The sequence below is a fragment of the Dendropsophus ebraccatus genome, chromosome 10 (genome assembly GCF_027789765.1).
Source record: "Dendropsophus ebraccatus isolate aDenEbr1 chromosome 10, aDenEbr1.pat, whole genome shotgun sequence".
In the NCBI taxonomy this organism is placed as follows: domain Eukaryota; kingdom Metazoa; phylum Chordata; class Amphibia; order Anura; family Hylidae; genus Dendropsophus; species Dendropsophus ebraccatus.
The window spans coordinates 46,650,961-46,723,049 of record NC_091463.1 but is presented as its reverse complement, the minus strand read 5'-3'; the positions used below and the strand labels follow the sequence as shown (position 1 = coordinate 46,723,049).

At 42.4% G+C, this 72,089-nt stretch overlaps 1 protein-coding gene and 1 long non-coding RNA gene across 3 annotated transcripts; one reads left to right on the top strand and one right to left on the bottom strand.

The window, feature by feature from the left end:
* Window positions 1-15,052: 15,052 nt before the first annotated feature.
* On the bottom strand, window positions 15,053-23,869 carry LOC138766021 (uncharacterized). Its single transcript, XR_011358668.1, has 3 exons — window positions 23,803-23,869; window positions 22,839-22,894; window positions 15,053-15,135 (listed from the first exon to the last, which is right to left on the bottom strand). It is a non-coding gene; the product is annotated as an uncharacterized lncRNA (long non-coding RNA).
* Window positions 23,870-30,569: 6,700 nt separating this feature from the next.
* FGF16 (fibroblast growth factor 16) lies at window positions 30,570-65,606 on the top strand. Of its 2 annotated transcripts, none has more exons than XM_069985767.1 (4): window positions 30,570-30,692; window positions 31,555-32,079; window positions 55,411-55,514; window positions 63,943-65,606. In XM_069985767.1, exons 2-4 carry the CDS (start codon window positions 31,806-31,808, stop codon window positions 64,186-64,188), a joined length of 624 nt encoding a protein of 207 aa, XP_069841868.1. In that variant the 5' UTR covers window positions 30,570-30,692; window positions 31,555-31,805; the 3' UTR covers window positions 64,189-65,606. The 2 variants fall into 2 exon arrangements, with proteins under 2 accessions (XP_069841868.1, XP_069841867.1); XM_069985766.1 differs by having other exon boundaries at window positions 31,551-32,079.
* The last annotated feature ends 6,483 nt before the right edge of the window (window positions 65,607-72,089 follow it).

Sequence of the window (72,089 nt, the reverse complement as noted above, 5' to 3'; positions counted from 1 at the left end):
AATAGACTGGCGCTGTGCGTGGGAACATGGCCACGGTTTAAAAAGAGGACCGTTGAACTGGAATCCCCGCATCGGTGCCAGTTTATTGATGTAAAAACCTTAAAGCGATGTACCACATGTTTAATGTTTTTCATATACCTGCATGTGTTACCAACCAACAAACTAAGTTTGACTGAAGTTTTTCTATTGTGTGTGTTGCCCCTATGGCAGGGCTAGTAGTCAATAAAACAAAATGTTTTCCCCCTTGTTTCCTTTTAATCACAAATGTTTAAATCATCAAGTGGTTACCTGATCTGTTATTAAATAAATTGGCTGATCGGTTCCCTTTTGAGGCATTCTGACCGTGGGACCAAGCTACTTCATCAGGATGACACGAAGCAGATTTAGGCCTTGGATTAATCTGGATATGAGTTGGCTACGCCTAGCACCTGTTTCGGGCTCTGAGCTCATTGAGAAAGGAGTGGATTTACTTTGTGCAGTGTCAGAACTAACTTGCATTATACTATCCAGAAAGCCCCCACCCCTCCAATGCAGCACAGGGAGAAAAAAAGGTGTAAGAAAGAGAAGGGGCCAAGGGAACCAGCAATGATGGGATTGCTTGCCAAGTGTAAAATAAGAACAGCATAGAACCACATTTTATTTAATTAGCCACTAATGCTTTCACTTGGCTTCAAGAGGACATTTAGGAAGTAAGGGCTGGTTGTTTGTGATTGCTGAGCGGCTGTGAGAGTACAAGTGATTAGGAGGTACAATATCAGTGATGGAAGTGTTAGGGTATGAAGGCAATGACTACAATAACTTCAACAATTTTGTGTTGCTAGGAGATTTAGCAAACTAAAAGGAAATCTGTCACCTGGAAATTCAGTGCCAACATGCTAGCAGTATTGCATAGGTCTTAAGACCCTATTCCATGGAACGATTATCGTTCATAGACTCGCTCCAACGACCGCTCATTAACGATCATTAAACAATTTTTTTTAGCGAACGATAACACATAACGTGAACGATATATGTAATGTAACGATTATTTTGCGGTCGTTATATGGTCGTTTAAAACGTTCACCGGGGTGATCATGACCATACGACTTTTTTTAAACCTTTTTACGAACGACTGAAAGATTTCGAATTTTACGAACCGATTAGCTAATTATCTTTCAAAGACCAACGATTTTTTTCGACATGCTGAAAAACAATTTTGAACGACAATATAACAATTTTACCTTTGTCGTTCGCTCGTTTACACCAATTCCACGAAGCGATTATCGTTAACGAGAGGTCGCTGGAGCGAGTTTATGAACGATAATCGTTCCGTGGAATAGGGCCTTTAGGTAAAGCATACTCATTTAGCTGTCTGTGACTGCATCATGATCTGCTAATAAAATGCTATGATAGGCCATGACCAGACAATGCCTTTTTTTTGGCCATTTGATGGCCATTTTTTTTCTTTTTTTTTTTTATGACCATGATTTTGGCTCCAAAATGGGGCTTTTTTATGCAAAAAAAAAGATGTTTAGTCGTGGCCAGTTACTGCAGTCAAGTGCCATAGAGGTGTGGCTCAGGCAGTTCAGAGTTCTGAAGTGAATGGACCATGGCCACTCACTGCCATACAGAGCAGGGTCCTGTTCCACCATGTGCTGTATATTCTTATTCTCTGCTATCACCATTCACTGTGCTAGAAGCTAGAGTACAGTACATGGGTGTGTACTGTACTGTGTAGTGTGGCAGATCTACAAAAGAGGAGGGGATTGGGAATTGCAGTTCCCGACACAAACATTGGTTATAGTAGGGGGTCTGTGTTGCCCCTTACTGCTGCCAGGCAACTGGGAAGTATACATATAAATAAAAAAAATATTTTTTTTATAAAGTTCTATTACAAAAAGTAATATAACTTTATTAAAGCAACATATTAAAAAAAAGTTTTAGTCTCCAGAGTACCCTTTTAACATTAATTGACGTGAGAAAGACCTTTAGCTGCCTAGAAGTTACCCTTTTGTAACATCACAAACTGTTTTACGCTCTTGCTGTGATCTTTGTTGTTTGACCACTACTAGAGAGGGTAATAATGGAGTTGAATTTTCTCCCTTTGTGCACAGTCTGTCTGCCTGGGAATTGATGGAGTTCAAACTCTTTAGAAAAGGTTTTGTTAGTTTTTGGGCCTTGTACACACATCTGTCGGCAAGACCATAATGTACAGTAATGCAAGGTCCTTAATTGCAGATGGCCCACAGATATACAGCCCACAATCATGGGCAGTGTACTTGTGAATGGGATTTAAAGCGGTACTATAAGCAGGATCGGGCCAGTGAACCTGCTGATAACCCCCAGCAGATGTTTACCTTCTGATTGCAGTGCTGTTTTTCTTATTTCTCTCTCCTATGCTATAGTGGAGCTGTTTGATAATTTCAGATATGCTAATACCCAGCCTAGGAGCATTTTGGGCATTGCCCTTTCACCTGGAGCACCCCCCTCGGCCCGCCTAGCCCGCCCTGCCCCCGACCCACCCACTATGCATATTCATATATGCATAGTAATGCCGCTTGTCACAGGCTCCTTCCTGCAAATGCACGGTAACAAGCGGCATTCAGATTTCTCCTTTGTTTATGCCACGATACACTTTCACCAATGGGAGTTACACAAATTGCTTAAATTGACACTGTCATTTTTCATAAATAACGCTATATCAGCAGGGGAGATGATTAAACTTTGCCATTTACTTCATTTATTTATTTTCTTTGCTCATTTTCTATATGGAATACAATACGTTCAGCCACTAGGTGTCTCATTTACTAGAAAACTGCAGTCAAGGCTCCGTCACTAAGGCCATTTGGTCTTTAGTAACAGCAAAAAAAAAGAGATCAAATGCAGGAAGTGATGTCAGTTGTCCCAGTCAAGATGAATGTTGATTGGCCAACAACCATGCACTGTTGCAGATGTGTAAATAACTGATAAAAAAGACCCACACACTGGCTCATAGTAAAATGCAGAAACATGAGCAGCACAATGGCGAACTGAGCGTAACAATGAGGCATCAAAATTAAAATAAAAATGGAGAATTCATAATGCAATAATTAACTATGTATTTACTGGGGGGTTATTTTTTTATATGTCATGAGTCATGACAAGTACACTTTAACTCGACCACCTGTTTTTGTTTTCTTGATCATCTCAGGTTGCTGCTAACAGGTCAGAGGGGGCTGAGAAACCATAATTTTGTGATGTGGGGATACCCCTTTAAACATTATTGGTTCTCATGAGAACCTGCTCTAGTAAAGATTTTGTTAGCTGAAAACTGTATGTTTCTCAACAAAGGAAAGCTTCAAAAAGACAGCCGAAGTCTGCCACCGTGCCCCCTCCCTAGCCAAGGGGCCCGGAGAGGAAGAGGGACCCACCACTGTACTGTTTAGCCCGCTCACTGTAGTGCAGTGAGAAGAAGAGGAAGAAAAGGAACAGAGGAGCAGGGCCTACCTGCACCCAGCGAAGAAGAGTGATGAAGGACCTTATCATATGACCGGCAGGTCCTAAATGCTTCGGTGTAAAGGTCAGCTGGACTACAGGCGGAAGAGGATGAATCCTGGGAGCTGTAAGTGCTGTGTATGTGTGTGTGTCACTTAGTGTATGTATGTATATGTGGCTAGCACGGTGGCTCAGTAGTTAGCACTGTAGCCTTGCAGCGCTGGAGTCCTGGGTTCAAAGCCCACCAAGGGCAACATCTGCAAATAGTTTGTATGTTCTCTCTGTGTTTGCGTAAGTTTCCTCCGGGTACTCCAGTTTCCTCCCACATTCAAAAACATACAGATAGGTGAAGCGCTGTGAAAAAAAAAATCTACTGTGTCTATGTATCTTTGTGTGTGTATATGTCAGTAGTGTCTGTAACACTGGTGTAAATGTGTGTGTTTGTATATGTTAGCAGTGATTGACAAGTTTGCTTCCAAAGATGTTCTGCAGCAGCTTCTATTAATGTTGGATTCTTAGGGTCCATTTACACAGAAAGATTATCTGACAGATTATCTGCCAAAGATTTGAAGCCAAAACCAGGAATGGATTTGAAAAGAGGAGAAATCTCAGTCTTTCCTTTATGACCTGATCTCAGTTTATAGTCTATTCCTGGCTTTGGCTTCAGATCTTTGGCAGATAATCTGTCAGATAATCTTTCTGTGTAAATGGACCCTATAAAGAGAGACCACCACTAAAAGAAAATGCTTTTCAGCTGATACTGTCTCTCATTCCAACAATCTGGTGACTGATAGATCTGCTTATAAAGATGTTCCACAGCAGATATTATTTCTAGTTCAATAGTTCTTGTTACACTTAGGAGATGATTTCCCTTTGTATAGTCTATTCATGGTATAAACATCTGCACTAGTGTAATCACATTCCAGTATAAATGTGTGTATGTCAGTGGTGTATCTGTATATATGTTAATGTTGCTTCTGTGGGTGTATATACACTACCGTTCAAAAGTTTGGGGTCACATTGAAATGTCCTTATTTTTGAAGGAAAAGCACTGTACTTTTCAATGAAGATAACTTTAAACTAGTCCTAACTTTAAACAAATACACTCTATACATTGCTAATGTGGTAAATGACTATTCTAGCTGCAAATGTCTGTTTTTTGGCGCAATATCTACATAGGTGTATAGAGATACTAAAACGTGATTGCATTTTAATTAGAGATGAGCGAACCGGGTTCGAGTCCATCTGAACCCGAACGATCAGCATTTTATTAGCGGGGGCTGCTGAACTTGGATAAAGCTCTAAAGGTTGTCTGGAAAACATGGATACAGCCAATGACTATATCCATGTTTTCCACATAGCCTTAGGGCTTTATCCAACTTCAGCAGCCACCCAGGGCCGCTTTAACCAGAGGGCACATGGTGCACGTGCACCGGGCCCACTGGTTAAAGGGGCCCCCCGAGCAGGCCGGCCGTTGCTATGTGCGACCAATGCGGTCACACAGGGCTCCGGCCACCAGCCTGTCAGGGGGTAGCGCCATGGATGGGTAATCTACTTACCCCTCCATGGCGCCCCCTGCAGGGCCCCCCCGGCGTTCGCCGCTGCCCCCGCCCGCTGCTGCTGCGGCGCTTCAGCGCTGCAGCAGCAGTGATACTGACAGAGAAAGAGCCATTGGCTCCCTCCCTGTCAGTCACTCTTGTGGCCGCACTTCCTGCGGTCACAAGAGGCCGCACTCTCCCTCTAGCGCCCGACGTCACTGGAGCGTCGGCGCGAGGGTGAGGGGAGTGCAGCCTCTTGTGACTGCAGGAAGTGCGGCCACAAGAGGGAAGAGAAGAGGAACGCGAGGATCTAGGTGAGTAATAGTGTTTGTTTTTTTCAATGTTATATGGGAGGGGGAGCTATATACTATGGGGGGGGGCACAGGGGGCTATATACTATGGGGGGGGCACAGGGGGCTATATACTATAGGGGAGGACAGGGGGCTATATACTATAGGGGAGGACAGGGGGCTATATACTACTGGGGAGCACAGGGGAGCTATATACTATGGGGGAGCACAAGGGGCTATATACTATGGGGGAGCACAGGGGGCTATATACTACTGGGGAGCACAGGGGGCTATATACTACTGGGGAGCACAGGGGAGCTATATACTATGGGGGAGCACAGGGGGCTATATACTACTGGGGAGCACAGGGGGCTATATACTACTGGGGAGCACAGGGAGCTATATACAATGGGGGAGCTTAGGGGGCTATATACTATGGGGGAGCACAGGGGAGCTATATACTATGGGGGAGCACCGGGGGCTATATACTATGGGGGAGCACAGGGGAGCTATATACTATGGGGGTGCACAGGGGAGCTATATACTATGGGGGAGCACAGGGGAGCTATATACTATGGGGGAGCACAGGGGAGCTATATACTGTGGGGGAGCACAGGGGACTATATACTACTGGGGAGCACAGGGGTCTATATACTATGGGGAGCACAGGGAAGCTATATACTATGGGGGAGCACAGGGGAGCTATATACTACTGGGGAGCACAGGGGAGCTATATACTACTGGGGAGCACAGGGGAGCTATATACTACTGGGGAGCACAGGGGGCTATATACTACTGGGGAGCACAGGGGGCTATATACTATGGGGGAGCACAGGGGGCTATATACTATGGGGGAGCACAGGGGAGCTATATACTATGGGGGAGCACTGGGGAGCTATATACTATTGGGGAGCACAGGGGGCTATATACTATTGGGGAGCACAGGGGAGCTATATACTATTGGGGAGCACAGGGAGCTATATACTATTGAGGAGCACAGGGGTCTATATACTATGGGGGAGAGCACAGGGGGGCTATATATTATGGAGAGCACAGGGGGGCTATATACTATTGGGGAGAGCACAGGGGGCTATATACTATTGGGGGGGAGAACAGGGGGCTATATACTATTGGGGGAGAGCACAAGGGGGCTATATACTATTGTGGGAGAGCATAGGGGTCTATATACTATGGGGGAGGACAGGGGGCTATATACTATAGGGGAGGACAGGGGGCTATATACTATGGGGGAGCACAGGGGGCTATATACTACTGGGGAGCACAGGGGAGCTATATACTATGGGGGAGCACAAGGGGCTATATACTATGGGGGAGCACAGGGGGCTATATACTACTGGGGAGCACAGGGGGCTATATACTACTGGGGAGCACAGGGGAGCTATATACTATGGGGGAGCACAGGGGGCTATATACTACTGGGGAGCACAGGGAGCTATATACAATGGGGGAGCTTAGGGGGCTATATACTATGGGGGAGCACAGGGGAGCTATATAATATGGGGGAGCACAGGGGGCTATATACTATGGGGGAGCACAGGGGAGCTATATACTATGGGGGAGCACAGGGGAGCTATATACTATGGGGGAGCACAGGGGAGCTATATACTATGGGGGAGCACAGGGGAGCTATATACTATGGGGGAGCACAGGGGACTATATACTACTGGGGAGCACAGGGGTCTATATACTATGGGGAGCACAGGGAAGCTATATACTATGGGGGAGCACAGGGGAGCTATATACTACTGGGGAGCACAGGGGAGCTATATACTACTGGGGAGCACAGGGGAGCTATATACTACTGGGAAGCACAGGGGGCTATATACTACTGGGGAGCACAGGGGGCTATATACTATGGGGAGCACAGGGGGTTATATACTATGGGGGAGCACAGGGGAGCTATATACTATGGGGGAGCACTGAGGAGCTATATACTATTGGGGAGCACAGGGGGCTATATACTATTGGGGAGCACAGGGGAGCTATATACTATTGGGGAGCACAGGGAGCTATATACTATTGAGGAGCACAGGGGTCTATATACTATGGGGGAGAGCACAGGGGGGCTATATATTATGGAGAGCACAGGGGGGCTATATATTATGGAGAGCACAGGGGGGCTATATACTATTGGGGAGAGCACAGGGGGCTATATACTATTGGGGGGGAGCACAGGGGGGCTATATACTATTGGGGGAGAGCACAGGGGGGCTATATACTATTGTGAAAGAGCATAGGGGTCTATATACTATTGGAGAGCACAGGGGGGCTATATACTATTGGGGGAGAGCACAGGGGGGCTATATACTATTGTGGGAGAGCACAGGGGGGCTATATACTATTGTGGGAGAGCACAGGGGGGCTATATATTATGGAGAGCACAGGGGGCTATATACTATTGGGGAGAGCACAGGAGGCTATATACTATTGGGGGGGAGCACAGGGGGCTATATACTGTTGGGGGAGAACACAGGGGGGCTATATACTATTGTGGGAGAGCATAGGGGTCTATATACTATTGGAGAGCACAGGGGGGCTATATACTACTGGGGGAGAGCACAGGGGGGCTATATACTTTTGTGGGAGAGCACAGGGGGGCTATATACTATTGTGGGAGAGCACAGGGGGGGCTATATACTACTGGGGAGAGTGCACAGGGGGGCTATATACTAATGGGGGAGCACACAGGAGGGCTGTATATAACTGGAGGAGCACATGAGGGGCTATATACTACAGGGACACCTTAAAACTATGAAGGCACAGAGGGGTGTAACTATGTAGGGGTACAGAGGGGTGTTACTACTGTATAGGGGTACAAGGGACCTAACTACTGTATGTGTTGGAGCCTAAAATATTTGTCTGGCAGATTCTGGAGAGAAGATTTACAGCCAGGAGAAGACTTCAAGGTGGCCCAGGCTGGATGGAGAGAAAAAGAAAAGGTGACAGACTCTGATCGGAGAAGACGCCCCCGGTGAGTCACTGGATGTAACTGCACTCTGTTATAGGGTTGTAGTGTTAGGGGTCATGATGTGGCGGTATTATGTAATGGTATCATTGGTGATATCTTTCTGTTTTGTTCAGTGCAGTTTTTATGTAATATGTAATCACTGTATGGTGGAAATAGTGTTATAAGGTAACTACTGTATGTATTAGGGCTCTTGATACAGTGTGGGGGCAAATTCAGTACATTATACAATGTGCCGAAAGGGAAGGGGGGGGCCACTCTTGAGGGCTGTGCACTGGGCCCACCAATGTATTAAAACGGCTCTGCAGCCACCGCTAATCAAATGCTGAAAGTTCGGGTTCAGATGGACTCGAGCATGCTCGAGGTTCGCTTACCTCTATTTTTAATCTTTTTTTTTTACATTATTATGGGTGCAGCCATTTTACTTTTGAGCTGTCTTAACTTTACAGCAAGTATCTTGGGCATTGGCACATTAGGCTTGAGTTGGCCCTATTCACTTGTATGGGAGACATACTGTGTGACCCGTGCATAGATCATTGTGCAGGTAGGGGGAGGCGGAGCTCTGAGCATCATCTATTGTGAATGGTCTGATCCCATGTTATCTCTATATACTGGTGTCACTTTTCAGTACACTCCTGGTTTTGAAGATAAGAAGCAGTGGCGTGGCTACCATGGAGAAAGACTACGCAGCTGCTATAGGCCCCCCCACACCTCAGTGGCGATAACCACACCTGCCCCCCCCCCCCCCACACACACACACACACAAACACACACACCTAAACCTCAGAGAAGGGCACAGCAAGACTGACATCAGGGAGACCAGACCATTTACACAGATGCCACATAGGACCATAGGATGAAAAAGCAGGAACCGGGACAGGTGAGATTACCCCCAGAGAACTACAACACCCATTATGTCTTGCTAACAGTTCATGGTGGGAGTTGTAGTTTTGCAGCCGTTGACCATCCATGTTGGAGGACTACAACATTCTGTGTGGTAAGATGCAAGACTACATCTCCCAGCATAGTGTATACGGTAGGCTGTAAAATTACATCTTCCAGCATGTTTTGTGGGGTATTATGCAGGACTACATCACATAATAGGAGTTGTAGTTCTGCAACAGATAAGACGATGACACAGTACACAAGGGGGAGGGGGTGCCACAGGCCACAAAGACTACACAATGGCACGGTACACAAAGGGGAGATGGTGACATGGTACAAGAAGGTGAGACAGTGACACGGAACACAAGGTGAGACAGTGGCACGGTACAAGAAGGGGAGACAGTGGCACGGTACAAGAAGGGGAGACAGTGGCTTGGTACAAGAAGAAGAGACAGTGGCTAGGTACAAGAAGGGGAGACAGTGGCACGGTACAAGAAGGTGAGACAGTGGCACGGTACAAGAAGGGGAGACAGTGGCACAGTAAAAGAAGGTGAGACAGTTGCATGGTACAAGAAAGGGAGACAGTGGCACGGTACAAGAAGGTGAGACAGTGGCACGGTACAAGAAGGGGAGACAGTGGCACGGTACAAGAAGGGGAGACAGTGGCACGGTACAAGAAGGTGAGACAGTGGCACGGTACAAGAAGGGGAGACAGTGGCACGGTACAAGAAGGGGAGACAGTGGCACGGTACAAGAAGGTGAGACAGTGGCACGGTACAAGAAGGGGAGACAGTGGCACAGTAAAAGAAGGTGAGACAGTTGCATGGTACAAGAAGGGGAGACAGTAGCACGGTACAAGAAGGGGAGACAGTGGCTAGGTACAAGAAGGGGAGACAGTGGCTAGGTACAAGAAGGGGAGACAGTGGCTAGGTACAAGAAGGGGAGACAGTGGCTAGGTACAAGAAGGGGAGACAGTGGCACGGTACAAGAAGGTGAGACAGTGGCACGGTACAAGAAGGTGAGACAGTGGCACGGTACAAGAAGGGGAGACAGTGGCACGGTACAAGAAGGGGAGACAGTGGCACAGTAAAAGAAGGTGAGACAGTTGCATGGTACAAGAAGGGGAGACAGTGGCACGGTATAAGAAGGGGAGACAGTGGCACGGTACAAGAAGGGGAGACAGTGGCTAGGTACAATAAGGGGAGACAGTGGCACGGTACAAGAAGGGGAGACAGTGGCTAGGTACAAGAAGGGGAGACAGTGGCACGGTACAAGAAGGGGAGACAGTGGCACGGTACAAGAAGGTGAGACAGTGGCACGGTACAAGAAGGGGAGACAGTGGCACGGTACAAGAAGGTGAGACAGTGGCACGGTACAAGAAGGGGAGACAGTGGCTAGATACAAGAAGGGGAGACAGTGGCACGGTACAAGAAGGGGAGACAGTGGCTAGGTACAAGAAGGGGAGACAGTGGCACGGTACAAGAAGGGGAGACAGTGGCACGGTACAAGAAGGTGAGACAGTGGCACGGTACAAGAAGGGGAGACAGTGGCACGGTACAAGAAGGGGAGACAGTGGCACGGTACAAGGGGAGACAGTGGCACGGTACAAGAAGGTCAGACAGTGGCACGGTACAAGAAGGTGAGACAGTGGCACGGTACAAGAAGGGAAGACAGTGGCACGGTACAAGATGGGAGACAATGGCACGGTACAAGAAGGGGAGACAGTGGCACGGTACAAGAAGGGGAGACAGTGGCACGGTACAAGAAGGGGAGACAGTGGCAAGGTACAAGATGGGGAGACAGTGACATGGAACATGAGGTGAGACAGTGGAACGATACAAAAAGACACAGATGTGTGAAGGGGGCCTTAGTCTTTACATTTTGCAATATCCTTATATAACTGTGTGTCTTTCCAAATCCTAAGCTAAACAGCAGTGAAAGGTTCCTATATGGTGCAATCACTAGTAATAAGTATTCCTCAAGACCAGGCACAGCGTCTCAGAGTGGCCCGCAACTCCCCCAGCCCTGACCCTCACCTCTCGGCCAGGTGAATATGTTGGGGGCCCCAATAAAGTTCTTTGTTATGAGACCCTATGAATCCTAGTTACGCCCCTGCTGATTTGGATCTATCTTTGGAGTTCTATAGTATTTTCCCTGATGTAGTGCTCATACTGTACTGTGCCTCAGCGTGCCTCTAACTTTAAACCAGATTATACGCCTGCCACAGCAAAAGGCAAACACTCTATGCACCACAATACCTATGCACTACAGGACCATACATGCAGCTTTGCTGTTTAGATGAACCTTAACAAATATAGTTAAGCAAAAACAAATGTGTTCTTTAAACTTTATGCCCTTTCACTGGAAAAAGAGAAGGGAATCCCATCCACTGTGAATAGAGTTACACTACGCTGTTATTCCTATTGAATTCGATTGCAAAAATATGTTGTCGCTCCATAAATAAATGATGATAGCAGAAGTAATGACATGAGATTTGTAAGCTGGAGCACACCTGGCAGCAGTATAATGCTTGCTCCCTGTGGATAGGCTGTTCTTTATCTCAGGCAGTTATTCTGCACAGATGCAGAGGGTTGCAGTAATAGACGGCACACACCCTACATTATAAGTCTCTGTTTGTGCCACATTAAGCAGTTGTTAGCCATTGGATACAAAATGATCAAACATCATCTGCATGGTTTATTTTTTATGTTTTAAATTAGGCTTAAGACTCCATTAACTGCACACTGGGCAGTTGTTCAAAGCTCCGCAGGGCCCTGTATCAGTACTTTTATGTTATTAGTTTTTAGTATTGCTTAGGTAACGTTTGTAACTCTGTTATGTTGGCTCATTTTACTGCCTTTAACCCACAGTGCACCACTAGCAGGAGTTCAGTATTTCAAAAAGGGAACATTTTAATAAACATGTAATTTTAGGTATATACCATTAGATGGTGGAATATAAAGCCTTAGGCTCAGCTTACACACTGTGCACTTATACTGCATGTTGCAAGTCAAAGAACAACATACGTTTTACCCGCGAATCGCTACGGTTTTGCAATGTACATTTACACAAGTGGATCAGTTGAAAAATTTTAAAAATGTATTTCACCTTTTAGAATTGCATTGAAAACCAAACCTTGGAGATTCACAGTAACAATGCAAAACAAAAACTATAGCATATGAACTCAGCCTTAGGGTGCCTTCACACGTAATGGATCCACAGCGAGAGATTTCGCGCTGCAAATTCGAGATGGGTATCCCACAGCCGAAGCAAGCCAGAGCATGGAGAAGGTGAAGTATACGCTCCGGTGGCGGGGGGTTAACTAGGTGAACTGCTGACATACATTCATCCCGCTGCGAGTTTGTTTTCCCATAGAGTGTACAGGGCAGGGATCCACAGCAGATCTTGCAGCAAGAAATCCGCTGCAGATCCGTTATGTGTTAAGGCACCCTTTAAGGGAACCTACCACACTGAGAACGCAGTCCAGTCTGCAGGCATCATGTTACAGAACACGGGGAGCAACTCTGCCTTGTGCAGAAACCACAGTGCAGTGACCTGGGGTTGCTAGGTGGTGATAGCAGTGGGCTTGTTGGTGTTTTGAATGGACACTTGTCACGGTGGCCAGGAGTGGTAATACCCACCCCTGGACACACTGGCACTGGACTTTGTAAGGGTGCAGGTGTGACTGAGTAATGAGCACAGAGTCCAGCACTTAACCAAGGATTTTACTCTACTTAAATACTCTTTAGCGCAATATGATGTAATACTTTTCAGTACAAAGTGTTCCAAAAATAATCACAGATGGTCCATTGTCCTTTCTCTTGATGGGCAACACAGAATCTTTAGCTTTGGTTGCGGTGAGTGCAGATAGTAGATTAAAAAGAGTAGGTTCGAAAATGTAACTAATTTAAAGGAGAAGTCCGGCCAAAATAATTTTTTTATATGTTATTAATTATAGAAAGTTAGACACATTTCTAATATACACTAATTATGGGAAATGCACATAAAGTACTATTTCCCTCAATTAAGTAGATCAGGCAGACTTCAGTTTTTCTAAAAACCAGTGACGTCACGAACCGACCCAGAGCAGGGCTGGGTGTAATTCCTATGAAGCGTCCAGTAGGGGCGCAGTGTATGAAGAAATGACATTGTAAGAATAACTATCACAAGTGCCAGCAGCCCCATCCACGGCACATAGGATGGGGCTGCTGGCACTTGTGGTGCAGCTGCCCCCGTGCCAGCAGCCCCTCAGTGAACACCCCGACCACCTAAAGACCCCCAAACTACCCCTATCAGAAGTGCCATCAGCCCCGTCAACGGCGCTTAGGATGGGGCTGGTGGCACATGTATTGCGGCTTCCCCCTGTCTCCCCCCCCAGACAGCAGACCCCAGACCAGCCGTCCACCCCCCCTAAAACCCACAAACTTCACTATTTAGGAGTGCCAGCAGCCCCGCCCACGGCGCATAGGAAAGGGCTGCTGACACTTGTAGTGCGGCTCCCGTCTCCCTAGGGGATCACTGGTCTTAGGTCTGCTTGTCGCACGGAGAGAGGGGGGGGCGCTGGTCTGAGGTCTGCTATGGCGCCGGAGGAGGGAGCCGCACTACAAGTGTCAGCAGCCCCGTCCTATGCGCCGTGGACGGGGCTGCTGGCACTCCTAAATAGTGAAGTTTGTGGGTTTTAGGGGGGGTGGGCGGCTGGTCTGGGGTCTGCTTTCCGGGGGTGGGGAGACATTGGGAAGCCGCAATACATGTGCCACCAGCCCCGTCCTAAGCGCCATGGACGGGGCTGATGGCACTTCTGATAGGGGTAGTTTGGGGGTCTTTAGGTGGTGGGGGTGTTCACTGAGGGGCTGCTGGCCCATCCTATGTGCCGTGAATGGGGCTGCTGGCACTTGTGATAGTTATTCTTACAATGTCATTTCTCCATACACTGCGCCCCTACTGGACGCTTCATGGGAATTACACCCAGCCCTGCTTTGGGTCGGTTCGTGACGTCACCGGTTTTTTAGAAAAACTGAAGTCTGCCTGATCTACTAAATTGAGGGAAATAGCACTTTATGTGCATTTCCCATAATTAGTGTATATTAGAAATGTGTCTAGCTTTCCATAATTAATAACATATAAAAAAATTATTTTGGCCGGACTTCTCCTTTAAGTAGGTTAGGGGGCTTACTTGGCGACCTTTTAGTGATGAGCGAGTACTAAAATGCTTGTGTGCTCGATACTCGAGACGAATATTTCCCGCTGCTCGGCTGCTCATTTCAAGAAACGAACCCCATTGAAGTCAATGGGAAACTTGAGCATTTTTGCAGGGGACCCAAGCTCAGGGAAGCTTGCTTTAAAACCTGTCAGCTTCAGAAAATGATGGAAACACCACGGAAATGGACAGGAAATTGGGTTACTGTTTTTCCTTTTTATTCTGTGATCCTGTTGTCCAGTGAAGACACTTCTTTTCTCTTACCTATGTCTGTTCCTCTTTCTTTGCGCACTCTCTTCTCCACCACTCACAAGAGCTTTTACATACCCTGGTAGGAAGTAGTCACTTGGGTAGAGGAAGTGTAGCGTCAGTCAGTCAGTTTCCCTCTGATTCTCGGAGGAGTAGGACACACACAGAACAGGCATCCCTGCTGACCTTAGCCGGGGCCTGGCTCTGCCAGGATCCCTGTCCGGGACAGTCAACCTTTGTTAGTCAGAGACACACATGTATGGAGAACCCAGAGAATTTCACTTCTAAGACTATAAATACAGACACTGTGTGGTGTTAGACCCAAACAGGAGGACAATTCAGAGATTACCGCAGCCACGCCGTGATTGAACCCCTCTGAAAAGTGTAGGGCAGTGTCCTAGTACAAATAAACTGACCCAGATAGAGCAAAGCAACCTTACGAAGGTCTACATACTGTATCTTGCAGCGCAGGTGACACCGGATAATTTCAACCAAGACTGGGGCTTGTGTCATGCTGATAGGAAGGGTATCCCAACACTGCAGGGCAGAAGGTGGTTTAGATAAAACACAGGCACAAATATTCTTCTCACAAGTTTTCTTCTCTCAAGTATCTCCAGCAAACCACACTACTACCCTGAATTGGAGCTCTCAAGACAAACTCCTTTAGGGTATATTCACACGGGCGGGCTCCGCAGCGGATTTAACTAAATGAATGAACACAGCACTAAATCCGCACTTACAAATCTGCTGCGGATCCGCAGCGGATTTGACAGTGCGTATTTAATGATGTGTTCATTCATTTAGTTAAATCTGCTGCGGATCTGCTGCGGATCCGCAGCAGATTTTCTACTGCGATACGGTAGGTGTGAAGGCACCTAAGGGTATATTCACACGGACGGGCTCGCAGCGAGAATCTCGCTGCGAGCCCGGCAGGTCCTGGCAGTTCCCATACACTACATACTTGCTGCGGTCTAAACGACCGCAGCGAGTATGTAATTATACCGCCCTTAACCCCTTCTGCTCCCGCCCGGCTCCCCCGCTGTAAGCATACATTACCTGTCCTTGCAGCACGGGTCCGGCGTCCTGCTCTCCCGCCCGGCCAATTAGTGTGTTACCCAGCTGCAGCCACTGATTGGCCGGTCGGGAGAGCAGGACGCCGGACCCGTGCAGCGAGGACAGGTAATGTATGCTTACAGCGGGGGAGCCGGGCGGGAGCAGAAGGGGTTAAGGGCGGTATAATTACATACTCGCTGCGGTCGTTTAGACCGCAGCAAGTATGTAGTGTATGGGAACTGCCAGGACCTGCCGGGCTCGCAGCGAGATTCTCGCTGCGAGCCCGTCCGTGTGAATATACCCTTAGGTGCCTTCACACCTACCGTATCGCAGTAGAAAATCTGCTGCGGATCCGCAGCAGATCCGCAGCAGATTTAACTAAATGAATGAACACATCATTAAATACGCACTGTCAAATCCGCTGCGGATCCGCAGCAGATTTGTAAGTGCGGATTTAGTGCTGTGTTCATTCATTTAGTTAAATCCGCTGCGGATCTGCTGCGGATCCGCAGCGGATTTTCTACTGCGATACGGTAGTTGTGAAGGCACCCTAACACTTCTCTTCACTGCTCAACATTGAGCTACACAAGCACTGCTACTCTACCTCAGCACTTAAAGTATCTCCCATCACAGATCCAGTGAACACAAGTCTGTACCAAAGAAGTTATCTGTTACCAGTGTATCCTGTATCACAAGAAACTATTAGTAAAGTCCTTTTATTTATTCTACTGGTGATCATTGCACCAGCACCTACACATACAGGCTACACACTCCTTGGGCTCTCTCCCCTGTCTGTGGGTGTCAGTACCGACAGTCTGGGTGGGTCATCTTTCAACTCCAGACCACTGTGACAAGAGCCCAAGGGCGTCCAGTCACTGACTATTTGAGGCAGGTACAGCCAGCCACCACTAAAAGCAGGTACACCACCACTCCTGTGTGCTGAACCAGCACTGGCGCCACGACAGTACCATCACTGGCTGAGCTGTATCACAACCACCAGCACAACATAATCTGGTGGTCCACCACATGACCACTGTTGCTAGCAGCCTACAGTGTCTTCTTTAGCTGGTTGGATATTGACTAAAAGGGCCACTTAATATGGTGGTTTTGGTGGTTTCCTTACAGGAGCCACCCCTTGGCTAGGTCTTTCCCTGGAGTGATATCTGGCTAGTTACGTGTTTTGAGATTAAATGAGGCTCCACAGATTCTTTCTGCAGATCTGTAAGGTAACATAGCAGGTCCACACCCACTGGTGTGTTACAAAAGTTTATGTCTTGCTTGTGCATGTATTCTGAATGAGGTGATAGAAGAAAGCAGCTGCCAGACACCACTGGTGGCAGTTTATCTCCCAAAAACAAAAGGTTCCGAACCCCAAACCTGAGTATGCATCATTTGATTAGTGATGGCTGAATGGGGACTATTTTAAACCAGAAGTGATCATAAGAACAAGGTTATCTTCTTTACCGCAAATATTTCTCAGTTGCTTAAGGGGTTGTGACCATTGGTAACAATGTAGCGTTGGAAAGGAACATTCAAGGCTATGTATTCTCTTCCAACTAGGCTTTTTGGAGGAAAGATTGGGTGAAAAAAACTGATGGGAACGTAAACTAATATCACTAATACCACCAATAGGCCACAGGCTGTAAAATGGTGCAGAGGGAACATGCACAGTTCGAAAGTAGTAGACATACCACCTTATTATAGCCTTTATTGGTATTTATTGTAACCGAACATCATAAAACATTCTGGTCTAAGCATTCTACATAAGCTTCTATATACAATGCCATATGGAGTTGTTCAGACATTACAACCTCTTTAATGGCAAAGCAACACATTTTGTATCCAGTGACACAGTGTATCCTAACATTACAGCTGGAAAGTCTATAAATGAGGGGTTACTGTATTTAGCAGGTGACCTGGGGTTACTTGTTTTCCCCATGTATCACCTGTTGCTGGTTCAGTGGATGACTCTCAGACTGTGGTGTTAGCTGAGTGTCTCAGTAAGCAAGTGAGAAGAAAACTTCACCCTTTTCATTCTTTCAGATGATGATGCCAATAACACACTTTAACAAGCTAATGACCTGGCAATTCTCACCCTTGAAGTGAAGCAATTTCAGTAAAAGCCCTATCAGAGGTCATTCAATGACCTGAAACTTTTTATAGCCACCTTTTTATTAAGACTGCACTATATTGGGATGTCTTTATGTCACTGTGCAACTCTCAGCTCACACATGGACTGTAGAATATGTTAATATGACCCCACCGCCTCTTTTCTCCATAGCTTTTGAAGTACTTTGTATTTTTTTCACAACTGTGTGATTTTATTGCCCCGCAATGCCTCTGAATGTTTGTCACCTCTAGTATTTCCTGGTTCTCTATTGTATTCCAAAAAAAAAGGGAAATGGGTACCATGTTGTTGACTTGTAGTCACTTATAGTCACTTTGACCTTTTTTATGTAACTGTTGGATGTTTTCGTGAAACTGGATTGAGAGTGTATATCTGAGATTTAGGACAGGAAAAGGTTAGGGACAATCCCCATACTGTGCTGTGGAATATGTTGGTGCTATATAAGCAAAAGGAATCAAATAAAACAATCACTATCTTGCCTATTAAATGGGTTATCCAAGATTTTAAAAACACAGTTACTTTATTGCACAAACAGCACCACATCTGTCCTCAGGTTGTATGTGGTATTACAGCTCAGCTCAATTAACTTTTTGTGTGTGTGTGTGTGGGGGGGGGGGGGGTATAGAAAAACCCACATTGAGCCTAAGCCCCATTTGGTATGATCTCACAAATGTGCAATACTGGGTTTTTCGGCTGCAGTATATCAGACTCTCAGCAGAAATGGCCAAAATTGTCCATTTTGGTCACCTATTATCTTAAGGTCCCCATATACTTTATACTAAAATCAGTTGATTCCACCGTTGACAGCAGGTTCAGTCATTAGTAAAAGGTGTAGGGGGCCTTTCCATGTCTCCACCAAAGGATAATGTCAGTGGAGATAGGGTGAGGCATGATGGATTTCATAGCCCAATCCCTTTGTTCTTGGAGAGATAAGCTTGCGCCAAACATTCATGTGTATGGGGTATAAGGGAGAGATAACTGTTGACTGGGCCGACAGTTATTTACACCATTAAACAGCAGCTCTCCCTGTGTCCTATAGGGGTACTCTGGCGCTGATTAAAAAAAAAAAAAAAAAAAAACTACGACCATATTGCTATGTGTTGACCCAGCCCAAAATTTGCAGTATTTTGTACAAATGTTAAACTGCTGAAGCTATGTCGGTATATTTGATTTCTTCATATATATTTTAGTAATGAAAACGCCTCTATCATATCTTTTTTTCACATATAAACTGTGGGGGAGATTTATCACACTGGTGTAAAGTAGAATTTTCTAAGTTGCCCCCGGCAACCAATCAGATTCCACCTTTCATTTTTCAAAGAATCTGTGAGGAATGAAAGGTAAAATCAGACTGGTTGCTAGGGGCAACTGAGACAATTCTACTTTACGCCAGTTTGATAAATCTCCCCCTATGCTTTCACTGACTCTTAATAAATGAGATGTAGTGTGTCTTTTATTTAGTTAGTTCATGTTGTTTGTGTGGCATCACACGCCAAAACTTTGTCTAACATGATTAGATGATGTTTGATTTAGCACCACTTTTCTTAGTGAGTCTGACAGTGAATATTCCTCTGTGATGTAAATTGAATTATTGGAACCTTCTAGGCGTTTAGCTCCGTGTCAGTGGGAGGTCTTCAAAGCTTCCACTGAGACCTTTCCGAGGGATTTATTGTGGAACACTGGTGGAAATAAGATTTTACTGTCTTGGTGGTTCTCAAATAGATCTAACCTAATATATTGCGAATGAGTAATTTGTACTGCAGTCAAATAAAAACCATAACACAAAGCAGTAAGTAAAGTGTTCAGATTATATTAGTGCTGGTGCTTTATGTTCATTTTAACACCATTTTTTTTCTTGTTATCTATTACTATCACATTTAGTTTAATAGCTCAGTTTGGATGAACCTGTGTTTGATTATACTCAGGTACTGTTCTATTAAAACATGAATTTTTACGGGCCTCATACACATGACTATATTACATATGAGCTCTCCCTATAGGTATTTTATAACATGCTGAATGCCATATAAATATCACAAATGTTATGATAAGTTTACTATTCCTCCTCCACACTGCTCAATTCCACGTGCAAGGATTTTAAGACCCACATCTACCAAACTTCAGGCTATGTTTACACACCATCAAAAAGACAGACTTTTTGTATTGGATTGCTATTATTTAATGGCAAATAATGGCCATTATTCGTATAATAACGGCTATTGTTATAATATAACTGCCGTTAAATGACGGACATCCAATTAAAATGTCAGTCATTTTGACGATGAGTGACGATGAGTATCAAATAGCAGCCTTTATTTTACACTGTGTGAATACAGTGTAAGGGCCCGTACACATTTGAGCGGAGAGGCACGGAGGTGCGCAAGGCCTCCTACTAAAAGAGATAGCAGACGGGATTCAGCGGGCAGGGGTTCTGAGTGTAATTTCGGTGCCGATTCCATAGTGTGAATGGGCCCTTATACTAAGCACCAAGCTACATCATCCATCACTTCTCTTTTCACCTGGCACAACATAATGTTGGCCAGAAATGCCACGATGCCTCAATGTGTGTGTGTGTGTGTGTGTGTGTGTGTGCGTGTGTGTGTGTGTGTCATAATGTACACTCACTGCCCATTTCATCATCATCACAGTGAGAAAAGTGTTAGATATGGTAACAGTGTCATTTACAGAGCTCCTTGTATAATGAATTGTCACATCCTTTATCAAGTTTCTCAGGGAGATGGTTTCCCATGGAAAACAATAAGCCACATTTACATGGGTAAACAACAAATCCACATTTAAAGGGAATCTGTCAGCCCATCTGCATGCTATGAACAGCAAACATGGGCTGAGAAACAATGGCATAATAAAACACACTGTACCTTTTGGAAAGCTGATGGCCTTTTCATAAATTATAGAACTCTTATTTTGTTCTGAGCTGAAGAGTCAAAGAGGCAGGCCCATCTGCTAAAATGCTGCTTCATGGCTCCCCTCTTCTCCACGCTCTGGATGATTGACATTGATTTATATGCCGTGGGATGACTTGGAACAGTTTTTCTCCCAGAGGTACAGTAAATATCCATTCTCATATAAAGCATATGAAGGAGAATTTAGGGGTTTTTAGCAGACTTTGGTCATGTCCATGAGGCCTAACTCACAGGTGTCCCGTTCAATGTATTTGTGCAGTCTATACGTCCACTGTCTATTCAGAAAATGTATCCACAGACCATCACCTGTTATTTTGGTGTTTGGGTGGTTTCTATCTGAATCTTCATTTATTGGCTAGATGGAAATCAATCATAGATGGCATCATTGACTTCAATGGAAGCTAATCCTTAGTAACCTAGCACAACCATTACACTCTGTACAGACCCTGTCCCAGTGATCAGGTCCCCAGACTTCATTCATTTATCCCTTATTCTGTGGATAGAGAATCAATACCACATACAGTATTTAAAGTGGTTGTCTGAATTTTTTTTAGCTTAAAAAACCTCACCTTTCCTGTCTCATAGCTGTTCTGATGCTTATCACCAATTCCTGTTCCTGTCTAAAAACAATAAATGCCAACTCATCCAATCTATGGGCAGCACAAAATCTTTGTCTCACAGTGTATTTATGCCCTCTGTATGTTAGCAATAAATAAAGGTTATTATTTTTGACATAAACAGTACATAATTTAAACTTTTTTTTCCAAATAAAAATCAATATCGGCAGCTCACATTTTAGTAGTCCCAAATATGGTAAGACTAGAAGGCAGTGTAGCCGGAGGCTTCTATAAAATGGGAGTATGTAGTGACTCATGGGTGTGTCTCTTGTTTCTGGGATGGGGCCTTTTATCCTATGTTTATTGGTATATCATAGGACCTGTTCAACAAAATTATTCATTACCCTGATGGACATTTTCCTAACATTACCTGAACTGGTCATGCCATTATCTGCTTTAAGTAAGTAACCCTTTTAGCATTGTCTACCACAAAGAGAAATATTGTTTTCAATTGGCAAATATAGGTTACAATTTACTATTTCTACCTAGTAAGATCCTATATATGCAATGTCTGCACTCACCTTTAAGAAGGACTGAAATGATATGAACTTTTATGATATGGCTTTTCTATTAGACATAAAATATGAGATTGTCCTTGTTCTCCTTATATAACACATCTGACTGAAATGTTAAGGTTTTTTGTTGTTGTTTTTGTTGTTGTTGTTACTATTTCCTTTTTTATATGTCTTCTTTGTATTATGGATCTCATAAATAAGGCTTAATGCTGTTTTAATTGATTGTGGTTGTTCTTCCGTTTATGTATTATCTTGCATCATTGTTAGATTATACACATTATACAGTTTGGTTTTAGTGTAGTTTTGTTCTTGAATGGAATGTTGACAATACAATATATAGAAATGTATATTGGTAAATGTAATCTTTTTATTGTGCTTTATATTATTCAAATCTATGAATTCATGTAGTAGTGGACCTATAACAATGTGTAAAATATACTTTTTTGTAATATTTATTTTAGAGTTAAAGGGGTTGGCCTATTGTCCTTACTTTGAAACAATGTGGTTAGAGTAACAATGCTTACATTACGGACCTAGCAGGCTTATACCAGCACGTAAAAGCTCAATGCCAAATAAACAAAATATGCAAAGCAAGTCTGCTGCTAGTAGGAAGAACACAGGGAAGGCAGTCCTAACACGTTTTTACTTTCTCACACTCTATTGTGATACATCGTTTTTCTAACATTCCTGCACCCAAGGAATAAACCTTTCAGGTATGTGTGACAACATTAAGAGTCAGCTTTTTACCAAAGCACTTAGCATATCAGCCACCACACAGGAACAAAAATCTTACAAAACATTCCTAATGGAGTATGTGTTTAACATGTGCTAATTTAATTTCATTTCCCAGGCTTGACAGGTGACAGGTAAGCACCAGCCACACAATTTCCCAATGCAAACATAGAAAGTTGTTACATTAATAGAATTGACCTCTGGAACCAATTGGGACATTATTCTGATCTAAACAAATTTTTTTAGTTGACTGATCAAAAACATCACTTACGTCTGTTGTTGTTATTCCTAAAGGTGAAGGTTGGGTGGGCAACAAAGCCTAATAACCTAGACAAGACAAGACTATAATAATTTAACCGTTATTATCTATTCTGTTTATCACATGGCATTTCTGCTATGTAACATAACCAAAACTGTTAGATACCCAAATCATGGCAGAAAAGGAATACAATGTTGTGAAAAGAGGGCGTGAAGTGGAGGTGTAAGCTGAATTCTCGCACAATTAGAACAGATGCCACCTAGGGTGCAAACTTCATTGCACCTGTGTTTTCAGCTGTAAAACCCTATAGATAGTAGACTGTGAGCCTTTATCCTGTATTCTATGTGCTTGAATGTTTAAAGCCCATCCAAACAACACAGGTTTATAAACGTAGAGTACAATAAAGTTATCGCTTTAGGTTTTTAAAAAAAATGGTACTGTCTTAAGGTTTTCCAGAGTCTGATAATGTTAAAGGGGTACTCTAGAGAACCTTTTTACATATTTCTTTAATAAAGTTAATATTACTTTGTAATATAACATTATTGAAAAGTATATTTTTATACTAGTATATGTTGGGAAAATCAAGACTTTGTTTAGTAAGCCCTGAGTACACCAATTTGACTCGCTCCTTCTCATGAATGATAAGGGGGCACTCTGCAGTGATGGGCGGGTCAGCAGGCTGATCAGTGCACTAAAGCCCCTATTACATGGAATGACTGAGAGGAGCAAACGAGAGCGACAGAAGCAGATAGTTGCTATATTAGTCATTTTTCTTTCAACACATTGAAAGACAAACGACTACAACGATCTGCCGACATTGTTCATGTTGGCTGATTGTTTCCTTCTATTACACAAGATGATTATCGGCCGAATACGGCCGCTAATCATTTTGTGTAATAGGGCCTTAAGGGCTGTAGTCCCGGCCCCAGTGCACCAAACCTAATTTGCATATTAAATAAAGTGATTCATTCATTACCTGCATTTTTAGCATCCTCGGTCCTATGTGAACAGAACAGCAAGTTAGAGTCTTCACTTCCTCACTGCCCCCGCAGGTTCCAATCACTTTCTCTGACAGGCAAAAGAGAAAGAGAAACATTATTGTTCCTGCATGGTTAACAGTTTAAATGAAAAGAGGGGGGGGGGGGGGGAAACACCAGGATTGCTAATTTTTTAAAATTATATATCAGAAAAAAAAATATGAAAAAGCGATCAAGACTTTTCTTTAACACCAATATGATACCAAATATATTTTGGTAAATTATAGCACATGGTGCATAAAATGACGCCCCAGACAGCAGGAGGAGAGGAGAAGGCAGGAGAAGAGCGCTGCTCCACTGTGACTTGGACATCTGTGCATCAATGACCTTTGGTCAAGAAGGGGTTAAAGGTCCAGTCTAGGCCTGAGGAAAGGCACAATTCTCAATTGATCAGCCTAAGCTCTATAATAATATGTTTATTGATATAGTGACATACTGTATAAATAAACATATTATTTACCATTCAGGGGATACATAAAATGACAATCAGACATTACAGAATTACATACTAATTATTTAAACAAGTTTTTGTTCGTTTACAGCTATTCCACAGAACGACCCTAACAGTTTCTCCTCTATTTGCCCATGTCCTAATATTTCTGTTAATAAATATACATAATTTCAAATGAAAAAAAAAGAGTCCCATATGAAACATTTAGTTAAAAAGTCAGTAGCAAAACTAGATCATTTATGAAACAGTGTCCTTGTTTTTCAGGCATTGTTGCTGATAAAAAAAAAAAAAAAAAAAACTTCTGGATGGAATGGGTTAAGGAAGTGAAGGTGTGGTTTTATACTAGCAGTGTTCTCACAATAGGACATGATGTACTCACTGCTCCCTATAGTAGAAACATTTCCTTCTAATTTCTCGTATAAAATGTGCCAAACATAATTGTTTATATGCCTCCTGCACCTTTACTTTTTTTTGGCACATGCTCAGTGCCTTCTGAGGATTCACAATGTTATACAGAGTGCATGTTTTATTACCGGGAAAATGATTTGTAAAACAATTTCTAGAACATAGATTATGAGCTTGCTTATATATAGAATTGGGGTTACTCAATTTTTTTATTCCAGTATTCCTGAACAAAATAAGATATGTGCTGGGAAGAATATCTGGATGAAAATGAAGAAAATGTTTCTTCTTGCACTTCTTTGAGCAGCACACATAGCCTGTTACATCTTAGTAATACTGCTGTTCTTCCACCCAGTAAAGGGTATATAAAGTGCTTCATTTGTTAGGGGTGTAGAATACTTTGACCAGGCCATGACAGAAAGAAATACTAAAAGTCATGATGCCTGGTGAAGCTACAAGTGCGCTGGTAGGGTCAGGGATGGTCGGAGTTTCAAAGCTCAAAAGAACAAATTCATCTATGAGACAAAGTAAAGAAACATAAAAGGCTTCATCATTCACAGATGTCTTGAACATCAATCACACATATTGTCCAGCTCAAACAAAAACTTAAGAAACCGACCTCCAGCCTATATATAGGCTTCATATAGAGAAGCTGTAAAATTACTGCTGTCTATCTATAAGTGAGGCTCATAAATATGGAAAGAGATAGAGTAGATCCACAGAATACAAATAGTCCACCATATGAAGAGAAATTAACTTTTTATAAACGTTATATACACACATACATGTTGTGTTCTACAAAGATCAATTACAAGGTCAGTCCTCTATTTCTAACTATCAATTGTGATAATTACCTATCGCTAATATAGCCTGTAATGGATCCCGCTGTTTGACCACCTTGTGAGGCACAGAAGGTTTACTTGTAAAATTAATGTTGTATGTTTAAATAAAAAAAAATTCTGTTATAAAACAATATGATGATTCAAGTTCTGGACATCTGGACTTCTTGAAGTGGATTGCAAATGTTCACGCAGGCTCCTTTCAATACCCAAAAGTATGGCTCTACTTTGAAGTGGCTGATCCCAGCTAAATTCCCAGTATCAACTCTTCTTGCGAATGTGGACAAAGATTTTCTGTAATCCAGGCCATTTTCCTTTGAGAAATGTGACCACATCAAACCATCAGGATGAACAGCGAGGGAAAGACATGACACACTGAGCTCCCATAAGTTACTGGCTTATTTCATTACTGGTATTGAGTAATTTTACAGCTCACCGTTGCTTGAATGAATAAGAGTTCGAATTTCCTGTACAAGCTAGAATCTTGTAATAGACGGAGACACTTCACAGATGCTGTTAACCCAAATTCTGAGTTATGAGGACCCTGCATGTAGCGAACATTTGAGCCTAATCCCCCAGCAGCTGCTCAAGTGTTCTAGTGACATTGATTTTCAATACACAGCAGTAAAATTAATACATTTATATGCAGCTTTTGTAGACTCGTGTTGAAATTTGTTTCTGAAACTTGGGCCCGAATTTTTTTTAAACTGCCTGGTTCTTAGGCAATACAAACCTTCTTAGACTCTCTATCCTAAGTTTTGACAAACTATTTATTGGCATAAACTCACCATGATTGAAATGGGCCATGATTAACAAGTTTTCACTTTGAAATGCATTGACATGTCTGGTATTTAACATGTTTTAATAAAGCATTTAAAATTTTAGCGATTATTAGAGCTGAAGGCATCATTTGTATTAGTGCACGTTTTAGGCACACAGTGTCGCCCCTTTTATTGGTTACAGGGGGAAATGTCTATAGAGTATCTGAAGTAATTAAAATAGAGTTAACACTTTGGGAACATATCGGGCAAAAGCGGGCATGCTGTTTTATAGATGGTTGCTAATAAACATCATGATCATTATTAGCGGCCATCTATATAACAAGATGGACGCCTTTGCCAACTATGTTCCCCAATGTAGCCTAAATTTGGTGCAAGTCACGTAAGACAGTCTTATGGCACAAATTACTCCAGAATTTTGACTCATTTGCCCATTGGTGTTTGCCCCCTTCCCCCAATTATACTCATATACAGGCTTCCACCAACTATAGTCAGATACAGGTTAATATTGACATCCTGTCTGCACTAAATTCTTAGCACTTAGTATGATAGGGAAGCAAGGCTACAATGTAGGTAACAGGAACGTGGCTGGCTACTTGTAAAGGTCTAAGGCCAAGTTAGCACATGCTGAAACCATGCCCCCATGCATTTATCAATGGCAGCACAATGTCGCAGGGATTATTGACATCATATGTCTATTGGTGAATGTGTGGGATTTTAGTTTTGGCCACGTGTTCATCAGCATGTGCGAATGTGGCCTAACCATTTTAACATTATTTTTTTGAGCCTCATCTTGAATTATAAATGGCAGAAAAATAAAGACAGCCATTTTTCTGATTTTACTCTCTATTCTTTAGCTGTTAAAGGTTTAAAATGAGGCTCTGCAAATGGTATGTGCCCAGCAGACTCCGGCGGGGTGGCAGTTTCCAAACATCCATGTTGATTAATATGGATTGGCAGCCTGAGTGCTGGGAACTTACTGCAATGCCCAGAGCTCTGGCTGCCAATCAAGTGTGAGGAGCTGGTAGTAGAGGGTGGAGGCAGCATGACAACATACCACTGTAGCTCCGCCCTCATGTCTACTTATCAGGCACCTGGATGGAGGATACAGCATCGATATTTTGAAATTGCTGCCCCGCCAAAGTCTACCAAGCACAGTATCGGTGAGCTATGCCGGCAGCTGTAAGGTATTGAAGTCACACTCTATTAGGAAGGTGATTGGTTCCCTTTAATTAAACTGGATTTCAGCCTTTTGGGATATTGTCAAATTCACATGCAGAACAGAAAATCTGGAGAGAAAGAAACATACTATTCCAATAGTGGACATTAGATAAAGTAAAAACTGTGCAATGAAATGAGCTTTACTTAGAGCTGTTTGTTATTAAAAAATGAATATTGTATAATTAGCCCTTTGTGACCATAGAGTATAGAGGTGACACATTCTCCTGGACTATATTTATGTATGGGGGGAGGAGACCAGACAGCTATTACCTCAACTGTAATGTCTTTACAGTTGTTACAGCTTTGCTGATGGATCCAATAGTGTCAACTTGACTTTCACAGCTTATTTTCTAAGAACACATTGTTGTATCTGTAAGTTAAGCATCTTATTAAATATTTTCTGGGTTGAAATTAGTAACTGGCCCAGAATGGCTGGGGAAACAGACCTTTTGTTGTATGACAGCTGCAATGGCAACTGCCATGTGACAGTCGCAGGCCACAGACTACATGAAGTCACTCAACAGTCTCATGTGCACAATATTTCCCTGAAACTTTTTTGAGTCTGCCATACAAGATAAGTATATAAATAGACATGACATGAAAAAGCAATACATGGATAAGTCTAGCACAATGCACTGTCACCCAATAGTAATTCCTGAGTCTGTTAGTTTTGCATTCAAATATGTTTTAAAGGTTTTTGTTATAGATCATTTCACTTCATGCTGGTAGGATGTGTCATAAACCCCTGACTAGTGCAAATACCATTACTGAAAGCATATTGAACCCCTAGCCACTAGTGATGCATAGGCCATCAGGTCCAGTCACTCTCTATTGGAAGGCCATTGTAACATAACAATATTCTGCATCAGTATTTGGAAGACACTGTAAATCAGGAGTCAAAACAGGAGTCAAAATCTTTTTTCTCTGTTTTCCACTTAAGGTTTTGCCCTACTGTGATGTGGCTTAATGGATTTACTGGGATTTACAGAGAGTGACAAACTGGCAGGGTCTACTTCTGAAAGAAACATAAATGAAAGAAAATCTGTACAGTTTGACATGGAATCTATTCTAGCTCCTCCAGTTATTTTCAGTAATTGCTACATTTATTGACACGTGGCTTCTGGTGCCTGGAGAGCTGTGATGGCAGTGGTGTACATACTACTACCTCTTTAGATGTTGTACTCTTTGCATAAGACCAAAAGTTGGGTAAAAATGACAAACCAATTGTCTTGTTGACTTTCTTGTTGACTTTGAGCTATGACCACAAATCCTGGTCTAACAACGCACACTGACAGCTTCATAGTGATGCATTCAGTTTGTATCATTATACAGGCATAAAAATGCATCCAGAGTCCATGACCTCACGTCTTTTTTGGTTGTTTGACCTACCCATTTTGGACGTCCATCATTTCAAGGCCTAATAACAGTTGTTATTTCAAAATAACAGCCGTTATTTCATAATATCGTCTGTTATTTGGGCTCAAAATGACGGACATCCAAAAAATGCCCATCAAACTGCCAAAAACTGGATGGTCATATTGTGCGCATGTGACTCTGTCCTAAGACCTTTCTTGCATAATAGTAATTTGGTCCATATTTTACATATACTGGGGGAGATTTATCAAACATGGTGTAAAATAAAACTGTCTCAGTTGCCCCTAGCAACCAGATTCTACCTTTCATTTTACAGAATCTGTGAGGAATGAAAGGTGGAATCTGACTGGTTGCTAGGAGCAACTGAGCCAGTTTCACTTTACACCATGTTTGATAAATCTCCCCCACTGTGTGTAACCCAAAATGAGAAGTAGACCCAAAAACAGAATATATACGCATCTTTCAATCATATATTTTTCAGTGTTTGTTCCACTCCGGCTTTGGGCTTATAACTACTGATACAAAATACTGACCCAGTACTATTCTGTGAAAATGGCCTAAACCTTCATCAATGAGGCTCTGGAGGTCACAGTGTTATCATCAATCAATAAAAAAGGGGTCGTTCAATGAAATGAAGTTATGCCCTATCCTTTAGGATAGGTCATGCTTGCTGTGATCTCCCACAATTTTAAGGACAGGCCCCTTAATGCCCCTTAGTCTCTCCTCAGAATGCAGTGATGGTCACGCATGTATACTCCATGGGAGCGGCCAAAGATTGCAGAGAACAACACTTAGCTATCTCTGGCCGCTCCTACAGAAAATTAATGCCCACCACTGCTCCAATCAGTAGGAAAGTCAGGTTCCCATCCTTGAGAACCCCTGCAATCAGTAAGTTATGCCCTATCCTGGAACAGCCACTTTAAATTGGTGGAATTTGCCCCAAGCAACCAATCACAGCTCAGCTTTGGTATCATAACAAGTGACGGTAAAACATAATCTGAGCTGACTGTGGGCAAATGACACCAGTGTTTGTTTACACAGACCGATAAATCTAGGCCAATGCTTCTAAACAAACTACTGCCATGTAAAGGTAACCATATCACAATGACTAGGATCATACATTGTCTTTCGCACTATAATAATCATTGTGGACGTTGTCAAGTGTAACGCCAGTCCAGATCTATGGAGATGCTTTGTCTAGGAAGGTCCTAAATGATCTGTTTCTTACATTTTAGTTTACAGAACAAGGTATTTCCCATAGATGATACATAGAGTCAATGCACATAGTTCTGCAACCACTTATAATGGTGGAGTGATGATGGTCATTCTAATATTATTATTCTGCTCCTACCTGTTCAGATCTAAGCTGCTGAGAATGGAGGCTCATCAGCCACATCAGTATGAAGCAGGGCTCGGATCATATTTAAACAAGTGTAACTAACCCCCTTCCCCAATGCCTTTCTTTTCTCCTGGATGGGGGTGTAGAACTATGCTAGGTTCAGCATGTAAATGACATTTCCCCAGTCTCAGGAATGTTCGGTGACTCCTCCCTGGAGACCACTGGGCCTGCCTTTCAGTCTCGCTTTTGCATAGGGGCTGACACCTGATTGCAACAGGACCCAAGCAGTTCCCGAAAACCTTCTCATGCGAAGAAGCTCAGCTCCACAGAACGGCAGCTCCTTCCAGACGTCTGCAGGTGAACCATCCAACAAGTGAACAACAGCGCCTTCTAGTGGCCGCATCCTCGTCTCACACTCTCCCTGGTGAGGTTATAGACTTGCTCCAGACAGACGCTTGGGTTGCACTGAATGGATAGGTGGGTTTGTGGATTGCGTTTAATCCCCTGTACTGTACTTACCTGTATGGAAATGCAGGCACCAGTACACATACTGGCCATATAACATATAGGTACAGTATGAGAGCTAGCTGTATGGAGCCTGCTTCTAGTACCATGTGTATTATAGTTTCATCACCCCCTAAGTTTATCACTTGGGATCAGTCAGTCACATTATCTGTCTCAGTTTTCCTTCTGTCCTCAGTCTCTTTCTTGAGTTTCCCTTGACAGCTGCAGTTCCAGCCACAGTATCACAGGGCACAAATGATCTGGGGGAAACACCTGTTCTCAACATGAAAAAGGTGGACAGACTTCAGCTTGTCTCACATGTACAGTATAGATGCAGATATATACATCCCCCCTCTCTAGTGACTTGTAAAATATCCAGCCATAAACTATGCTGTATCATTTTTCAAAAGCCCCCTATCCCCATTGATGTGCAGTGAGCCTGTGCTATGGGGCAGTGAGCAGACACCTATGTGTAGTGTGTGAGTGCAGGCTGACTTGTGTACAACACTCAGGTCACACACACACACTCATGATTTCATCAGGGACTTTGCCAGAAACTGTTCTGCCTCACTGCCATGTGCACATTTTTCCTTTCTTATAATAAAGGAGGGAGTGCAACATCTTTTTTTCTCTCCAAAAAGAACTAAATGGATCAGAGGGGAAAAAAAAGCTTTAGCCAGGGGGAATAATAATGAGGTGTGGCTTGTATTTAAATATCCAGTAAGTCAATGTTAAGGGGAGTGTGTTATGTATATAAAGTGCAGTTTTCATCTCTTAGCTAGACAGACCCAGCTATGAAAAGCAAGAGGAGATTAATAAGGAGGGACAAGACTTCAATTCCCCACTGGAACAAGGTCACTCGTGGACTCATCTACACAGAGGGGCTGCTGGAACCAAGAGGCATTGACAAGTTGGTGGACATCAACAGCATATTTCTCATCTGACTGCCCCACAAAGTTCACTTCTTGCTTCCCCTAGAAAGTCTGGGAGACTTAAATTGACAGCACTGTGCCCATCTCTGTCATCTCTTGCAATGGCTGAAGTTGGTGGCTTTTTGGCATCTCTGGATATAGATTTGCATGGATTTTCTTCATCTCTTGGAAATGTTCCTTTAGCTGACTCTCCTGGGTTTCTGAATGAAAGACTGGGTCAGATAGAAGGGAGGCTGCAACGAGGTTCTCCCACTGATTTTGCCCACCTAAAGGGCATCCTGAGGAGAAGGCAACTCTACTGCAGAACTGGCTTCCACCTAGAGATCTTCCCTAATGGCACCGTGCATGGCACAAGGCAGGACCACAGCAGATTTGGTAAGAGTCCCCTGGGAGTTCTACAGAAACTCTTTTTTTTCTATAATAATTTAATTTGAGTTGACTTGCACCTTCACAGTGATATTATATAGTGATATAATATAGTATAGTATAGTAATATAGTGTATCATTAAAAAAAAAATATTTTATTCATTCTAAATCCAAAGCAGTCAATATAACACTGCAAACTGTAAGTTATATACTTATGATGTATATGTATGAGGAGGGAAGAATCAAGCACAGCTTACATACAACTGTACTGGTGGGTATTGATATGAAGCTAGCACTATGTCTATAGGAGCTATAATGTGGTGTTAGATAGAATAATAAAAAGGAGCGTTAGATATGGAAGACAAGTTAGTCTTCTTCTCTGAATATATTTCATGAAGTTTCAGCAGCAGCTTCCTTAGATTAGTTAAGAGGTTTGCCAGTTGTCTACCTACATTTCTATGTTTGCTGTATAGTATCTATCAATCTCTGGGCATGTTGTGAGACACATGAATATCTAGGCATTCCCAAAGGGAAATCCTGGTAGGTCTGATATAGAGGAATATCCTGGCATGTAGTCATACTTAGAAATATTGTGCCATGTTCTGGTATTGAGAAACATCTTGGCATGTTGTAGTATAAAGGGATATCCTGGCACTTAGCAGTATAAGGAAATACCCTGGCATTTGTTGGTATAAAGGAACATCCCCAAATTTAATGTGATATCCTGGCGTTTAGTTGCATAGAGGAAATCTAGGTATTAAATTGTGTAGAGGAATATCCTGGCGTGTTCAGGTATAGAAGGATATTCTGACATGTTCTGGCATAGAGGAATATCCTGGCATATTCAAGTATAGAAGAACTTCTTGGCACCATCTGGTATAGAGGAAGATCCTGGCATTTAGTAATATAGAGAGGAATACACTGGCATGTTCTGATATAGGGGGCAACTTGCATGTTCTGGTATAGAGAAATAGCCTAGTATATTATGATATAGAGAACTATTCTGACATTTAGTGGTATAGAGGTATATCCTGGCATGTTCTGGTATAGAGGGATATCCTATTATATTCTGATATAGAGGGATATGCTACTAAATTCTGGTATAGACACATATCTTGTCCTGATAAGCACATGCTAGCATTTTTCTGGTTATTGCGCTCTATGGCCACTAGTTTTCTCACCTAAATCAGCTGAAGTGCTAGTGCAGACTAAACACAGATGCCCTGCACTGCAAGGTACTGTGACCCAGAAGTAAATAATGTCGGACAGGGAGGAGAGATCCGAACAAATTCTCCACTCCTCTGATTTTTCCAACCTGGTAAATCTAATCTCTATTTTTGGGTTTCTAAATCTTGTTCATATAGAACGCTATAGATTTTAATTTCCATTAATCCTATAGTACAAACATATTCTGTGGTGCAGTACACAAATGATCCCCACACTCACATCAGTCTATATCTCCCTGCCTCAGGTATACACCTAAGTAACCTCACAAAGTCTATCCTTATGAACTATAGGAATAACTCATCCAAATATCATTTATTGAACAGGAAAATAAGAGTGAACATAGAAAGTGCAGGTGGAAGCTGCTGGAGAGCCATAGCTTACTCACCGCTTTGATGCTGAATGGGATGGGTTATAGCATATGATGAAGAAATCCTTCCACCAGCCACGCAGGAAACCTTTCATCCTTTTAGTTTTTCTTTCCTTTTTTTTTTTTTTTTTTGCTCTTCATTAGATACCATAAATTTCATGACGAAATGAATATTACAAGTAATATTAGCTCCATTTCATACTTTTTGAAAGAAATATTTTTTTTTCTAGTCCCAATTTTTATTTCCTGTAGCTACATAGCGCCAACATATTCTGTAGTGGTGTACATAACTGAGATCATTCCCTGTCACAGCTACTCACACCCCAGGGTTAATATATGAAGCAATTTACCCTGTCAGTATTCTCTTTAGGGTAGCTTCACACGTACCGTATCGCTGCGTTTTTAACGGTGCGTCTTTAACGCTGTGTTTTTGCTGCGTTTTTTACATGCGCGTTTTGATTTTCACATGATTTTCATGTGAAAATCAAAACTCGCATGTAAAAATCGCACCAAAAACGCACCATTAAAAACGCAGCGATACGGTACGTGTGAAGCTACCCTTAAAAGTTTGTAACCCCTGCATGTTAGTTATTTCTTGGGGTGTACATTAAATAGCAATAGTCCCACAAGACACATGTATGGTATAGTCCCAATAGTTCTGGTGTTTGGACAATGATGAAACAGTTAACCTATGTTTAAGGTGTGCCTTCATTGAAGAGAATTTGCAGTGACACTCTCCCATGCTCCCATCGTCTGCGACCCACCCAAGAGGAAACAGGTGTCCTTCCTCTAGATGTCTGTTCTCACATCACCATCCTGCGATGCCTTGTGGGCCTGGTCTGGCCAGGGAAGGGTTAACCCCTTCCCTGCCAACCTGCATACCAACCCAGAAACGCATCCGCCAGTGCCACATACAAAACTAATTACACGATTAATATAAATCATCTCTCCTTTCCAGTTTCCGCTTGGGTAGAACTGAAATGCTAAACAAATGTGCTCATTTTCAAGAAATGTCAGCTGCTTTTTTTTTCCAACTTCCCTTTTTCTGCAGGTGCACAAAAAACATTTTCAGGAATGTCTGGGATTAGTCAACGCATCCCAGGTCCTGCCCTCAGTGGATTCCTTTCTGGAATCAGAGAGCAGGGTCCAGGGATTCTCTGTATTCACTCTAATAAACTTTCTCTAGTTCTCATGAACCTTGGGCTCCTGGTTTGCTCCATTTATATGTGATCCAGGTTATTTATTGAGTGGTTAGTCTCCTTCATGAATGTGATTGACAGGGATATTATATAAATAATCAGCAAGTTTGTAGTATATCTGCTGTGCTACATCCCTAGAGTCCAGTGGGGAAAAAAAAATAAAAATATATATATATATATATATATATATATGCAGTTGTAATAATTTATGTTACTGTCTTCAAGATTACTGTTGATGGAAACAGGAGATGAAGAACTCTAAAGACTAGAGAAAGATTTCACTATTGAGAGTCTGATACAGTTGAATTAAGTCTAGGCAATGCTCTGTGAGTTACACCACAGATACTCACAGTCTGGATACATATTTAGTTAACTCTCTGCTAGATTACATCCATAAGGTTTTTAAAGCGACTCTGTACCCACAATCTGTCCCCCCCCAAACCACTTGTACCTTCAGATAGCTGCTTTTAATCCAAGATCTGTCCTGGGGTCCGTTCGGCAGGGGATGCAGTTATTGTCATAAAAACAACTTTTAATCCTACAGCGCTGTGTCTAACTGCCGGGGCTTACATTTGTATATGCATTAGGCTGGCACCACCTCTCCGTCCTTCCACCCTACCCTCCTCATCATTAGGAATGATCCAGGAACATTTACTGCTGTTTGAGCTTTGCACAGGTGTATTAACGATCCAGCCCATGTTCATTATACACACAGGTGGGGAATAGGAAGCAATCTGCCTGGAGCATTCCTAATGATGAAGAGGGCGGGGAGGAAGGACAGAGAGGATGTGCCAGCCTAATGCATATACAAATGTAAGCCCCAGCCGTTAGACACAGCGCTGTAGGATTAAAAGTTGTTTTTATGACAATAACTGCATCCCCTGCCGAACGGACCCCAGGACAGATTTTGGAGTAAAAGCAGCTATCCGAAGGTACAAGTGGTTTGGGGGGTCAGATTGTGGGTACAAAGTCGCTTTAAGCAACTGGAAATTTATGGTAATATTCGCCAAAAATTCACTGAAAGCAAACAGATATATTGAAACACCAAGGACAAGATTGATCAATCTGTCTAAAGCTATTTTCACACAACGTATATTTTACTAAAACCACGGCTGTTGTACAATGGCCGTGATTATTATGAAAATATATGTGCCTTTGCTGTCTATGTGATCCCGGCTGGAATGTATACACATAGTATATGTGGCGCCGCAAACAACTGACATGTCAGTTTTCTGCGGCCGCTATTCACTGAAAACCATATCAGTGCACACTATGGAGCGCGTGGTTCCGGTGGCTCGCTCCATAGTATGCTGTGGGGAGTTCTGATGCGGGCGCGCACGAATGTGCCTGCATCCGAACTCTGCGGCTGCAAAGATCGTCCAACCAGTACAGCAGTACCGGCAAGGATGATCTTTTCAGAGACCAGCCGGTCTCTTACAGCGTGTGTACATAGCCTAAGGCTATGTTCACACTGCGTATGAGTCCGGCCGCATTTCATACGCCGCCGTACATGTGCGGCTGAAACTACGGGCGTGGGAAAAGTAGACATGCGGCCGGATGTGTACGAACCGCTCGCTCCATAGTATGCTGTGGGGAGTTCTGATGCTGGCGCGCACGGATGTGCCTGCATCCGAACTCTGCGGCTGCAAAGATCATCCAACCAGTACAGCAGTATCGGCAAGGATGATCTTTTCAGAGACCAGCCGGTGTCTTACAGCGTGTGTACATAGTCTAAGGCTATGTCATCTGTAAAAGGCTAGAGAGGGAGATTTATCAAATATGGTGTAAAATGAAACTGGCTCAGTCGCCCCCGGCAACCAATCAGATTCTACCTTTCATTTTCCAAACAGTCTGTGAGGAATGAAAGGTGGAGTCTAATTGGTTGCTAGGGGCAACTGAGCCAGTTTCACTTTACACCATGTTTGATAAATCTCCCCCTAGAACTTTATAACTGGTGGGTTAGGTCATGTTAGTTGAGTGCACATATATCAGTACAAGATATGTTTTATATATAATAGTAGTGGTCTAGTTATGCTGTACACCTGAGGTGTCCTCATTGCATACTTTTTATTCAAAGTGTCTTCAAATTTGCATCATTTAGTTAGGTTATTTTAAAAAGGTTCTCTAGTTACAGACATGGATGTCCAGTCCTTAGAATAGGCTATGAATATGTGATCAACAGGGTGCCGACCCCAGCACCCCCACCATTCCACCATTCTGAAGTGTTGCAGTGGCTGGATCTGCACAATAAATGGGGCCAGAAGCGGATGGCTCTATTCACTGTGTAGTGGTTTCACGGGGCTATTACAGATCAGCTCCCATTGAGGTGATGTGAACATAGGCCATCAATATCTGTAGATAGGGAAACCCCTCTTGGGCCTATTACATGGGACAATCATGGGCCAAACAGACTCATCTCAACCTGTGGTATAAAGCCAGTGATCAGCCAACAAACAAGCAATATGTACTCAGGGCCGGCCTTTGGGGTGTGCGAGCTGTGCGGTTGCACAGGGCGCATCACTCCTGGCCAGCTAGGGGGCGCTCTGGCAGTCAGCTGCACACTTAACTGGTCTGGCAGACAGACGTTCTGTCTGTCTGCCAGAGCGCCCCTCTAGCTGGCCGCCTGCCCTCCTTACATAGTAGTTGGTTTGGGCTAGGGACCTGGCAAAGTAATGTTCCGGGTTGATCCCGGTAAGCTCCGCCCCCCACCGACAAGCCCCGCCCCCGGCACCCACCACATGTGGGAGGCTGACTTTTTTCTTGCCACATTGCAGCCTGCAGGGTGCTCAGGTCCCATCAGTGTGGTGACCTGTGACCTCTGCCCAGCCATGTGCGTCCTCCCTCCTCCTCCTCAGCAATGCTGCAGCCTCCAGGATCCTGGACCCCTGCTGTAAGTCTGATGATTCTCTCTCCTCTGTCTCTCTAGCACTTTCCCTTCTATCTTTCTATCTCTATCTATCTCTATATCAGCTGAAACAGTGCATAACTACTGCCCCCAGCATACCCAACAGCTAAACAGTGCATAACTACTACCCCCAGCATACCCCAACAGCTAAACAGTACATAACTACTGCCCCCAGCATACCCAACAGCTAAACAGTACATAACTACTGCCCCCAGCATACCCAACAGCTAAACAGTGCATAACTACTGCCCCCAGCATAACCAACAGCTAAACAGTGCATAACTACTGCCCCCAGCATACCCAACAGCTAAACAGTGCATAACTACTGCCCCCAGCATACCCCAACAGCTAAACAGTGCATAACTACTGCCCCCAGCATACCCCAACAGCTAAACAGTACATAACTACTGCCCCCAGCATACCCAACAGCTAAACAGTACATAACTACTGCCTCCAGCATACCCAACAGCTAAACAGTGCATAACTACTGCCCCCAGCATAACCAACAGCTAAACAGTGCATAACTACTGCCCCCAGCATACCCAACAGCTAAACAGTGCATAACTACTGCCCCAGCATACCCCAACAGCTAAACAGTGCATAACTACTGCCCCCAGCATACCCAACAGCTAAACAGTGCATAACTACTGCCCCCAGCATACCCCAACAGCTAAACAGTACATAACTACTGCCCCCAGAATACCCCAACAGCTAAACAGTGCATAACTACTGCCCCCAGCATACCCCAACAGCTAAACAGTGCATAACTACTGCCCCCAGCATACTCCAACAGCTAAACAGTACATAACTACTGCCCCCAGCATACCCCAACAGCTAAACAGTGCATAACTACTGCCCCAGCATACCCCAACAGCTACAGTGCATAACTACTACCCCCAACATACCCCAACAGCTAAACAGTGCATAACTACTGCCCCCAGCATACCCCAACAGCTAAACAGTGCATAACTACTGCCCCCAGCATACCCCAACAGCTAAACAGTGCATAACTACTGCCCCCAGCATACCCAACAGCTAAACAGTACATAACTACTGCCCCCAGCATACCCCAACAGCTAAACAGTGCATAACTACTGCCCCAGCATACCCCAACAGCTAAACAGTACATAACTACTGCCCCCAGCATACCCCAACAGCTAAACAGTACATAACTACTGCCCCCAGCCTACCCCAACAGCTAAACAGTGCATAACTACTACCCCCAGCATACCCCAACAGCTAAACAGTACATAACTACTTCCCCCAGCATACCCCAACAGCTAAACAGTACATAACTACTGCCCCCAGCATACCCAACAGCTAAACAGTGCATAACTACTGCCCCCAGCATACCCAACAGCTAAACAGTGCATAACTACTGCCCCCAGCATACCCAACAGCTAAACAGTGCATAACTACTGCCCCCACGGTAAACAGTGTAATTGCCAAATAGGCCAAGTCCAAATTTGCTGTTTTTTAGTGAAGTCACATCCCAGAGAAAAATTCAAAAAGTGATTAAAAGGTCACATATATAACCGGGGGGGGGGGGGGGGTAGATGATTGATAGATACATACATAGATGGTACTTCTATCGGGGTCGGGGGGTTTGGGGGGGCTGGGGTTTAGGGGTGGAGCTTGTTGTAGTAGGATTTAGTATATTGTATCTAAATCCTACAGCCTCCTGTCCCGTTTGTGGTTTTATTGTGGGGGGTTGTCTGGAGGGATGGGAGGCTGTGAGATTTAGTCTATGTCACCATTAGGGGGTATCAACAGGGGCGGGGGGGGGCGCCAAAAGAAAGTTTCGCACAGGGCGCCATCTACCCTAAGGCCGGCCCTGTATGTACTCATCGCTCGTGGGCTACACATCTTCCTGTGTAAAAGGGATTGTGCGGTCTACAAGCTATGGCAGCAAAGGGTCACATGAACGATCCAGTAGTCATTTGTGTAACCCTCCCTGTACAGTTACCGAGCTGTGTAATAGGCTCTGTAAACAAGGGACGATCTCGGAAATCAGCTACACACCAGCTCAGGCCATCCAATAGGACCATAAGTTGGTTAAAGTAGGACCCTGTATATAGAAATATAGATGATTGTTGGCAGAAAAAGACCACCTGGTCTTGTCTGCCCTTTTAGTATTTCCTTTCTTATTATAGATAGATAGATATTTATCCCAGACATGTTAACTTCTGTTATTGTAAATTTACCAACCACATCAGCTAGAAAGTGTTTCAGACATCCGCTACTCTTTCAGTAAATGATATTTTCTTGTGTTGTTTCTGATCATTTCCTCAACTAATCTCAGATTATGTCCCCTTGTTTTTGTGTTCAGCTTTTTTTTTAATTAAAAACACTTTCCTCCTGAACCATATCCCTTCATTCCTCCCAACTATAGAGATTTAAATCCTTATATCGACTCTGTACCCACAGTCTGCCCCCCCCCCCCCCCAAACCGCTTGTACCATTGGATAGCTGCTTTTAATCCAAGATCCATTATGGGGTCCGTTCTGCAGGTGCTGCAGTTATTGTCCGTAAAAACAACTTGCAGAGCTGTGTTAGATTGGTGTGGCCTAGGGTGTCTGTGCCCTAGACCTATACATTTAAAGGAGTTGGTGACTTTATAGTAAATCAGTTTGGTAGTGTCCTGCTCTGTGGTGAGTCTGTCCATAAGATGGGCGACATGGAGGGACATGTGACCATGCCCTGCCCCAATTGTCCCTCATAGGCATATACAGGCTCAGTGGTGGACACAGGGGGTGGGGCATGGTCACATGCTCCTCCATGTCGGCCATCTAATGGACAGGCTCACCACAGAGCAGTACACCACAGCCTGGAGGAGGTGAGTCTAAGTTTGGCTCTATGAGGTACACAGAAAGCTGCTGTCAGTATATACAATGAGTACACTTACTAATACTGTACATTGAGCAATTTTAGTATAAAGTGGCCAATCCCTTTAACCCCAAAGTTCCATGCTATTGAGAGTAATTTAAAATAGTGCAAGGACACATTCTACAATTTTATTTTACCATAGTTACACTTCTAGAAGCTGCATATCAGTGGAAGCCTATTATATAATAAAATACTAGACTATGAAAGCATTGAGCTAGTCAGCCATAAAGCCGACTTTACATAATTAGAGAGTTAAGGATCTTGCTATCAGTTTCAGCCTCTCTTATGAGGTCACCTACCTCATTACTGTTCCCTGTCAATTAAACATTATGTTAACTGTTTGGGAACGCCGGCTGAAAGTGAAGAGAGAGGAATTTTTCTTAACAGAGTTTATCTCTATGCATGCAAAAGAGCATTAAAATGTAAGTGTTTTTATAACTAAGTACAAGTGAGAGATAACAGCACTAAATATAGTTCACCTTTAAATCACCCATACATCATGCTTTTTTGTGTCCTATTTTATTAATAGAAACAGACAGTAACCATGGAAAACATCTGTCGATCAATTCATGTCTGCCCAATCTAATTATTCATGATTAATTGTCGATACAAGCCTATTGTTATTCCACTGAATTCATTTTAGTTACTGTTAATGTATTATTGTGGTATGTGATATTATTAATGCTCATCTCACATGAGTGAATACATGGTCAGACTGTGTCCTCCAGGGTAGGAGCTATGCTTTAAATTGGGCCTGGCTTATAGAGGAGAGGCCAGGCTGTGGCTGGATGTACACAGTGAATGGAGACAGAAATCTTGTGTCTACTCATTTTGTGGTGGCCCAGGTTACTACAGGTCAGCTCCTGGCAAAGTATATGTGAGACGAACTACAATAATTCAGGACAACCACCATAGGTGTTGGCATCCCACTGAAGCTATTAAAGGAGTTATCTAGGATTAGAAACAGAGCTACTTGCTTACAAAAACAGCACCACACCTGACCTCAGGTTGAGTGTGGTATTACATTTCAGCCCTTAAGAGAGGCCATCAATTAAAAAGAAAGGAATTATCCTAATGGTGCGACCCCATTAATATTCATTCTACTATAGCTATATACATAGCCGTGGTTCTTTATCAGTAGACATCAGATAAGTTGAAATCCAACATTCTTTTTTAGGCTGCCCACATACGTATTCCATCATTTGCCAGTCTCATAGAAAAATTTTTGCATTTCTTTTGGATTTTTTTTAAACACCTAGTGTGACAGCACCCATACTAGGATTTCATTTTATACTTTGTTTCTTTTTGACATGGGATCTTCCCGTTCCAATAGCTGTAAATATATAATATTAAAGTAATAATAATGATAATTAATATTGGGCTCACTTCCAGGCCAAAGAACAGAGTCTGACCTATGTCACCACCAAGGTCATCACAAATTGGTCACCCATGCCTTCTCAGCCTAGGTCATGAATAACAGTACATGATGCATAAGAAAACATAGATGCTATTTCAACTGAATATTTCTTCATTGACTGTCTCTTCTTCATTAAATGTGTATTGCATTTAAGTTATTTCCTAGATTAACGTCATTAGAAACCCTCAGGGTCAATACAGTAGGATCTTATGCAGATATATTATACATCAGGTGCATAGCTATGGCTGCTTATGCTGTTAATGTGAATATCAGAGGAATTTAAGCTTTGGGATCACTAAGGCTGGGTTTACACGCCGACAGATTTGTTTTTACATAAATACTTTTAACATACGGAAATGGATCAGTTTCGTTCTGTTTCTTTTTATAGTCGAAGTCAATGCATCCGTTTAATAATTGCTTCCGTTTTTGCATTCCCCCCCCCCCCCCCCCATAAAACAGATAAGTTGAGGCCAGCCTAATATAGCTTATTGATGTAATTGATCTCGTTGGAGGATGATCTGATAATTGTGAAGATGGAGCAGATTCCCATCAGCCTGCTGAAATCTGATTGGTTGCCAAAGTAATCTGCTCCACCTGGTATTAATTTAATAAAATCTTTTCCAGTTATCTATAGATTGTATTTAAAAATAATAGCAGTAAAACATATACAATACAGAAGCTTCTTGGTCTAATACCTATACATTTATTTCTAAAAACTGCAGTAATGAAGAATTACATATGCACAAAATGACACATAATAGCCATGGGGGTTACATGAAGTGTTATATCGATCTGTTCGATCAGCTATATAATGACTCTCACTCCTGTTGTTAGATGTTATTGTATCTAGAGGATAAAGTATTTGTTAATACAGATAACTGTAAACATGCCATCAGAGATGTAGCAGCCAAAGAGAAGCCTGAGGCCTCTATATCACCAGATAAATATCATTTGTTTCAGTCCTGCACCTGCACCACTTAAATCCACAGGATCGGGAAAAAATTAGAACCCAACAGATGTGAAGGAAAATCTGGGAAAACAAGCCAAGACAGGGTCACAGCTAGCACAAGTGGTTGGTTACAAGCTAAGCTACAAGCTAAGCATTGGGTTACAGCTCTTAATACCTGGTCTACCTGTTCATTGTCATATACTGCTCAGCTTTGCGGCCTCTGTTCCATTTCCCATTATACAAGTGGGTGAATGTGTCTAGACATCCAATATAAGACATTCTGGGTTTGTACATTACAGAGTTCCCCAAGGCAGTGTTAAAAGAATATTTGTGTGTTGCATTTCAAAGGGAAGCCCAATAGTATTTATAGGAAACCTGTGTCTGTACATAAAATGGAGCTGAATCATGCACCACAAGCCTGTAATTCTATGTGCATGCAAATATCATTTGCTGTTAACTCTGAGCTGATAGAGGCACAAGCTGTCTATTACAACTAATTACATGGCTCAGTCGTCAGGCTAGCCTTGGCCGATTACCGGATGTTCAGGACAATAATTGTTTAGTGTAACAGCGCATGTTGAAAGGCAACAATCAGTGATAATGGACGATGTCGGACGATCGTGGTCTTGCTGATTATGTCAGTGATGGTCTTCTGCATGTTGCTCTGTGTGTAACAGAAGCAGCGACAGCAGAATGCAGCTGACTTCAATGGGCAACCCGGACAATCTAAGGATCTTTAAGGGCGCCCCTCCTGCTCCTACTCGCTCGCTATCTGTGCACGTAATAGCACAGACAGCGAGTGGGAACGAGGGGAAGCAAGCGTTAATCTGTCAGGTCAGCGCTCACTTTCCTTACAACATTGTGCCGTTTCCTAAAGCTTCCCATAGCACACAGTAAAGCAAGCAGCCGGAGCCGCTTTCTTCACTGTGTGAACTGACAGGTCTTTCTACGTCCGGAATTCACTGAATTCCGGCCGCAGGAAACTGACATGTCAGTTTTTTCCAGCGTTGCATGGGATCCCGGCCGAAGCACATACGATGTGTGTACGCTCCGGCCGGGATCCCATTGAAAATAAGGCTATGTTCCATCCCTCAAAACTACGGCCGTAGTTCTGCGGCGAGAACTATGGCCGTAGTTTTACGTAGTGTGAACATAGCCTTAGTCCGTATTTAAGCATATGCATAATTCAGTCCTATCATTTACCCAAAAAGAAAAGAGGTTACTTGCTTAAAAACAGTGAGCACTGATATAAAAAAAAAATTTTAAAAAATCTTTCTTTATACTTATAATCAGAACTACTAGTACCAAAACTTGTACTGATGAAAGCTTTGTCCAGAAACAGCAGTGCCAATCAGGAAAAATTGATCTGGACCTAGGCTGTGTTCACACATAGCATTTAATGTGTGGGTAATTTATGGCAAAAATATCACTATATAACTTTAAAATTGTGAACATGTGTCAAAATAGCTCAAATTAACATGAACTAAACACACATTAATTGCAATATGTGGACATAGCCTTAGAATATTTGGCTGATTATCGCTCCGTGTAATAGAGACAATGATCAGCAGATGAAACGATCATTCGCTGATAATTTCTTTAGGTCCAGACTTAATATCATCAGGGTTGGGCGCACATCGCTACATGTAAAATCGATGAATAACTGATGGCTGGTGACTGTGTAAAAAAAATAAACACCTACATACCTCTCCATGCTCCCTGATGTCTTGCTAGCTTTGTTCCGCTCCTGGCACTGTTTGAAGTGACAGGCCATTCAGCCAATCAAGGGGACAGTTCGGCAGCGCTGTCCTGGTGACTGGCTGAGTGGCCTGTGACAAAGGCAATCCTTAATGGGGTTGTCCAGGAAAAATTCATAGTTAGTCACGCTGCCGGGATTGCAGGGACCATGTCTGTAATATATACTTACCTGTCCCACTCCACTGCCGTTGCCGGTTCATAGGCCGCCAGTTCTACGCCACTGTCAGTGTTTTCAACTGATGACAATTCCTATAGAAATGGCCACTCAACATAGACTCTATGCCATTTACGGTGCGAGCAGCAGTTGGAGAGTGGGACAGGTAAGTATACATGGCTAACTATTTCTCCCGGACAACCCCTTTAACTAGGAAAAGTTGCTATTGAATTCCTATCAAACTTCCTACCAAACTGTCCCTTCATCTGTTGCAGAACTTCCATTCCCATTACGCCTGTACAGCTAAAGTTTTGTCTTTGGCTGTTGAGGCATGGTGGGAGTTGTAGTTTTGCAACTGCTGAAAAGCTGCAAGTTTAACACCCCTGATATACACCAGTGCATCAGTAGTTAAGTAAGTGTTCAAAGATTTGTCCCTCAAAAGTTAGCCGTCTTTGAAATTAGAAAATAATTCTATAGTATACATTGTCACGTAGAAGAGATTTTGAATGTATCCTTTAATAAACAAAGTGTTTTGTTGATACCTTTTCCGTTCCAGACTGCAGTTGTATAAAGCCACTAAATAGACATTTCTAGGAGCAGTTCTGAGATCATTTCACAAACATCACCATGTCTTTTAGATCAGTTAACCTGTCCAGACGTGTCACTAATTCCCATCATATGAACCTCGAAGTTTACCAGAATACAATCTGAAAAACTCAAAGCTGCCAACAAGAATGCTTTGATTTTTGGCTTTACTCTTTAAATACAGTTTAATCTGTAGATTGATCAGTGTTTTTAATTCTATAATTTCTTCACTTTAGATTCCCATGAACACATATTTACCACTACTGGCAACCCAAATTTCTTTTCATATTGTCTTCATATGTTTCTATTTGTATTAGCAGGACTTTCACTGCAAAATAGACTGATGAGCTGTCCATAGGATCGATAACTGATCAGAGGGATGCCCACACCTCGATGATCAGCTATACCATACTAGAAAAAGAATACAGACAGCACTCCATGGTGCAGAACCATTAATCAAATAAAAAGATTCACATAGGAGTTCAATAGTAAATCCCCTCACCTGATGAAGCTGTGCAAAACTGAGGCACAACTCTCCAGGCATCTATAGGCGAGTACTGGATTACAGCCTTCCTGTGTGCCCATGCTGGGGCTGGTACTAGATACGGGCCTCCACTCCACAGTTTACACAGGAATTGGAGGTGCAGCTACCCTGCCGGGTACAAAAAAAGGTTCAAATAATTAAAACATTGAAAATTACAGTACACAGCATGATGCGTTTCCAGGCTTGACCGGCCTCTTCCTCAGGTGCATAACACCTTAACACTAAGGTGTATGGGTTCATCCCGAATAACCACCAACAGATGATGTCAGTGGTGATAGTGAAAATCACTGATGACCCCTTTGTTCAGAGAGAGATAAGTCTCTTGCCATAGACAACACAGGCCGTGCCTAACATTCCTGTGTATAAGGAGGATGGGCAGCGGGCAGGAGACATAACTGAAGGTGTTATGGGGATGGTAGTAGTTATTGAAAGTGTATGGAGACCTTGAAGGGGTACTCCAGTGAAAAGCTTTATCCCAGTTATTGAAACACATTACAAAGTTATATAACTTTGTAATATGCTTCAATCACCTATCTGCCCTCCTACCCTATGTTTTCCCCCCTCAATCCCCCACCAGGAAGTGAAGTAAACTTTTTCTTACCTAATGACTGTTGACCCATGGCTGCTCTGTGACAATGAAATCATCAAGAGGGAGGCGGGTCTAAGCCTTGTTAAGCCAGCCTCCCTTTGTCAGATAATTATAAATACAAATGTGAACAGCGCTCCATAGTGTGATTCCACCGATTTTTACTTCAAACGAGAGAAATTGGAGACTCTCACCTGAATGAGTTGTGCAAATGCAAGGCACAACTCTCAGCAATGGTAAGTAGGTAAATGAACCGCAGCCACTCCCAGGAACCAAACTGGTTACTCAAAGCAATAGATACCTCCACTCCAACCCTTGGAAAACATCGGGCGCAGGTCCAAGATAAACATTAAAAGTGATTATACAAGATTATTTATTAAAACACAACGCGTTTCGAAGTCGTGCCGACTTTTTTCTTAAGTGTCTCACTTGAGAAAGAAGTCGGCACGACTTCGAAATGCGTTGTGTTTTAATAAAAAATCTTTTATAATCACTATTAATGTTTATCTTGGACCTGCGCCCGATGTTATCCAAGGGTTGGAGTGGAGGTATCTATTGCTTTGTCAGATGACACAGGTTGCTGACCTCAGATTGGTTTAACAAGATGTAAGTCATCTAACAGTTCAGAGTCAGTTAGATATCACAGGAGAAAAAGTGCATCATGGGAAAGCCCAAACCAGGAAGTAAAGAAAAAATGCGGACACCAACTGGAGCTTCAGGTACCTGCAAACAGCAGGAAATTCAAACAGAGAAAGACTCCAGAGGGATGGTAAATGTATGTTTATGATTGATTGATTGATTGATTGATTTTTATCAGCTTTGGAGTACCACTTTAAGGGTGTGACTGCTTGGTTGTCTCCATAAAGACTTGGTTAATTTCCACAGACTTCAGTAGGGAGGCCCATGCCTTATGTTCTTTGCCACCTCTCCTTTAACTGGCTGCTGTAGGGGGTCAGGATATGGGAAGGGAGCCCCCCTACCAAGTATAATCTGGCTCTGTGTTAATTTGTATCTGATCGCGCTCCTCAGTTGTATCGCTATATTCACATTGGTAGTGAAGCGATCTTAGATAACACCAAGTTGATATATTTCTATAAACATTCACTCAGAGCACTCTGGTAATTAGCTGCACCAGCTGTAAGCTGCAGTGTGTTGATGGCAACAGTTAATCACAATATGTCCTGTTCACATTCACTCACCGGCATCCTGCAGCTTTAAAACTTTTGTTCTGGCTCTGCTCTGAAAGCAAAATGAGTAAAACACAAGTTTCATAAACCTAACCATGAACCCAGGTCACATGACCTACAGTACCAACACTTAGAAAGGATAGGTCACTGAGTAATGATGGAGATGACCAATATCTAAAAAAGGCATAATTTGCATTAAGGAAAATATAAATAAATATTTTAGAAATTCTGAAATCTAGCCACCATCCTGTCAACAAGCTCCCATTATTCACATGGATTGGATATGTAACTTTTGTTTTTTCATTCTTCTATTCTTTATTCATGGGCAGAGTTGTCAAAGTTTCCATGGTTTAAACAGGGTATATTTCTCCATATCACTCCACAGAGTAGTACTAAAACATATGTGATTAAATTCTTCTGACTAGGGAACTCATTCCATTGTATATTTAGAACACAACTGGAAACTGTCTGATGATATATAGGAATATCCCAGGGAGATAACGGACAGTCTAGGCAAAGAATTGTCTGCCCAAAGAGGAGGTATTGTGGACAGGCTTTGCTGTATGCGTAATTATTATTTAGTAGGTTCATTCTCCACTACAGATACTGTCTCTAGCCTTTGTGAATATAGTAAAGCAGGTAAACATCAGGTCCTTTCTCGGAGAACCCAGCTGAGTAAACCCAAGTAATTACAAGGAATACATATGGAATACAGGTTGATGATTTTGGTTTGTTTGTTTGTTTGTTTGTTTAACTTGATAATTTATATTAATTAACTTGGCCTAACGTATTGGCTTTCAGCCAAGATAAAAGCAATGGCAAATAGCTAACAATTAAGGATGCTTTCACCTACAAATGATTGACCCATACAACTGTGTGCGTTGCTCTGAATGACATTAAATATAGTTTAAATGAGCTGAAAAATGTAAGAGATGATGATGATGATGATGATGATGATGATGATGATGATGATGATGATCTTATCATTTGGATTAATGGCAGTAATAGCCGAAGCCTGTCTTGAAACTTCTAAGAGCTGTTGCATGTTAAAAATGAGAATTAGGACCACCATAGTGAATAAAAGAGTACATTTTCCAGTTTCCCAGGAAGTAGCAGAAGCTGAACCTTAATGCACCCAGTAAGATGGGGTACCTCTATGCACAATTTTTTGTGCATTATATAAATCCACTGGTATCAGTAGAGGTTAAAGGTTGCATATACTCCACTAATATTCAATGTAGCATTCACATGATAACAAAAGGCAACTCATATGCCAAACTTGCTCTGAGCTGGAGTAGAGTTTAAACACATTTGCCTTTTTTTGGTATGTTATGTTAAATCTGCTTGACCATGAGTGGCCACCCTTCCCACTAAGCTCTTCCCACTTTTGCTAAAAGTAGGGTGATGGATGCAAAAAGGTAAAACACGGTTATCCACAAATGTATGTGTTGGAGTTTTCATCAGAAATGCAGTAGATATAATATAGTTACACAATCAACCCATTAACACTTACAACTGTGTTGGTATCATGATCTCCTTACATTTCTCATAAGAGTGCGTGAGGGAAATCCTTTAGTGTGAGCATGCTATACTTAGTGTATTGTATTCTCACTTTCCACCTGTCAGCAGTAAATGCTGGAGTTCCCTTTGAATGAAGGTCAGTATCAGACAGCTGGGATCTGTCCAGCTCCGGCACTTGTGTCTGAGTGAGGGCTGGAAGCGCATTTGCATCCAAACCGCTGCCTAATTACTCCATCTGGTGAATATGAGTACAAAGGGGCATGACCAGGACTTCACGTACTGTGTTTTGACTGAAATTGCTACCAATAAACGGCTTCCATATGGAGTCGACGACTCTCTGTGCTTTTCTGTACAGTAAATGGCACAGTGCCGTTTTGAATAGCCACTGCAGTCAGTCTGAAAAATCCATGTATTTATTATCAGAAGTTCTTAAGGTTACAAATATCAGCATGACATATAATATGTCTTCATTATGATTAAGTAGATGAAAATCGATCCCCATCAAAAAGTAATGTTTGAAGTAAGACGCGGTTAGATTGTTCAAACGGCTTTTTTATACAAGCCGCTTGAAAGGGGACCTTCTATTGCTTTCCATTTTTACAAAGCAAATAGTGTAAAGATGTGTTCTGAGAAAAGACTGTTTGATGAATTTTGGTGGCTATCATGTTTTCTTGACCTTGGAGATGAGATGATAGAGTCGGAAATAAAGAGCAGATGTGTCCCATTTCAATGAATGTATGGCAGCAGGTACATTTGGAAAACCAAAGGAATCCTAGACGGGATCAAATTATTCTCCACCCCTGGCCCTCAGACAGTAAGTTCCCTGCCAAAATACAGAATTAAAAAGCCTTAAATGTTGAAAGGTGAACAGTTACAGAAGTCTGAGACGCACATTGCCAGCTACTATTTTGGTGAACAGCATCACCCTGGCACGAATTGTTCTCTGTCTGTCAGAAGATAAATGTGAGTTCACTGCCACATCCTCGAGATAGTTGGAGAAACATGCCCAGCAGAGTGCTATAGTCTGCTCATCATGAGCTCTTTACTCAGATGACTTTATATCTTATCTGAGGTTATTTATGTGGTATAAATAATAGGCCAGTAGTGAATTAATCGAAAGCAATTTTGGGGTCAGTTATAAGATATAGTATGCTCTTAGTATGGCATTTTTCTGGTGTTTTTACTCATAGGCTTCCCAAAATAATGGGAGAAATGTTACATAAAAACATGTTACATATGTAACACCGAAAAACCACTGAAAAATCTGTTAAATTCATAGCATATTCTTTACAAGCATTTCAATGAGCCCTTTACTCCCAGGCTGGTTGGTCAATTTAACTGATAGCGGTAGACAGGCTCCATGGACCTTTAAAAGCTTGGTTCTTGCAGTCAGTAGGATGGAGCTCTGAGGAATGTGCGGTACTGTGTGCTTCACCCAGCTATATGTAGTGTTTGGAGAAAGTCTGAGACCTCAACTCATCTAAACTTTTGCCGTGTCTGTGCAACATGTGGGAAGTTTCTTTAAATAAAAGCATTGCTTAAAAGTTTACACTTGCTAATGGGACTGAGGAAGAGGAGCCCTCTTCAATCTTTAGACATCTTTCTCTTCAATCTCCAGATGTTAATTGCTCATACTGGAGATAGTTTTTTGTCTTTTCTTTTTTCTTTTTTTTTATGTGCCCAGCCTAGGGTAAAACATAAGATAAACATATACTTACCTTTCTCGCTCCCACAACCACTGCCATCCTTCTGGAGCTAGTCCTGTTCTTCAATGCTTGTGTTTGGGGTCAGTACATGCGCTGTCCATTTAGCCAATAGGCAGCTAATGCAAGACACTGTTGCAGCCACTGATTGGTTAAGCAGGTAGTGCACATTCCAAAAACCAAACACAGCAAGCACTGTGGAATGGGACAAGCTCCAGGAAACTCGGAATACCCATTAATTCTTGATCATAACATCTATAGGGTAGTGTTGATATTTACTTTGAAGTATTTGTAGGTGTTGGATAGTCTTTATTTGTTAGAAAGGTCCCTTAACATTGAGCTGATCACAGAGTGTCTAGTACATCCGCTCATCAGTACTGATCAGCTCTACTTTAAACTTTTTATATAATGCTGTCCTTCTGTAGAACATGGTAAAGATGCTATTCTTACCTCACTGGTGCAGTGTCTTTGGGTCGCCTGCGGAACGCTCCCACTACCACTTCCAAGACGGACTTGTCTCGGCAGTGATAGCTCGCTCAGCCACTCATTAAATGACACGAGACAGTGCCACAGCCAGTGATTGACTGAGAGGCCTGTCACTGCTTCTTTTATGTGATCTTGTCTTTATAGATAAACATAAACAATACAGTCTCATGTAGACTCCATATTGTAAAAATCAGTTTTCTTTTCCTATTATTTAGATTTTTTACTAGTGTTGAGCAAGCACTAAAATTTTTGATTGGTCATTCATCTTTGAATGCTCAAGTGCTCGACCCCTATTGAAATCAATGTGGACCTTGAGCATTTAACCAGGTGCCCCCTCCTCAGTTACTCTAAAGTAACCTGTTGCTAATTTTTGTATATTTCATTCCTTGAATTTATATGTAAACTATATAAACAAAAATTAGTATGAAAAAATGCAGTAGGTTTCTGCAAGACACATTTGAAATCCAGCGTTATGCCAGCAATTGCAGTCATATCGTTAAAGTTATGTGTCTTGCAGAAACGAATTGATTTTTTTGTTCTCATTTTTGTATATTTCGTTTACACATTTGCACTATGCTCAATCAAGCATGCTCGCTCAACACAAATCTTTACCAGAGGCAAACAAGATAAGTATCTTCTATTTACTGGTTACCAAAAAAACTGTGCTAGAGCTAATACTTTGCTACAGAACATTATTCTGTTCATAGTCAAATTGCGTAAGTTAAGCAGTATTTCTTCTGTTACAAAGACTGTAATTTGGAGAGAACACCATGGTTTCCCATCTAGTTATGTAATTAAACATTATTACAATAGTACACCTTACGCCATGGGTGTGGTTAGTGTGTGTACTTCTACAATTTATGTTGACAACATGCATGCATTTGTCAGCATACATTTTTTGTTTAAGCAACAAGAGGTTTTCCAGTGTGGAAAACTATCCCTATATGTGAACATAGTGTGTTTGTTGCTTTAGAGACAACACTTTCCTGCATTATTGAGTGTCCATTGCCTTAAAGGTATTGTCCAGAGAAAAATAAATTATGTATATGGATAGGGGTAGGTTAAAAATAATAACAACTTTACTAACCTGCCGTGATCCCCTGCAGCTGCCGCACCAATGTTTCCTTCTTCCTGATTATAAGTTGTCTTGGCAGGAATTTCTCTCAGCCAATCACAGGCCTCAGCAATGTCCCACCTGAGCCATTGATTGGCTGAGTAGGCACTTCCTACCGAGACAATGTGTTATCAGAAAGAAGGAATCAGTATTGCAGTATTGACACTAGAATCGTCGGCATGGTCGCTGTGTGGGACCAGGAGAGCTGACTATAGGTAATTTTTTATCTTTAACACACTGCCATCCATATATTTAGATTTTTTTGTTATTCCCGGACATGTACTGGATTTGCAGCGGATTTCACGCTGCGAGTTTGCACGCTGCGAATCCATGTACTGTGGAGTTGAATGGGTCACAAACCCGCAGCAGAATTTTCATTTTGCTGCCATTATGTGACCCGGCCCCTTTAACCCCCCCGCAGCCCACGGCCTGCAGCCCATGCCCAGAGCATACATTACCTGCTCAGCACAGCAGCTGCATGTGAGGCTCCCTTCTCCCCTCGGTCCCCATCAGCCAATTAGTACACGGCAGCACTGATTGGCTGATGGGGAACAACGGGAGCCAAGGGGCCGCATACGCAGCCGCTGAACCGAGCAGGTAATGTATGCTCCGGGCCGGGGGCTGCGGGCTGTGGGGGTTAAAGGGGCCGGGTCACAGAAGTATGAAAATTTTGCTGCAGATATGTAACCCCATGGAACTTCACACTACCAGGATTCGCAGCGGCTTTTGCTGCAAACTTGGAGCGTGAAATCTACTGCAAATCCGGTACGTGTTAAGTTACCCTAAATTTATTTTCCCTGTGGTGGTGCTGTAGGAAAATCGAAAGTGTCCCTTTGCTGCTTACCACTTCCTTGCCCCTGTCTCGAAACAAAGATGTGGAACAGGGCCATTTTGTGACAGGGGATCATGACAGATGAGCACAGCTTTTTTTTCTGCATTTAGCCCAGGCTGGCCACTTTAACTTTAAGTAAAAATACATTCCTGGACAAGCCCTTTTAAACAATACAGATTGTCCTACAGATTGAGATTGGTCCCAACACTGGTTCTTACAAAAAGTACTAGTCCTGAATCACTTTTAATTCGGAAGTGTTGCATTGTCAGTGGAACGTATCTGCTTCTGTAGCCATATACATTTTTCACATATTCATCTGCCTGCCAACCAGTGTTATTTGCACTGTGCATTGGAGGGTTTTTCCAAAAATACATCAGCAAACAGCAAGAATGTTTAGAGCAGAAGTATAAGTTTATGACTGCTGAAGTAGTAGAGAACGCTTTGCTCCAAATGTTACCCACTTTGAAGCATTAACCCTCGGAGGTAAAATACAGTGATGAGCTTAAATATCACATCCTGGGCAGACGCAGACTGATCACTGAACAAAATACTCTTTTGTGGTCATGTGTACACATAGATATCTGGAAAATAGCTTATGGGACATTTTGCTGTGACTATAACCACTTTGTTTCGTGTGGATAATTTAGCAGTTATTACATGATATATCGCTGAGGCAGTTCAAGTCATGCCACTGTAAATGCCATACCAGGTCGTCTGATCATCACTATACCAATGGTCACCTTCCCCTCCCACACAGACCCGATCAATACAGGAGCAGTTTGGACATTATGAAATGTAATGAATTTTCTTGAAAAGCTTTGAACACCATTTTATAAAGAGTTTGTGTTCTGAAAGATCTCTATGGGGGAACTGTATCAAAGCCTGCGCCTAGTGCAGACCAGAAATAAGTTGCACACTTTTGTGCAAATTGCAATTTTAGGGAAAAAAAAGTGAGACTTATTGCCAGCCTGTGCCAAACTTAAGAAGTGGGTGAGGGGGCATGCTTTCATGCGAAGTGGGCATGCTTACATACTAAGGAGGTGTGGTCTCCTTGTGCCAAATTTTCTACAATTTACATTTGCTTTTAGGCATAAATTGTAATTGAAATCTACACCAGCCCCATTGTTTATTCTATGGAAAGGTATAATGGTTAGTGTTTCCTGGGATAAAGCAAACTAATAGGGAGAGGCGGGAAGGCCTTAAGGTTGAGGTTAAGGACAGGGCCGTATTTACCACTAGGCACCCGTGGTCCGGTGCCTAGGGCAGCACCTTGCAGGGGGGCAGCACCAGGGAGCAGGGGGAACGAAAAAACTAATTTTTTTGTTTTTATTTTTTTATTTTCCCTCCCATTCAGACTTGCCAGTAAATCTGGTGTCTTTTCCAGGGGGGTGGGGGGTATGGTAGTATTGGTCAGGTCTCTTATCGACAATAGGTGTATGTAGATGGGGCGTCTACAGGTTTAGTGCCTAGGGCAGCAGCAGCTGTTAATACAGCCCTGGTTAAGGACCTTAAAATCAGATTGATCCTAAAAGTACAGTAGACCATATACCTATCATATTGTTCTCCCTCAAAGACAGCAAAATGTCCTGTATACTAACCAAAAAATGGTTAAACACTACAGAAATAAAATAACATTAAAATGTACCTGCCAACTAAAGGTGTGCTTAAAGGCTAGGAAATTACTTAAATGAAAGTGAATGATTTCTTCTTATTGGTCCATCTTGACACAAGACATGTGACCACTGCTGTTAGTATGTATCTTTGCAGTATGACAAGCATTTTTAAGATAAACATTTAAAATAAAAGACAGCCCCTTTAAATAATAAATTGTAAACCAAAAAGAAACTTTATTGTGCATGATAATGATAAGGATTGCTGCATTCTGATCTAGCTCACTTTGTGCTCTTGTTTTCACCGTAGGAATTCTGGAGTTTATAAGCTTGGCTGTTGGTCTGGTCAGTATCCGTGGTGTGGACTCTGGACTGTACTTGGGCATGAATGAGAGAGGAGAACTGTATGGGTCGGTAAGTTTGAAGACTTTATCTTTATATATACTGCAAGACTACAACAGAATATTTGGTATGGAAAACAATGTCAGACTTGGGTTCCTTATGGCCCATCAGGGGAGTATTTTGAGGGCCACCATCCATCCATAGAACCTGTCCACTATTAATTGCATCACAGACTTTGCTATCATTGCACACACGCACACACACACACACACACACACACACACACACACACAGTGTAACATCAATAAGATCTAAGAGGCTTTTTAAACCATAGAAAGGAAACTTTGCAATACACCAAGGAAGAGGGGGGCACCTCATGCCAGTCTTAGGTTAATATCCTCTCACATGAGATGCAGTAAGTTTATAAAAAGGCACAATCCTCCTAATAAATTTTGTGTATTTTCTCACACTGTCCTTGATACAGACTCAGAAATCTATTCCAGCTATGAGCCAGCATACAGCTTAGAAACATAGAGGACTGCGAGCAGTAAAAGACAAATTGGTCCATCTAGTCTACTATTTTACTATTGCCTTCCTTATGATTGATATGAATAGATACTGTAGATTTGTCAAACACATCTGCTGGAAGTTTGCTACTACTACCTCAGTGAAGTAATACTTTCTCATTCTGCATCTGATCTTTTCCTCATTTGAGCTATATGTTTCTGGCATAAACTGTGTTAAATCTGTCGGGCTCCGGGAGGCCATGGGAGTGGGACTACTGTCCTCAGTGTAACGATCTGCACTGCGGGCCCATCTCTTCTAATGAATATTGGGGCAGCGCTCTGCAGTGACGCCACTCCGGATGAATGTTCATTAGGAGAGGCAGGCAAGGTGCATTGGTGCATTTAGGCAACATAACAGCTGAGAGGAGAACTGACATTGGAAATGCTGACACTAAGCTTTTAGTAATAGTAAATCTGGGCACAAGGAACCAGATCTCTGGTTCAGATCAGAAAAAAACTGTATATTCCAATCATACGACCATCTTGATGAGGATCAGAAAAAAAAAAAAGCTTGTAGACCCCAGACATTGTGTGTACCTACATCATATATGGTTGTTTGGCCAACCTGGCACCACGTGTTAGGTCTGTTGATTGTATTTGGCAGTGGTTTGCATAAATATGTCTGTAATTTCCTAATTATTATACTAAAACTTGACAAGAACGGCTCAAGCTCCTTGTTTATGGCATGTTGGATACTAGTCATGGTAAGCCACAACAAGTAGGTGTTGCAACCTAAATAAGCATGTTGCTTACACATTAGTCATCATGAGTCAGAGAAACCTAATTTATATTGTTGATAAACTTGATGACAGACATACAGCGATGCCAGGTACCATCATAAATATTAAAATCCATTCTCGTGGCAGATGGACAGATTGGAAATTCAGGGACCAGGTAACACCATGTCCCTTGTACAGCCTCACCCAGTTTGCACCTCAGTGAGCTGTGTTGGGATAATCACATTTTTTATTCTGAACAAATCTTGATCACTTAAGTTGATAAAAGATTAGTAACTGGGTTACGAAGGGAAACCCCACCTCTTGTGTGCCCAAGGGCCTAGCAATATACATTTGGAAATTGGACAAGCGTTACCTTCTTCAGCTGATTAAATATATCCCCTCATATTTAATCCCTGCAGAACAACCCTGACCAGGTAACCCTAAAATGATACTAGCACGTAAAAGAGAAAATATTTTGTATATTTTTGATGTGATATTTATTTCCACTTTAGGCTTCTATAAATATTCTGCAAACATGTTACATAAGTTGTTAAAGTTGTTCCAAGTAGAAATTACATGTTCATTCATATTAGCATTAATTCATGAGAATTTATAGGCCATTCTGCCTGCAAGCTAAAGGTTTCTGGATTATGTAACATCTGCAAAGCATATACAAACACTGCCCCTAGTGGCCGGCAGCATACAATGCTAAAAATGTCAGAATCCATATCATCTCAACCCACTGTTATAAACAACTGGCAAAACCAACATAATAATAATTACTGTATTTTAGAACATTATTCTTCCTATGTATCCTTCCTATGGCTCTTGATCTTAAAGCAGAAGGGCACAAAGAGTCCAATCAAGCAATATTAGAGTAGATTTTAAGGTGTAGTTGAAGGTCCCCCTTTAAAGAAACTGTCAAAGACCATAATGGTTCTTCAAATGACAGGTGCACAATACATGCAATGGTTAGAGTTCACTTCAAAAGGCACAGCAAGCTTGATGCTTACAATACACCCTAGGTGACACTAATATGCTTGGTGGTTGCTCGTTACTCCTTTGTTCTATATCTCCTGTGTTCTGTATGTGTTCAATAACTTTTGTTCTGTAACTGTTCTGTAACTCCTGTGTAATATTAACTCCAAAAACATTTGAAGTCAGTGTAATTTCACAGACCTTTAAACACCAGACAACGCGGGACACCATGGGGAGAGTTTATCAAGGCCAGTTTTCTTGTGTAAAGAAAAAACACATTTTCTGTGTCTTACATGTCAATTTGCTAGTGTTGCACAGAAAACTGAAACTTGTGATAATTTTGTAAACATGTAAGCATTAACAACCCCCCCCCCCCCCCCCCGTCATTTTTACAGAAGTGTCATGCTCCACACCGCACCCTATGCCTAAGGGTCTCTTACCCCCTTGTTCAGTCCTTTAACCTTGCAAGACTCAACTATCCATGCCACACCACAGGCAATAGGGCAACAAAAACTTCAGCTCACCAACACCCTCACAATGAACAGCCCACATCAAACTTCACATAGGCGGCTAACAGATTCTCCTGCCACCTTACAAGGTCATCTACTCTTTATTTTGAGCCAAAGCACCTCTTTATATACCATTTACCCATTTATCAGCTTTCTGGTGCAGAGGTCTAATTACAAAACATGCTCGCCTATGGCAGGGATGGGCTGTTATAGGGTCCATGCTGATGCTGGCTCCAGTTATCTACCTGTCCAGAAATAAAGGAAAAAGAGTAATAACATAGTATAACATAGTGATACATAAACAGGTTTTAACCCAAGGGAGATTGTACCCCCAACCCCCATTTACAGGCTAAGATTTATTTAGCTTTTTGCTAAAGCTTGCTGCTTATAAGGATGAATAATGCCAAATACAAGTGCAATATATATATATATATATATATATATATATATTATTGTACCATTAATATGAGTGCTTTAAAGCGACTCTGTACCCACAATCTGACCCCCCCAAACCACTTGTACCTTCGGATAGCTGCTTTTAATCCAAGATCTGTCCTGGGGTCCGTTCGGCAGGGGATGCAGTTATTGTCATAAAAATTACTTTTAATCCAGCAGCGCTGTGTCTAACGGCCGGGGCTTACATTTGTATATGCATTAGGCTGGCACACCCTCTCTGTCCTTCCTCCCCACCCTCCTCAGCATTAGGAATGCTCCAGGCAGATTGCTCCCTATTCCTCACCTGTTTGTTTAATGAACATGGGCTGGATCGTTAATACACCTGTGCAAAGCTCAAACAGCAGTAAATGTTGAGGAGGGTGGGGAGGAAGGACGTAGAGGTGGTGCCAGCCTAATGCATATACAAATGTAAGCCCCGGCCGTTAGACACAGCGCTGCTGGATTAAAAGTTGTTTTTAGGACAATAACTGCATCCCCTGCCGAACGGACCCCAGGACAGGTCTTGTATTGAAAGCAGCTATCCGAAGGTACAAGTGGTTTGGGGGGGGGGGGACAGATTGTGGGTACAGAGTCGCTTTAACTAGTATAAACTCATTGTGTAACAGAGTTTGTGGGAACCCAAAATGAGAACTTTAAAGGGGTACTCCAGCAAGAAAAAAAGATCTTTCAAATCAACAGAAAGTTTCAGAGATTTGTAATTTACTTCTATTTAATCATCTTGAGTCTTACAGTACTTATCAGCTGCTGTATGTCCAGTAGAAAGTGGTGTATTCTTTCCAGCCTGACACAATGCTCTCTGCTGCTACATCTGTTTGTGACAGGAACTGTTCAGAGTAGTAGCAAATCCCCATATAAAACCTCTCCTGCTCTCTAGACTGGAAAGAACACACCACTTCCTGCAGGACATACAGCAGCTGATAAGTACTGGAAGACTGGAAATTTTTAAATAGAAGTAAAAAACAAATCTGTGCCAATTTTTGCCACCAATTAATTGGGAAGAAAAAAGCTTTTACTGGAGTACCCCTTTAAGTCTTTTAGGTTGAATATCAATGTAACAGAAACTCCTGGAAGGGAATTTGTGCATGCAGCGCACTTTGTACCACTGGAATGTTTTCTATCGCTGTATCTGGCCCTCATTTCACCAGGTTTTCATGGATTGATGGCATCTGTTTTCTAAACCCAACTTAAGGTATACCTCTTCTTAATAGATATCCAGTAACGCATACAGCAGATTTATACAAAGTGACTGCTGCACCCCTGCATGAAATGCTTAGCCTCGCAAAGTCCTATTACAGCACTGTAGAAGGAGATAAATTCAACTTTGGACGTTCGGAGCATCTCGCAGTCTGTGCAGACCTCTTTAAATAGTTTGTGCTCTTCAAGTGTCCCAGTCACTTAAAAAAATAAACTTTTAACAATAACTAGAAATGTAGATCTGTAAATTTGCAGAAAAAGCAGCGAGCCAAGAAGAGTGAAGCTCACATCCGCATGCTTCTGCTGGCCCTATCTAACAATCTGTGGGAGTCTGAACACATGGGCCCTGAATAATTAACAGTTTATTTAAAGTGACAGTGCTTTTTCAAAGTGACTCTGTACCCACAATCTGACCCCCCAAAACCGCTTGTACCTTCGGATAGCTGCTTTTAATTCAAGATCTGTCCTGGGGTCCGTTCAGCAGGGGATGCAGTTATTGTCATAAAAAAACAACTTTTAAACTGGCAGCCCCGTGCCCAACGACCGGAGCTTATATTGTGTATGCATTAGGCTGGCACAACCTCTCTGTCCCTCCTCCCCACCCTCATCATTAGAAATGCTCCAGGCAGATTGTCTCTTATTCATCAGCTGTGTGAGCCCGGCACCTGGGCTGGATCGTTAAGACACTTGTGCAAATGTTCAGCATGGAGAAAATGCTCCAGTGGCATTCCTAATGATGAAGAGGGTGGGGAGGAGGGACGGATGGGAGGTCACAAAGTTAGGGCACAGATATTCTAAGCCACGCCCGTAGGGCATCGGGCTTAAGTTTAAAAGTTGTTTTTTAAGAAAACAACTGAATCACCTGCCAAACGGACCGCAGGACAGATCTTGGATTAAAATCAGCTATCCGAAGGTACAAGTGGTGGGGGGGGGGTGTCAGATTGGGGGTACAGAGTTTGTTCCTCAACTATATAGGTTACTGTGCTTCCAAGTGTATTCTGCAATCACAAAGCTTGTGAAGCCACTTCTATTTTGTAAATTAGAAGGTATTTAACCAATAAAGATCTGGGGTATTCCAGAAGGAAAGCTCCCCCCCCCCCCCCCCTCCAAATTTCTGTCTCACATTTGTGAACTCATGTTCTGTAATTTTATAGTACAGAACAAATAGTATTTCTCATATTTCTCTGCCTTTAGATTTTCTTTTTTTTAACCTTCATTGAACCCAGTGTTTTGCTAAACTACTGTTCACAAAGGATTATTTTTGGCACAAAAAGGGTTATTTAATGGGACCTGTACAAGTTCACAACCTGAGCTGCTTAAGGTGCTAAGGGAAAGCAGGACTTTTCTTCCTAATTTACTCCACCTTTTTCAGCGCCTCCTGCCAAATAAGTCATTATATTTCACCATCCAGCTTTTTTCCTGCCAGATTAATAGAGAAAAACAAATGAAGAAAAATCCCCTATTCAGGCCGGTATTTGGCTGTTTGTGAATATCTATTCTGAATTATAAAGTGCTTGGTTTTTCTATAGGAAAAGGTAGATTTTTTTTTTTTTTTGCTGCGCTCTCTCGCTTTTCACAAACGTATATACATATGGTAGTCATTTCATGATTAAAAATGTGTTTCTACAATAGCCTGCTCTCTTCCCTCTGTGGATTTGAGCTGGCCCTGCGATGTGTCACTTGCAAGCCAGCTTCTTTTATGTCAAAGCTGTAAAATTCATGTTGAAAACATATATTGTCTGTGCCAAGGCATAAGGGAACAATCTTCAAAAAATCTATGTACAGGTGGAGATTTTCCTATTAAAATGATCAAAGACACAATTAGCAACGCTAAAAGAAAAACATTCTTGGTCCAAAGGAAAAAGTCAAGGAATTTTTTTTCTTCCCAGAAACCCAGCTGGGAGAACACAGGCAAAAATCATAAAATTAACCACCTCCATGCCAGTATCTTGTACGGGGAAGGTACACTAAGCACTTTTAGGAAGGTAGCATGGACAGATTATTCTCCTCACAAGCAACTTTGTTTCTGTGTCTTCAGTCCTAGGCTAACATGAGGATCAGTCTGGCTGGAAATCCATCAAGGGTCCCTAAGGCTATGTGGCCCCAAATAGCTTGTTAAAAAAAAACATACGGAAAGTAGCATTTCTTCCATCTGAAGTCACGCTAAAGCATTAATCACATCTGTCTTTCCCATAGATTAAGATGCATTTAAAATACTCAATGACTGTGCTAATTATATATGTTATTTTATATTTGTAGCAACAAAGGCTAGTCCAGGTTCTAGTAAAAGGGGAACCAGAGAACGGCTATAGAAAAGCTCAGATAACAGGTTCAACAGGACCTTCATATATGCAGCTTTAATGCTGATATATTTGTTATAACACATTTTTTACATACAGCTTGTGATATAAGAATAAAATCTAAATTATTATAGCATCAGATGCACCACAACCATACACAACACAGTAGAGTAGTGCCTTCGATTACTTTAATAATTTGTTCCGGGATTTTCCCATAAGAAATCACTGATATGCAGACAATTGGCTCTACACCCCAAATATAATTTTTTTTTTTTTAAATCTGAATAACATGTAATAACATGAAGAACAGATAAAACAAACAATGAGAAACAGCTGAATATGTCATATTATAAATTATTGTACATTATAGCAATCAGCATGTGGAGTGCAATGTAAGTGCATAAACCTGAAAAAGCAGCAACTTGTAGATACAGAATGGAGATGCAGATACCCACAATGCAGTAGCATAGTAGAACACGCTAGAATAAAGAAGCAGGGCTGTTGTCAGAGGTCTGTGTGGTCACATGACAGCATGGGGGAAGGGTGTGTGTTCAGCATGGACCAATCTGGAAGTGAGAATCACAGAGCTATGCAGGAGGACAGTGACAGAAACTTGTCTACACAGCAGTGTGAGTGTAAGTGCAGGCGCATTATAGCAGCAGTGTGTATAGCTGAGTATGTGTGCAGACACATTATAGCAGCAGTGTGTATAGCAGAGTGTGAGTGCAGGCACATTATAGCAGCAGTGTGTATAGCTGAGTGTAAGTGCAGGCACATTATAACAGTAATGGAGAGGATGGGAAACACAAGGGCTGAAAGAAAATGCAGGGAGCATGAAGGAATGAGCAGGGCAGATGTGGTCATGTACATGCAGCACTCTCTGTCCGGGGAGAGCTCGGTTATAGCTATGAAGAGATTACCTCCACAGTCCTGTCCCCCCCATCCATATATGTCTTTTTAAAAAAAAGTACAGAATTATGGTAGAGATCAACAAGCAATGCCATGATAAAGTGTTAATATGAATATAGAGAGAATCCTGGTGGCCATGTGCAAGTCTGTGGGTAAATTAAATTACTAACCATTGCTTTAAGAATCTGTCAGCAGACACAGACTGTTTTACAGAAGCTTGCAGTCTTAATTGTAGTGACACTGCTGTCCGCTTTAAGCCTAAGCTCTGTTCAGAAGGCAGTAGAACATAGGTCTATGATATACTTTTTAATAAGGGATGTACGGCTCAGCACTACTTGGCTCAGCAGTTTAAATGACGGTGCAAAGGGTCATAGCTAGACACTTATCATGCATCTGTGGTGCACTAACAAGTAGTCCAGTGCAGAGTTCGGGAACTCACTGATATTGCATGCAGACAACTCTTATTGTGTGTCCATTATATCCTAGAAGGGTGCAGAGAGAGAGAGCATGGTGGGATTGCCACATCAATGAACCGCAGAGGAAGTGCTAGGAAGCACGAAACGTTTGTTGCTGTGACGCTCATATTATGCTCCCTCTAAAGACTGTCTGCATGTGATATCAGTGAGTGCCTTTATCTTCTTACTATGCAGCGGACTTCTAGGTCTGTTATATCCTTGTTTTCTGGACCCTCTTGTTCTCTACACAGGACCTTTAATCACATCCAGTCTTTAGTTGGAATTATCTGTAGCACGCACAACAAAGTTACAGGGTTATCACATATCCTTTATTTTAAGTGCATTTTGTGACTTTACTATAACTTCTGTGTTCCACTCAAACCTCACCAATGTTTTTTTCTTATTGTTTGACAGAAAAAGCTGAACAGGGAGTGTGTTTTTCGAGAGCAGTTTGAAGAGAATTGGTACAACACATATGCATCCACCTTGTACAAGCATACGGACACAGAGAGACAGTTCTACGTTGCCCTAAATAAAGACGGGTCTCCAAGAGATGGATATAGGACTAAACGACACCAGAAGTTCACACATTTTCTCCCAAGGCCTGTGGATCCTTCTAAAATACCGGTTATGTACAGAGACCTTTTTCACTATAGGTGATGTTCCGCTACCTACTGATGCCAATGTACATAACTGGGACTTATACAGTGGCTGGAGCGCTGTTTAAAATGCTACTTGGCCTGAAGGCGCAATCCTTTTAAACTGTTAGAGGACCTGTTTAAAAGGTTTGTTGTCTAGGAGTAAGCGTGATGGCCATCACAATATAGACCACTTTTCCTTTTTATATAAAAGAGATACTTACTTTTGTAAATATAGATAAGACAATAGGTACTTTGTACCATTCTCTACCAACAAACGTATACCACTGGTTACCAGTCTTTGGAACCCACTATTAATGAGCATTCCTGACATTGGTTGAGTTAAAGCCTTCGGTAGACAAAAGAATAGCAATAATGGCTCTTTATAGTCTTTTCTATACCGAAGGCTTTATACTGAGAGTAATGGTACTGTGCTTGAATGTATGAGAGCATTATCTTTCTAAGGGGATCATTATATTTGTTCCTTTTATAAATGAAAAAAATCCTAAAAAGGAGATTCTTTTTGGAATCTCTTGAAACAAGATATATCGGTGCTGTGGGCTTTCGGCAAACAATTAAACCGCCTTGTGGCTTCTTATGAATCATGTAACCAAAAAGCAACTCATGCTAGAAATCCACATGTAAAATTGTAAACGACTGTGAACTATCACTGAAATCTCCCACAAGCATTAGCACGTGACTAGAAGCTGTAGGGAGCTGATAGGGGATGCTAGAAATGACATGCACACGCTACAATAGACTCGTGTGTAATACTATAAAGGTCGGAAAATGGTAATAACCTCTCTAGCAGCTCAACTCAGCTTCACAAAATTATCCCAAGACACACAAACAGATCCAGATGGAGCAAACAGGACAAATTAAAGTCCAACCTGAGTAGGCTCCATGCTTGCCTGATTGTGTGCCTTATATAACCATAATCACAGATCCACTAACCTTTCACACACATATATGTATGTGATATAGGCACTTACGGCCACTTCTTCAAGCGTTAATCATGTTGTTTAACAATGGATATACATGTCAACTTCTGTAACCAGCTAGGATGGATGATGAACACAACCATTGCCATCCCATGGCAGAAGATCTGAAAACTAATAAAAGAGAGGATTTCACCACCAAAATCTACCTGATGGTGACCTGTTCATCATTTCCTTTAATGCTCATCTGAAGATAGACATCTGTGGAATCCCCCCTCCCCTCACAGTGCTCCTGTTTTCAAGGAACGTTATATAGATGCAAGCATAGATACTGTGCATAAGGATGAAAACTATTTATGAAATGTATATGATATTTATTTTATATATTTATTTATTTCAAATAATTTTATTTTTAATGAGAGATGCCTATGACCAGATTTTTCATCAGGAGGAGAAACTGAGATCCTACTGACACATAAAAAATAAGAATAATTTCAAGTCTTTAAGAGCTTATTGGCAATAAAATTGTCTTTATATTGTAATCTGGTATGTTTTTAATGGTGGCGGTGGGGAGGGACTTCTACAACTTAAGAGGAATTGAGAAACAAATTGTCCTGAGAACTTTCCTTTTGGTTGTGTCTCTTAATCCAGCCCTTGAGCTCTTCCTCCTGCTGGAGCTGATTCCAACAAGTAGCAATTTATGGCAGCCATGTTCAGCAGTCCGTAGTCACCTCACATAGTAGGAATGAATATTGCCTGCATTCTGTTACTTCTGACTCTTTTTTCATTCTTTGAGGCTTCTGTTTGCTCTTGCCCTGAATTCATTACAGTCTCTAAGCCGAGACATGGGAGAAAAATAAATAAATCAATGGCAACATAGAAAGGTGCAGACTCGCTTTAAGGTTTTGTTCACATGTGTGCCATTAGGGGTTTCCATCACAAATTCTGTCCAAATTACCAGAAAAAAAAATATAGCGAGTAAAGTCCAGTAAAACAACAAATATCATGCTGTAAACCCAACAAACCCCATTGTAGTCGATAGGGTCAGTTTGGCCTCTATCTAACATCAGATCTGCCAGCTCTATTTTTCATTGTTCTGATCCAATGACTGAGCAGGTACAAAGGAAAATCTACGTGCCTCCGACACAGGTGTGAACCTTCTCCAGGGATAATTGTTTTCTATAAAGAAATATCATGGTGATGGGAAGGTCATAACCACACAATCGTCTGGTTTTTCATGCCATTGTCTGACAAAACAGGCCTCAACAAGGTCAACAAGGTGGGGCTTATGTAGTTGGTAAATGAGGGGTGGAGCTTAAAATTTTCTGCATATTCTGATTTAAATGAGGTACATCAAACTGCGTTCTGTTATAAGTAGGATCTCTTGTCTCTAGCAGTGGATACTAGACTGCTGCTGTATGCTATGGGCTGCCCGGACAATCTAGCGATCACGCGGGCAGGGCAGCCCCCCTCCCCCCCCCCCCTTAATGCTGATAGCGCTCATTTACTCCTCTCAGTCGGCCCCTGGAATAAGCAAAAGAAGAGCCCGTGGAGCCTCATTGAACAGTCTCAAAACACAGGACTAGCCAGATATTCCTCCGGGAAGGACCCAGCCAAGGGGCAGCTCCTGTTAGGAGCTAGGTGGGAGCAATGCCTAGTAGAGCCATAAGAGAAACAGATTGCTGAACTCAGGGAGACCAAATGACAACACTGCTGGCTTCTAATGAAAGTGCTCAATGCAGTGAAGTCCTAGGTGCATTGCCCCCTGGGAAACATGAATATGCAAAAGAAGAGCCCATGGAGCCTCATTGAAGAGTCTCAAAACACAGGAATAGCCAGATATTCCTCCGGGAAGGACCCAGCCAAGGGGCAGCTCCTGTTAGGAAACCACCAAAACCACCATATTAAGTTATGGCTCCTGGAATAGGGCCTTTTAAAGGTATTGGTTTCATTAAATGAACCTTTAAAAAAAAAAAAAACTGCAATGATAAGCTGATCTTTGGTGGAACTTGACAGAAAATCTTCATAGAAACTTAAAGGCAATCTGTCACTAGGTTTATGCCGCCTTAATCGAGGGCAGCATAAACTAGTTATATATACGCTGAACAGATCAGTGTATTACCTCATTCTGTTCAGCCATTCTCCTAATATGCAGGAGAATAGGATTCTTGCCACATCCCTCCCCCCGCCCACCAGCTGCTGATTGACAGGTGACTGCCTATACACAGCATTGATAGAAAACTGCCAATCAACAGCTGGTGGGCAGTGTTTTCTGCTATTCATGAATAATGAGGACTACTGGGCTCACACACATAATGGAGAGGACTACTTATTGTCCAGATTATACATAAGAATATCTCTGAATCAGCTGCGAAGAACAATGTGATACAGCATTCTGTTTAGCTTCTCTGTCACTAGTTTATGCTACTCTGAGATAGGACAGTATAAACCTACTGGCAGATTCTCTTTAGGGTGCCTTCACACTTACCATATTGCAGCGGATTTCCAGCACAAAATCCGCATGATACAAATAAATGCACAAAATACGCTACTGCGGAAATACATTGCCATTGAGTTACATAGTAATCATTATCGCAGCAGATTTAATTGCGATAAACTCGCAGCATAAAATCTATGTTCACACTATGTATATTTGAGGCTGTATGTTTGAGGCTGTATAGCAACCAAAACAAGGAGTGGATTGAAAACACAGAAAGGATCTGTTCACATAATGTTGTAATTGAGTGGATGGCCGTCATTTAATGGCAAATATGTGCTGTTATTTTAAAACAACGGCTGTTGTATTGAAATAATGGAAGTTATTTACCGTTATATGGCGGCCATCCACTCAATTTCAACATTGTGTGGACAGAGCCTTTCTGTGTTTTCAATCCACTCCTGGTTTTGGTTGCTATGAGGACCTGACATGAGGACCAAATACAGCCTCAAATATACATAGTGTGAACCCAGCCTATTAAAGCGTTTCACTGTTCCATAGAACTCAATGAGCTATCCATGTAATGTATGAACATGCTGGGTCCTTGTCACTCTTATAATGGAGAAGAAGGCTCCTTTTACTGGTGGTAACACATTCTATCAATTCACAGTTATGGTTTAAAACAACTTCACTGTCATAGATCCTTACAGTCAATTATCATTCTTCTCTGATAAAGATAGCCTTTTTTTTCGTGTTGTTGGATAGATTGCCATTTGTTGGTGAGCAATAAAATCCAGCAGAGATGAGGTTGGGAACTACTTCATGACATGTCTGTGTCAGCAGACAAATCACTGGCTCTAGCAGAGTCAACCCACTCATTCTCTGCTGCAGGGAACTTTCTTACAGTCCATCCAAGAGAAATATATGCAAACAGGACTGAAATATTTTGTAGGTCCACAGAGAGATATAAGGTTTGATACATGGAAATGTTTTTTTACATTTTCTGCTTTAAAACCAAAACATTCATCTCAAAAGCTGCACTCCCGTACACTACAGCAGACTTCTTCATCACTTGCATATGTACCATAATCAGACTAACGTATTGTAAAGAAGATGCTTATAGTGTGCTACTGCCACCTGTGTAGTGCGGGTGGTGTAAGGTATTTGACCTAGGGATTAATTATGAATGCAGTTATAGAGAAGTTACATCCAATAGGTGACACTACAGAGAAGAAGGAATGCTATTGTACATATTTTTAATCAGAAAGCATTGCATGGACCATAAGGGCTCATTCACACTTAAGTAGAATTCCGTCCATACACAGATGGTGTTCTGCAGACCGGACCTGGGAGCTCCCAGCATCATGATAAATTACAATGTCAGGAGCTCCTAAAGAGTTTAAAAGTTAGCACTACTGTGCTGACACAGCGTGCGGCCGTGTACAGACGGAATTCTACAGACGAGTGAATGACCCCTAAGGGCCAGTTCACACTGAGCGAATTCAGCGGAATCCAGTCTGCCTCAGTGTCAAACGGCGACTCTATGTGATAGGCTTGCACGCCTCCGCTCTCCTTCGCTCTCTGCTCAAAGAAATGACAGGAGGAGAGCGGAGGCGCACAAGCCCTCCCATGGACTCGCTGTTTGACACTGAGGCAGATGGGATTCTGCTGCATTCCACCCTTTTTCTATTATGACCTTACATTAGGGTCTTTCCTTCCTCCAGAACTCCCCCAGTTACCATAGTAGTTACAAATGGGGCATCCTGTTTTCGAGTAGTCGCAGATCATCTCAAGACCTATTAATTAAAACCAAGACAAGACAGCAGAAGTGTTTCAGAGAGTGCTACAATATACATCATTTGTGTGAGAAATGTTTACTATACAAACAGTTTTAAAAGCAGGGGTGCTGAGGATGTTATGCAGCAGGTGGGCTCAGTGTTTTTTTTGCTGGAACACTTGTCACAGTGGCCAGGAGTGGTGTTACCACTGTGCTTGAAGAGTTAGCACTAGGTGTGGGTGCAGGTGCAGCGAGTCCAGAAATTAACCAGGAATGGACTTTACTTGCAAACTTCAGTGCAATACATCAAACAATACTCATATCTGGACTAGTGCAGGTTACTATAATGCATGAAGTAGCAGAGCGAGGTAAGCAGTGAAGTAAGGCTTGACAGTAGAGAAGGTGTAGTGACCATCTTGGGGGCCTTGTCCAATGTAGTAGCGTATTCTGCTGGGATTAGTGTAGAGAAGAATAGTAAAGAAGAAGAATACCATATAGATATATCTAGATATGTGTCCACCTTCTGTCCAACCTTATCAGAGAGGGCCAGGTTGGGTAATACGAGCCCAGGCCTTTACAACTGGGGGTAGAAGACTTCCCAAGACTTCCAGTGCAAAACCAGTAAGATACTGGCTTTGCTGCACTTTGTCTTACTGAGGATCTCTCTCTTGACTCCTTTGGACTGTCCTGACTGGTAAAAAAGGATCCCTGGCGTAGACAAGGTGGTCCCTAGAGGACAGTTATCCCTTCTTTGGGCTAAGCAGTGCATCATAAGAACAGTTTTTCTTTGAAGAAAATCTCTGGCTTTGTTTGTAGTCCATGACAAGGGCTCTGGCCTGGGCCAGGCACGGCTTTCACTGCAGCAGGAACTCTCTTTCTCTCGCTGTCTCTTCCCACCATCCACTAACAAAAGACCTTCTACCAGAATCTAACTTGGTTTATATAGGGGTGACCGGGTCTAACCTCCTATTGGTGGGGCTGTGTATGAAAGAGGTCAGAGAAGAAGTGGAGTTGGTTAAGGACCGTGTAAAGCACCAGCATCTGTGATTGGCCAAAACAGTAAAAGAAACAGTGCAACAGTTAACCCTTAACCTTCAGCTGTGCTCATACAGTCTAGCTAGGGGAAGGTGAGATGCGATGAGGTGACTGCTGGGGGTAGTAGTTGTCAGCGGTGAGTGGTAGGTAGGGCCAGATGTTAGGTCACGGTTATGGCACGAGGGGTGGTGACTAACCCACGGGAACCTGACCATGCGGGGCACCAACAATTCTTCATTGTCCTTAGTCGAGGCACCAATAACTAGACCAATGCCAGGGTTCAGAAACAACGGCAGTTGTACGTTTATTAATACGGTGGTTGTCAATAGTAACAGTCTCTCTAGATGGAATAGGAACCAGGATTGAGGCAAACTTAAGTACAACTGAGAGGAATGGATTATGCTGCAATAGGCCGTGGTGTGGTAGCGTTACTACGAGTGAGAGGGAACTGGATGATGGGGGTAGTAGTCCCGGAGAATGATACTGGGTAGGACAGACTGAATAGGATACTTGCTGTTGGTAATGACGGAGTGACTATGACTGAAAACGACACTCAGATCTTGAATAAATATAACAGGTTGAGAGTCAGGATGGTGCTGACTGGACCAGAATACTTCTGAATAACAAATAGAGAGGATACCACGGAGTTGTGGTGTTTTCCTGAGGAACAACAGAATACACGTCCTCCTCCCTTGAAGGTAGAGAGGAGTCTGAGGTAAACTGGGCGTGTCTAACTGACCCCAGCCAAAGCTCGACGGCTATTGGGGTTACTATGGCAGCCGGGGAGATCATGTGACACCAGGCCAATTGCATCATCACACCATTAAATAACAGGCAAATAAACATACATAGTGTAATACCAGACTTGAACACTGGGGGGTTACATAATATAAGCAGTTTGCAGTGGCCATTATACTTTCCAGAACAGGGACAGTCAGAACACAAATAAATACAGATGCGGACATACAATTAGGAGAAAATCTTCTGCTCTGGGCCACTGCAGAGACACCTAGTGGAGAAGGTGCTAAGTACACCAGACAGAGATACTTTACCTAGGTAGTATAAAACTTAGTGAACCACTCATGCCGGGACACTACAAGAGTATCAGGGATCAGGACACTGGGAGTATAAGTGCTCTCATAAGAAAGTTTCTCGGTAGGCTTCTGCCAAGGAGCCATGTGGGAAATGTGGTGGTTTGATTGAAAGGATATGAAAACTAATGTCACAAAAATGTATCTTTCTTTCAAGGTGCTGCCGATAGCATGACAAAGAATTACTATTGTAAATGTGATATTATTATCTTTTTTTTTTTGCAAATTGCCCCAGCATTCTGTATTACATACCATGTGCCAAATATACAAGAAAGATTTTTTGGCATTCTTTATTCATGATCAATAAAGGCGAATGACAACAGTAAAAAAAAAAAAAAAAGTGTGGCTTTGGTAAGGCATGATTGAAGGTGCTCCACCCTGTGTCAAAATATACTAAAAAGCTTGTCAAAATCCTGATGCAGTTAGTCAGCTAATAGATGGTCCAAACTAAGACTAGACTAGAATGCATGAACCACTGTGATAAATCTGGCCCTTTCTTGAACTGTCACATTGTCTAAAAATCAGACAGCTCTAGTAAATGTGGGGCAGTGGCCCAGATGTACAGTTGCAACTCTGGCATAATTCTGGCACAATTTGACAATCGGTGCAAAACACATTTACATGACTTGCTTAAAATGCCACACT

Bases quoted from the DNA above. Each gene is read 5' to 3' on its own strand.
- FGF16 (XM_069985767.1), top strand. From the start codon at position 31,806: ATGGCTGAAGTTGGTGGCTTTTTGGCATCTCTGGATATAGATTTGCAT. The intron at 32,080-55,410 runs GTAAGAGTCCCC...TTTTCACCGTAG, and splicing joins GCAGGACCACAGCAGATTTG to GAATTCTGGAGTTTATAAGC. The intron at 55,515-63,942 runs GTAAGTTTGAAG...ATTGTTTGACAG, and splicing joins GAGGAGAACTGTATGGGTCG to AAAAAGCTGAACAGGGAGTG.